This window comes from Oncorhynchus mykiss, chromosome 31, assembly GCF_013265735.2.
Source record: "Oncorhynchus mykiss isolate Arlee chromosome 31, USDA_OmykA_1.1, whole genome shotgun sequence".
Lineage (NCBI taxonomy): Eukaryota > Metazoa > Chordata > Actinopteri > Salmoniformes > Salmonidae > Oncorhynchus > Oncorhynchus mykiss.
The window spans coordinates 35,606,702-35,667,649 of NC_050571.1; the positions used below are offsets into that span (position 1 = coordinate 35,606,702).

The 60,948-nt window shown below is 43.4% G+C and overlaps 1 protein-coding gene across 1 annotated transcript; it reads left to right on the plus strand.

Moving 5' to 3' along the window:
* The first annotated feature begins 31,764 nt into the window (after positions 1-31,764).
* Positions 31,765-59,436, plus strand: LOC110505099 (gamma-aminobutyric acid receptor subunit alpha-6-like). The gene is made up of 9 exons (XM_021584071.2): positions 31,765-32,235; positions 32,454-32,572; positions 34,240-34,307; positions 34,448-34,668; positions 36,744-36,826; positions 39,287-39,430; positions 39,824-39,976; positions 55,044-55,300; positions 57,167-59,436. Exons 1-9 carry the CDS (start codon positions 32,150-32,152, stop codon positions 57,701-57,703), a joined length of 1,668 nt encoding a protein of 555 aa, XP_021439746.2. The 5' UTR covers positions 31,765-32,149; the 3' UTR covers positions 57,704-59,436.
* Positions 59,437-60,948: the final 1,512 nt, after the last annotated feature.

Consider the following 60,948-nt stretch of genomic DNA (forward strand, 5'->3'; position numbering starts at 1 on the left):
AACCAAGCCGTACTGCTTCTGGACACAATGCCCTCTTAACCCGGAAGCCAGCCGCACCAATGTGTCGGAGGAAACGCGTACACCTTGCAACCGTGTCAGCGTGCACTGCGCCCGGCCAGCCACAGGAGTCGCTAGTGCGTGATGGGACAAGGACTTCCCTGCCAGTCAAACCCTCACCTAACCCGGACGACGCTGGGCCAATTGTGTGCCGCACCACGGGTCTCCTGGCCGAGGCCGGCTGCGACAAAGCCTGGACTCAAACCCAGAATCTCTCGGGAGGCCCTGACACCTGGGTGTTTATAGAATTTTTTTGAATTCCGGCCTTACTCTGAAAGGCCCAGTGCAGTCAAAATCATGCTTTTCTGTGTTTTATCAATATTTCCACACTATAAGGTTGGAATAATACTGTGGAATTGTGCAAATGATGATAATACCCTTTTAGTGTAAGAGCTGTTTGAAAGGACTGCCTGAAATTTCAGCCTGGGATGGCATTTTGGCCTGCATAATGACATCACCAAGTGGTAAATTGGTTAATAGACCAATAAGAAAGAGAATTCCGAACCTCTCTGCCAATATCAGTTCATTTTGGAGTGTGAGTGACCCCCTGTGGAACCGTGTTCAATTTCAGCACTGCCTGTAAGCCCCAGTCCACTAAGGCGATAAAGACAGACACCGCTCCTTCTGAATATAGGTCATTTAGCAGCGTTTCCTATGCAGGGCAGACTCCTATGTAGCTCCATGGGGAGCGATGAGTGTAAATTGCTTCATCTTCACTTTCAATACTCTCTGTAATAGCTATGTACAGTGTGGCTCATGTGGCTTTATTGACCCAACATCTGTTTTGAGATCACTCAAGGTTAAGACTTTGACATTCACTGTAACCTACTACAGTAGTGTGGCATTAGCCAATCCCTGATCAGAGATTCTCTCTACCTCTTAGTGCCCTCCAGGAATAGGTTAATTGGGCTACACAGGAAAATCCTATTTAAATTCAGAAGACAAGTATATAGAAGTGGAAAGACCCTGGTTTCCCTACTTTCTGGAAGTGTGTTTCCTGCTACTAGTTTCCTGCTACTAGGACATGCACTCTCTCTCTGTTTGTGAGGGGAGGGAAGTGTCATTAATCAAAACCATGTGATCTAATTTCATGTATACTGTGTGTATTCTATTCCCACGAGTAAACTTTGGACGGATGCATGCATAGTTCCTAAAGTAGTAAGTAGAGCCGGCCGGATATCATCAAACGTGACCCAATTCAGGAAGCTAGGTGTATGTTATTTTCCCCCATGTGGGCCAGGCTCCTATCAATTTGAGTTCTAACCAATGAGCTTCAGCCCCTTGCCATTTGAGTGACAGCTAGCAAGATGCACACACAGCAAACATTATTGCGTTTAGCAGAAGCTCTTATCTAGAACAACTAGATATCTAGAACAACAGTGAGTGCATACATTTTTGGTACTTTTTCATACTGGTCCCCCATGGGAAATGAACCCACAACCTTGACGTTGCAAGCGCCATTCTCTATCAATTGAGCCACATGGGACCAATTATTATTGCGTCAGCATTTTGTATATGGATACCTCTTCAAAGTTTGCTCTGTCTTCATTCTATCTAGATCCTGAAATCTGGGTCCCAGAAATGTGGTACTTCAACCAAGATCAGCCATGTCTCCCAGCCAGAGTCACATCCATGGTGATGCACTAGATGGTGTAGATAAGGGTCTGTCTGAATGTAATCACCCTATCTCTGCTCAGCACATTTCTGTTAAGTCAGTGTCCGTCTACAGTGGTTCCCAAACTTTTCAAAGCCCCGTACCCCTTCATACATTCAACCTCCATCTGCATACCCCCTCTAGCACCAGGTTCAGCGCACTCTTAAATGGTTATTTTTTGTCATCTTTGTAAGCCTGCCACACAGACACACACTATTCAATACATTTATTAAACATAAGAATGATTGTGAGTAGTCGTCACAACCCGGCTCGTGGGAAGTGACAAAGAGCTATTATAGGACCAGGGCACAAATAATAAAATCATAATAATGAATACATTTGCTCTTTATTTAGCCATCTTACATATAAAACCTTATTTGTTCACAATTGTGAATAACTCACCACAGGTTAATGAGAAGGGTGTGCTTGAAAGGATGCACATAACTCTGCAATGTTGGGCTGTATTGGAGTCTCAGTCCTAAATCGTTTTCCACCCAAAGTCTGTGCCTGTATTTAGTTTTCATGCTAGTGAGGGCCGAGAATTCACTCTCACATACGTACATGGTCGCAAAGGGCATCAGTGTCTTAATTAACAGCGCGATTTGCCAAGGCAAGAAACTCTGAGCGCAGTCCTATCCAGAAATTATCTGGCAGTGGTTTCTGATTAAATGAAATTTTCACAGAACTGCTTGTTGCAATTTCGATGAGGCTCTCTTGTTGGATATCGGTAAGTGGACTGGAGGCAGGGCATGAAGGGATAACAAATCCAGTTGTTTGTGTCGTCCGTTTCGTGAAAGTACCTGCGTAATTGCGCAACCAGCTCACTCAGGTGCTTTGCTTTCTCACATTTGACGTTGTCCCTAAGCTTGAGTTAATTTGCACACAAAAAAATCATACAATGATGGAAAGACCTGTGTGTTGTCCTTGTTAATGCAGACAGAAAAGAGCTCCAACTTCTTAATCATAGACTCAATTTTGTCCCGCAAGTTGAATATACAGTTGAAGTCCAAAGTTTACATACACAAACGATAGTTTTGGCAAGTCGGTTAGGACATCTACTTTGTGCATGACACAAGTATTTTACCAACAATTGTTTACAGACAGATTATTTCACTTATAATTCACTGTATCACAATTCCAGTGGGTCAGAATTTTACATACACTAAGTTCACTGCCTTTAAAAAGCTTGGGAAATTCCAGAAAACTATGTCATGGCTTTAGAAGCTTCTGATAGGCTAATTGGCGTCATTTGAGTCAATTGGAGATGTGTACCTATGGATATATTTCAAGGCATACCTTCAAACTCAGTGCCTCTTTTGACATCATTGGACATCATTGGAAAATAAAAAGAAATCAGCCAAGACCTCAGAAAAACAATTGTAGACCTCCACAAGTCTGGTTCATCCTTCGGAGCAATTTCCAAACGCCTGAAGGTACCACGCTCATCTGTACAAACAATAGTACGCAAGTATAAACACCATGGGACCATGCAGCCGTCATACCGCTCAGGAAAGAGAGGCGTTCTGTCTCCTAGAGATGAATGTACTTTGGTGCGAAAAGTGCAAATAAATCCCAGAACATCAGTAAAGGACCTTGTGAAGATGCTGGAGGAAACAGGTACAAAAGTATCTATATCCACAGTAAAACGAGTCCTATATCGACGTAACCTGAAAGGCCGCTCAGCAAGGAAGAAGCCACTGCTCCAAAACTGCCATAAAAAACTGCAACTGCACATGGGGACAAAGATTGTACCTGTTGGAAAAATGTCCTCTGGTCTGATGAAACAAAAATAGAACTGTTTGGCCATAATGACCACCATTATGTTTGGAGGAAAAAGGGGGAGGCTTACAAGCCAAAGAACACCATCCCAACCATGAAGCACGGGGGTGGCAGCATCATGTTGTGGGGGTGCTTTGCTGCAGGAGGGACTGGTGCACTTCACAAAATATAAAATGATGTGGATATATTGAAGCAACATCTCAAGACGTCTGTCGGGAAGTTAAAGCTTGGTCGCAAATGGGTCTTCCAAATGGACAATGACCCCAAGCATACTTCCAAAGTTATGGCAAAATAGCTTAAGGACATCAAAGTCAAGGTATTGGAGTGGCCATCACAAAGCCCTGACCTCAATCCTATAGAAATTGTGTGGGCTGAACTGAAAAAGTGTGTGCGAGCAAGGTAGGCCTGCAAACCTGACTCAGTTTCACCAGCTCTGTCACGAGGAATGGGCCAAAATTCACCCAACTTATTGTGGGAAGCTTGTGTAAGGCTACCCGAAACATTTGACCCAAGTAAAACAATTTAAAGGCAATGCTACCAAATACTAATTGAGTGGGAATGTTTGGGAATGTGATGAAAGAAATAATAGCTTAAATAATTTCCTCTACTGTAATTCTTATATTTCACATTCTTAAGATAAAGTGGTGATCCTAACTCAGACAAGTGAAAATGATGGTCAGTAAAGTAAACTTGAAGCTCGTCTCTCAATTCAAAAAAACGTATCAATACTTTGCCCCTTGATAACCAGTGCACTTCTGCATGTTGTAAAAGCGTTACATGGTCGCTGTCCATATTGTTGCATAGTGCAGAAAATACACAAGAGTTCAGGGGCCTTGCTTTAACAAATTTAACCATTTTCACTGTAGTGTCCAAAACGTCTTTCAAGCTGTCAGGCATTTCCTTGGTAGCAAGAGCCACCATCTCGTGGATGCTGCAGTGTACCCAAGTGAATTCAGGAGCATCTGCTTACACACGCGTTTACCGCTCCACTATGTCTCCATCATGGCTTTTGCACCGTCAATACAGATACCAACATGAGCAGCAGCTACATTTGGCTACATATGGACCTTTAGTGGAATTCCCGCGAGAGAGTAAACGGTTAATGTGATTGGATCTTAATTATTTGACTAGGCTACCTGTATTTGTTGTTATTTCGCTTAACACTAGATGGTTTCATTTTATTTTTGGCAGTGAAAATGGTACTCTGGCGAGAAAAAACCTCACCCAAATGTGTAGCCCCGTTGGAAAATGTAAATGGACTTTTTGAATGTTAAAAATGTTAAAAAATGTTTATTTGGCGTTCCCTCGACAGCATTGGGACGGCAGGTAGCCTAGTGGTTAGAGCATTGGACTTGTATCCGAAAGGTTGCAAGATTGAATCCCCGAGCTGAGCTGACAAGATAAAAATCTGTCATTCTGCCCCTGAACAAGGCAGGTAACCCACTGTTCATAGGCCATCATTGAAAATAAGAATTTGTTCAACTGACTTGTGTAGTTAAATAAAATAAAAATGTAAATTGCGCGTACCCCAGTTTGGGAATACCTGCTCTACAATAACTTTCAGTAGTCCAACCATAAAAGGTGGAATAGGGTATTTTGGAGCACACAGGAAACATTGTGTATTGGCTGGTATTTTATAGATCAAATTTGCTTTTGTTTGTATGTGTACAAATGCAACGATAACAAACTGTCTTAGGTCTAAGTTGATTGGAAATCGCCCACTCTCTTGCATTTTGTGTAAGGCTGAAAATGCTCATAACCATGTATCGCCTCCCACCCATCCACATATGACCCTGCACATCTTAAATCGGCAAGGCAGCCCACACTCTCTCTTGGAAGAGATCCCAATATAAACAGGTCAAAGAGCCTCCGTGTAACGCACATCATACATACAGCAGGGTAGTGTTAATTCTCACTGCAGGAAAATGGAAGGCTGGCAGGATAAGGAGGGACAGGTTGAAAGCGAGTTGAAACTCGTGTTCTAAAATAAGTTGCCATGTTGAGTTCGAAAACTGTTGATTCAGTACATGAAATATTGGCCTTGGCCTCCACCTAGAAAACATAGATAACACTACTGTAGCGTCAGAATCAGAATCACCTTTATTTGCCAAAAACATGAAATGGTGCTGCCACAATAAACAGAATAGAGAGACAGACGGGAGGGAGGGAGGGAGGGAGGGAGGGTGGGACCGAAAACATAGATAGATGGAGGGAGGGAGGGAGGGAGGGAGGGAGGGAGGGAGGGAGGGAGGGAGGGAGGGAGGGAGGGAGGGAGGGAGGGAGGGAGGGAGGGACAGTATATATGGAGAAAAAAATATGGACTAAGAATTTACACAATCCACATACAGTATGAACACAGATGCCAAAAACTGCAGACTACACTGTAAACACTACAAGCTACATTATAACCATGCATGTAGAGATGTATGAAGAACTGCGGGATGGTTCCATTCCACTTCTGATATAATGTCAATCACAATTTGCGTTATCTACTCTGTTGATAGCATCTCACTCCAGTTCTATTGTCATTACATTGGCTACCTGTAGAGTATTGAGCTCACAGCAAGTCACTCCATGATAGACATGGTTGTTCCATACAACCCATGCAAGATGTTCCACTCCCAAGGCATGTTAACAATACCAAGGTTGGTAGAAACGAGACTGGGGGCAGAACATTCTCAATCAGAGCTCCACAGTTATGGAACAGCTTGCCAAGTCATGTGACAGGGGTAGTGGGGCACATGCCAGATGCCTCATGCCAAATGCCTGAAGGGAAATATTTAACACTTTACTGGTATCATCATCCCCATGCACTGCTTCTAAAATTGTCCCCATTTCTTCTAGTACAGGGGTATGCGCAATGCCGTTGGGGGTACGCCAAATAAACATTTAATTAAAAAATAAAAACAATATAATTTTATTTTTTCTTCACATTTTCAAACAGTACATTTATATTTTCCAACGGGGCTATACATTTGGGTGAGTTTTTTTTCTCGCCTGAGTATAGCCTCGTTTCACTGCCAAAAATAACATTAAATCTAGTGTTCAGCGAAATAACAACACAATGTATTTGTATATTTTATTAACCTTTATTTAACTAGGCAAGTCAGTTAAGATCAAATTCTTATTTACAATGACAGCCTACCCCGGCCAAACCTGGACGACGCTGGGCCAATTGTGCGCCTTCCTATGGGACTCCCAATAACATCCATATGTGATGCAGCCTGGAATCAAACCAGGGACTACACTGACACCTCTTAAACTGAAATGCAGTGCCTTAGACCGCTGCGCCACTCGGGAGCCCAAAAATGCAAATGCAGGTAATCTAGTCAAATAATTAACCGTTACTCTCTTGCGGGGAAACTTGCGCAGCCAGTTAGAAACGAAACATGAAAATTTGAAAAATTAGCCAAGGGAGTTATTTGAGCGAGAATAAATACACATTTTGAGTTGTAAAACATGTATAATAGCAACAGATAATAACAGATAATAAGAAGGGGCTAGAAGCGTCTTATATGGTGAGCTACAGAGTGACTAAGACAGGCAAGCCCCATACTATTGTGGAGGACTTAATTCTTCCTGCTGCCGCAGATATGGCTGGGACAATGCTGGGGGAAAAGGCCCCAAAAAACTATACAGACAATGACTTCATCAAACAACATTGTTTCACAACGCATCAGTGACATGGCAGAGATGTTTTGAAACAATCACTGCTTCGCATACAAGCCAGTGAATTATATGCGTTATAGCTGGAAGAGTCAACAGACATGGAGGGCCTGGCACAGCTTCTGGTATATGTCCGTTACGTTTATGGAGGGGTCAATTAAGGAAGACATGCTCTTCTGCAAACCACTGGAAACCAGAACAACCTGAGAGGATATTTTTAAAGTAAAGGACAGCTTTGTGACATCAAATGGACTTTGGTGGTCAAGATGTGTTGGTATCTGTACTGATGGAACAAAAACCATGACAGGGAGACATAGTGGAGTGGTAAAGCGTCTGCAAGCAGTTGCTCCCAACGCCACTTGGGTACACTGCAGCATCCACAGAGAGGCTCTTGCTGCCAAGGGAATGCCTGACAGCTTGATAGACGTTTTGGACACTACAGTGAAAATTGCTAACTTTGTTAAAGCAAGGCCCCTGAACCCTCATGTATTTTCTGCACTATGCAGTGATTTGGGCAACATGTAACGCTTTTACAACACATAGAAGTGTGCTGGTTATCAAGGGGCAAAGTATTGACGCGTTTTTTAAAAATTGAGAGACGAGCTTAAAGTTTTCTTTGCCGACCACAATTTTCACTTGTCTGACAGCTTGCATGATGATGAGTTTCTCATAAGACTGGCCTATCTGGGTGATGTTCTTTCTTGCCTAAATTATCTGAATCTAGCATTACAGGGGCTCTCCGCAACTATATTAAACGTGTGGGACAGAATTGAGTCTATGATTAAGAAGTTGGAGCTCTTTTCTGTCTGCATTAACAAGGACAACACACAGGTCTTTCCATCATTGTATGATTTTTTGTGTGCAAATTAACTCAAGCTTAGGTACAACGTCAAATGTGATAAAGCGAAGCACCTGAGAGAGCTGGTTGCGCAATTACGCAGGTACTTTCATGAAACGGAAACAACCCAGCAGCAGGACTGCTACCTCCGCCTTTGTGCAAGGAGGAGCAGGAGGAGCACTGCCAGAGCCCTGCAAAATGACCTCCAGCAGGCCACAAATGTGCATGTGTCTGCTCAAACGGTCAGAAACAGACTCCATGAGGGTGGTAGAGGGCCCGACGTCCACAATTGGGGGATGTGCTTTACAGCCCAACACCGTGCAGGACGTTTGGCATTTGCCATTTGCCAGAGAACACCTAGATTGGCAAATTCACCACTGGCGCCCTGTGCTCTTCACAGATGAAAGCAGGTTAACACTGAGCACGTGACAGACGTGACAGAGTCTGGAGACACCGTGGAGAACGTTCTGCTGCCTGCAACATCCTCCAACATGACCGGTTTGGCGGTGGGTCAGTCATGGTGTGGGGTGGCATTTCTTTGGGGGGCCGCACAGTCCTCCATGTGCTAGCCTGACTGCCATTAGGTACCGAGATGAGATCCCCAGACCCCTTGTGAGACCATATGCTGGTGCAGTTGGCCCTGGGTTCCTCCTAATGCAAGACAATGCTAGACCTCATGTGGCTGGAGTGTGTCAGCAGTTCCTGCAAGAGGAAGGCATTGATGCTATGGACTGGCCCACCCGTTCCCCAGACCTGAATCGAATTGAGCACATCTGGGACATCATGTCTCGCTCCATCCACCAACGCCACGTTGCACCACAGACTGTCCAGGAGTTGGTGGATGCTTTAGTCCAGGTCTGGGAGGAGATCCCTCAGGAGACCATCCGCCACTTCATCATCTAACTGTCCGAATCGCCGTGTCCATTGCCAGCCCAACCACTCACTGGACCTATACGATCACTTGGCTACGCATGCCTCTCCCTAATATCAATATGCCTTGTCCATTACTGTCCTGGTTAGTGATTACTGTCTTATTTCACTGTAGAGCCTCTAGCCCTGCTCAATATGCCTTAACCAGCCATGTAGTTCCACCTCCCACATATGTGATGACATCACCTGGTATACAGTCTCTAGAGACTATATCTCTCTCATCATTACTCAATGCCTAGGTTTACCTCCAATTACACTCCTCCTACCATACCTTTGTCTGTACATTATGCCTTGAATCTATGCTATCGTGCCCAGAAACCTGCTCCATTTACTCTCTGTACTGAAAGTGCTAGACGGCCAGTTTCATGCATGTTAACATTAGAAGCCTATTCCCTAAGTTTGCTTTATTCACTGCTTTAGCACATTCTGCCAACCTGGATGTCTTAGCCGTGTCTGAATCCTGGCTTAGGAAAACCACCAGCAACTCTGAAATTTCTATCCCTAACTATAACATTTTCATCCAAGATAGAACTGCCAAAGGGGGAGGTGTTGCAATCTACTGCAGAGATAGCCTGTAGAGTTCCATCTTACTATCCAGGTCTGAACCAAAACAATTCGAGCTTCTACTTCTAAATATTCACCTTTCCAGAAACAAGTCTCTCACCGTTGCCGCTTGCTATAGACCACCCTCTGCCCCCAGCTGTGCCCTGGACACCATATGTGTATTGATTGCCCCCCATCTATCTTCAGAGCTGTGCTGCTAGGTGACCTAAATGGGGACATCATTAACACCCCGGCCATCCTACAATCTAAGCTTGATGCCCTCCATCTCACACAAATTATCAATGAACCTATCAAGTACAAACCCAAATCCGTAAACACGGGCACCCTCATAGATATCATCCTAACCAACTCGCCCTCCAAATACACCTCTGCTGTTTTCAACCAAGATCTCAGCGATCACTGCCTCATTGCCTGCATCCGTAATGGGTCTGCGGTCAAACGACCACCCCTCATCACTGTGAAACACTTCCTAAAACACTTCAGCGAACAGGCCTTTCTAATCGACCTGGCCGGGGTATCTTGGAATGACATTGACCTCATTCCGTCAGTAGAGGATGCCTGGTTATTCTTAAAAAGTGCCTTCCTCACCATTTTAAATAAGCATGCTCCATTCAAAAATGTAGAACCAGGAATAGATTTAGCCCTTGGTTCACTCCAGACCTGTCTGCCCTTGACCAGCACAAAAACATCCTGTGGCGTTCTGCATTAGCATCGAATAGCCCCCGTGATATGCAATTTTTCAGGGAAGTTAGGAACCAAAATACACAGGCAGTTAGAAAAGCCAAGGCTAGCTTTTTCAAACAGAAATTTGCATCCTGTAGTACAAAGTCAAAAAAGTTCTGGGACACTGTAAAGTCCATGGTGTATAACAGCACCTCCTCCCAGATGCCCACTGCACTGAGGCTAGGAAACACTGTCACTACCGATAAATCCGCATTTTTCTACGGCTGGCCATGATTTCCACCTGGCTACCCCTACCCCGATTAGCATCCCTGCGCTCCCCACAGCAACTTGCCTAAACCTCCCCCACTTCTCCTTCACCCAAATCCAGATAACTGATGTTCTGAAAGAGCTGCAAAATCTGGACCCCTACAAATCAGCGGGGCTAGACAATCTGGACCCCTCTTTCTAAAATGATATGCCGAAATTGTTGCAACCCCTATTACTAGCCTGTTCAACCTTTCTTTCGTATCGTATGAGATTCCATACATTGGAAAGCTGCCGCGGTCATCCCCCTCTTCAAAGGGGGCGACACTCTAGACCCAAACTGCTACAGACCTATATCTATTCTACCCTGCCTTTCTAAGGTCTTTGAAAGCCAAGTTAACAAACAGATTACCGACCATTTTGAATCTCACCGTACCTTCTCCGCTATGTAACCTGGTTTCAGAGCTGGTCATGGGTGCACCTCAGACACGCTCAAGGTCCTAAACGATATCATAACCGCCATCGATAAGAGATAATACTGTGCAGCCATATTCATCGACCTGGCTAAGGCTTTCGACTATGTCAATCACAACATTCTTATTGGCAGACTCAACAGCCTTGGTTTCTCAAATGACTGCCTCGCTTGGTTCACCAACTACTTCTTCAATAGAGTTCAGTATGTCAAATCGGAGGGGCTGGCAGTCTCTATGGGGGTGCCACAGGGTTGAATTCTTGGGCCGACTCTCTTCTCTGTATACATCAATGATGTCGCTCTCGCTGCTGGTGATTATTTAATCCACCTCTAGGCAGACGACACCATTCTGTATACCTCTGGCCATTCTTTGGACACTGTGTTAACTGACCTCCAGATGAGTTTCAATGCCATTACAACTCTCCTTCCGTGGCCTCCAACTGCTCTTAAATGCAAGTAAAACTAAATGCATGCTCTTCAACCGATTGCTGCATGCCCGTCCAGCATCACTACTCTGGACGGTTCTGACTTAGAATATGTGAGCAACTACAAATACCTAGGTGTCTGGTTAGACTGTAAACTCTCCTTCCAGACTCAAATTAAACATCTCCAATCCAAAATTAAATTTAGAATCGGCTTCCTATTTCACAACAAAGCATCCTTCACTCATGCTGCCAAACATACCCTTGTAAAACTAACCATCTTACCGATCCTCGACTTCGGCGATGCCATTTACAAAATAGCCTCCAACACCCTACTCAACAAATTTGATGCAGTCTATCACAGTGCCATCCGTTTTGTCACAAAAGCCCCATATACTACCCACCACTGCGACCTGTATGCTCTCGTTGGCTGGCCCTCGCTTCATACTCGTCGCAAACCCACTGGCTCCAGGTCATCTACAAGTCTCTGCAAGGTAAAGCCCCGCCTTATCTCAGCTCAGCAGGTATATCTCGCTGGTCACCCCCAAAGCCAATTCTTCCTTTGGCCGCTTCTCCTTCCAGTTCTCTGCTGCCAATGACTGGAACGAACTGCAAAAATCTCTGAAGCTGGAGACTCTTACCTCGCTCACTAGCTTTAAGCACCAGCTGTCAGAACAGCACACAGATCAATGCACCTGTAAATAGCCCATTCAATCTACCTCATCCCCATACCGTATTTATGTATTTATCTTGCTCCTATGCACCCCAGTATCTCTACTTGCACATTCATCTTTTGCACATCCTACTATTCCAGTATTTAATTGCTATATTGTAATTACTTTGCCACCATGGCCTATTTATTGCCTTTACCTCTCTTATCCTACCTCATTTGCACATGCTGTATATAGATTTTCTACTGTATTATTGATTGTATGTTTGTTTATTCCATGTGTAACTGTGTTGTTGTATGTGTCAAACTGCTTTGCTTTATCTTGGCCAGGTTGCAGTTGCAAATGAGAACTTGTTCTCAACTAGCCTACCTGGTTAAATAAAGAACTGAGCAATCGGGGGAGAAGAGCCTTGGTCAGAGTGATGACCAAGAACCCGATGGTCACTCTGAAAGAGCTCCAGAGTTCCTCTGTGGGGATGGGAGAACCTTCCAGAAGGACAACCACCTATGCAGCACTCCACCAATCAGGCCTTTACGGTAAAGTGGCCAGACGGAAACCACTCTTCAGTAAAAGGCACATGACAGCCCGCTTGGTGGTTTGCAAAAAGGCACCTAAAGACTCTCAGATCATGAGAAACAAGATTATTCTGTCTGATGAAACCAAGATTGAACTCTTTGGCCTGAATACCAAGTGTCACGTCTGGAGGAAACATGGCCGCATCCCTACTGTGATGCATGGTGGTGGCAGCATCATGCTGTGGGGATGTTTTTCAGTGGCAGGGACTGGGAGACTGGTCGGGATCGAGGCAAAGATGAATGGCGCAAAGTACAGAGATACTTGATCAAAACCTGCTCCAGAGCGCTCAGGACCTCAGACTGGGGCGAAGGTTCACCTTCCAACAGACAATGACCTTAAGCACACAGCAAAGACAACGCAGGAGTGGCTTCGGGACAAGTCTCTGAATGTCCTCTCTGACCCAGCCAGAGAGCCCGGACTTGAACCCGATCGAACATCTCTGGAGAGACCTGTAAATAGTTGTGCAGCGACACTAACCCGTCCAAACTGACAGAGCTTGAGAGCATCTTCAGAAAATAATGGGAGAACCTCCCCAAATACAGATGTGCCAAGCTTGTAGCGTCATACCGAAGAAGACTCAAGGCTGTAATCGCTGCCAAAGGTGCTTCAACAAAGTACTGAGTAAAGGGTCTTATCTAAATGATTCTCATTTTTAATACATTTGCTAAAATTGGCTTTGTCATTATGGGGTATTGTGTGTAGATTGATGAAAAAACAATTTAATCAATTTTAGATTAAGGCTTTAACGTAGCAAAATGTAAAATAATTCAAGGGGTCTGAATACTTTCAGAATGCACTGTATGGGCTGATGCTCGTCTGCTTGCTCCGGACTGATGACACGCACCTCAGGGCGAGTGCGAGGAGGAGGCATAGGACGTACTGGACTGTGGAGGCGCACTGGAGGTCTGGAGCGTAGAGCTGGCACAATCCGTCCTGGCTGCATGCTCACTTTAGCCCGGGGTGCTGGCCCAGGATGCACTGGGCTGTGCACATGACAACAGACTAGTGTCACGCTCCTCAGCACATCCGTTCTGCAGCGCTCTCAACGCCAGCACCTCTCTCCGGAATCTTGCGTCGAGCTCCTCACTCAACTCCTTGACTGGCTCAACCCTCGGCTCTGCCGACCACGCCTCCCGTGCCTGCGTCAAATCCTATATTCCTGGTCTTTTCGTAGTTCCTCTCTCGCTGCCTCCGCCTGCTTCCATGGCAGGGTCTTGTCCCCTGCCATTACCTCCTCCCAGGTCCAGGATGTCCTCCACTCCTGGGCACGGTGCTTGGTCACTTGGTGGTGGGATCTTCTGTTACGACCGTCGTTGGAATGAGACCAAAGCGCAGGTTGGAAGGTGAACACCAAAAAAAAAAAAAAAAACATCAAAAGATACACTAACGTAATGTTCTGCAGGGCTATACAGTTACTGTGCAAAAACAAGATCCCACAAACTCAGGTGGAAAACAGGCTGCCTTAGTATGATTCCCAATCAGAGACAACGATAGACAGCTGCCTCGGATTGCGAACCATACCCAGCCAACAAAGAAATAGAAAACTAGAATGCCCACCCAAATCACACCCTGACCTAACCAAATAGAGAAAAAAGCAGGCTCTACGTTCAGGGCGTGACAGGTTTTAATCCTCATACAGTCTCTAAAATAACGTAATGTGAAGCGTAGAGAACAGGTTTAAAATAAATAAACTATTAATACACTGTGCCGCTGATAAATTAATTGCCAGTGAGACTTACTGTGAGTACTGCCCAATCCACCATTCTGACAGAAATGACTAAGGATGATGTAACTTTTCACCTTGACCTCAAAAAAACATATTTAAGGTTAAGGTTTAATTTATCCAAGGAGACACTCAATTATTATTTTTCCCAACGATCAAAAGCCCAGTACATGATTTTAATGGTCTCTGCACGTTATTGCCAATTTCTTTACATTGGAGGTGTCGCTAAGGTTACTCTTGTAATATATTGACCATGTATCATTCTTTATGATAGACAATAAAACAATGTGGGTGCTTATATCTGTCTTATTTCACACAAGTACAAGTGTGTTAAATATGAATGTGCAAAATATGTTTCTTGCATATCCCAAATCACCCTGAGAGACCCTCAGAGAGTGGGGTCACTGCCAGGGTCTGCCAACAGCAAACCTGGAGCAATTGGGGTTAAGTGCCTTGCTCAAGGTCACATCGGCCAATTCTTCACCTGGTCGGCTCGGGGATTCAAACTAGTGTCCTTTCGGGGCAGATGCTTTAACCACTAGGCTCCCTGTCGACCTAGAGTGGTGATGGCCTGGCAGTCATTCAAGACCACGCCATCAATGAGAAATCTATATGCTTGACCCAAACACTTACTTTATCGTCACCTGCTTTGAAGCAGTGACAGATTCGTGGCATGGCTTTTGTATCGGTATGGAGTTGAAAAGACCTCCAGCTCTATTTTAAAAGAGGACTCTTCACAAAGATTGTTTCATCAATGTGGTAAAAATAGATTGGGATTTCATCAGAGGACAATTGCATGCAAATCAGTCTCCCTTGAAGGGTTGAGCTGCCCAGGGGAGGGAAGTGAGGGCGATTTAGGTTGGATCTACTCAGCAGTCATTTTAGTCCACTGGGATTCGTTGATTTGTATTCACCCACACATAAAGCCATTGTGCTAATGTTAGCTATGAGTAGGTTAAGTAAGTACAGCATCAGGGCGCGTTATTTATATATTGGAGTTATTGTAGATACTGGTAATGTACTCTACTCAATATGTCTGTTTTGGGGTGGAGGATTGAAGCAGTTGGTCCTGAGGAGTCTGGCTTAGGTAAGTTATTGCAGTAGCACTTTACATGCAAATGTCATGAGGTGAGCTGTACTATTCAGCTTTAACCCCCTTGTCCACTGTTGACACTACTCCCACTGGGCACAAGCTGCCCATTTTCCATGAGACAATGTTGTAGCCACGTGGAAAACATCATGAATTTGTAAATCATCAACGTACACGCATTTAGAGAACTTTTTTTTTTTTCCCACCCAACCTTCAACAAACAATTTCAAATGACTTTGATTGACAGCTTAATGAAATAGTGACACAATCTAGGCACAGAAGTGATGTCAGTGCCCAGGCAGTGGGTTCTTGCTTTCCGGAAAGATTGGGCCAATTGCAACCACTGATGGCAACCAGATTATCGCCAGCTGATCTCTCGTTAAAACATCAATACGCTCTAAAAAAAAAATATCAATCGCACAGATGATCTCAATTGCATCCATCACCGATTTACCTTTCCATAACACGGATGTCTCGGGTTATCTTTAGTTCTGATCTCAACCAATCATTTCCAAGACAATTTCGCCCTTATCATTGGAACATTTTATATTCTTGCTTATTGAGCAGACAAAGGGCAATTTATCTATTTGACAATCATTCCATACAACTGAAATAAAGTATTTTATAACAATCTATGAATTGATTTATTGCACACGTGTACTTCACAAAAAAGTTGTTCCCCGACGGAAATATGCAAATACATGCTAGAATCTCGCTAGCTCGTGCTTGGCTCTGCCCACCACCTTGCTTGTTCTGCCCACTATGCTTCATTGCAATTCTGATATAGGTTCTGCTTCCCTCCATCCGGCTGGCAATTATCACAAGTCATTGCTCATCGGGTCCTGCTGTAATGGTCAGTCCACAGGAGGGATGTTTTACATTATGCTTGACCCAGGTTCCTGCAGCTTCGGTCCGCTATCACAGGCCGAAAGATATGAATTACACCCCGATGGCTTTAAACTACTAACAATGAAGTCAAAAATGCTTTGTAAAGGGCACACGTATTGCATGCCACTGACCTGTCACAGCAGATGAAGGACACCACTGACAGACACTGTGCTTCTCATGCCTTGGCCCCCAGTTCAGCAGTATCAAATGAGGTCAATATTCACAATCCCAGAGTGTCGACCGCTCTCATTCTGTTTGCGTACACATCCGCTGCAGGGGCAGCAGTGATGTGGAAAACCTTCACACTTCACATGCAAAAAAAACGACATCACTTCCAATCATTTCTCATTAAGTCATGTGTGCCCTGCTCAATTGCATGCGCCGAACTACTGTGTGTGTGAGCGAAGACAATAATGACAGCGGACAAAAGTTGCTTGATTTGAGTCTTTGGAAGTTATCGCCGGGAGTCGTGTGGTCATTACGAATTAGGACGAAGAAGTGAGACTGCAGCTTATGTCTGCGATGAAAGTGGGAAAATAAATATTCATTAGCACCTTTGGGCTGCAGAGACCATGGAATACTTGAGGGAGAACGTTAAACATGTCTGTTAATGGTTCTCTTCATTTAATGCTCAACATAATCACATAAACAATATTCAGGACAGGAAAGATAGAGGGAAATATGCCTGTTAGCTGGAAGAGTCGCATTGAACAAGTGGACGAGGGTAAATGTCACGCACACCCAGACATACTTGTAGCTAACCTTTTGGTTTGCAGTTGGCAAACCTTTTGATTTGCAGTTATGCATAATAATGCATAATTTGGCTATTTGTGTAACCATCTTAAACCTGTCTAGAATAAATTATCCTTCATTCCAGATCCTCTACATAGGGTACACGTGATTCAAAAGAGGGTGTCTCAATTCCTGAAAGACACCCACTTCAAATATGCTACCAAAATAACACAACTTCATAAACTATAAAAGTGGGAGGCAGGTAACTTAGTGGTTACCCGAGCCGACAAGGTGACTTGTCGGCTCGGGTAATATTGATGTGCCCTTGAGCAAGGCACTTAACCCTAATTTTCTCCAGGGGTGATGCACTACTATGGCTGACCCTGTAAAACAACTCATTTCACTGCACCTACGTATCTGGTACATGTTGACAACAAAACCATGTTTTTTTAACTTGTTGTTTTTTAAAGGATTCCACAAAACATCCGTTTTGAATGTCTTACAGTTACAGTAAGCCCTATGTTGAGGGTAGCAGTTTGGTATCTGGCCATGGGTTCAGCCATCTCCTGAGAGCCTCCTATGAGAACCCAGGGCTATTTCCAGTGTGCTAGGCTATTTATAGAGTGCTGCTTGTCTCAATAGAGAGGCAAAATGATCCGGATCTTCCAAGCAATCAGGCCAGTAATCTGACCGACTAAGGGCTTTGTTGAATCAAAACTGTAGCTCGCTTGAGTATTATGGGTGTTCAGGTCCGTTTAAATCCTCAGACTTATGAGGTCATGATCACCTCAATAAAGTAGGTAAGTGTATCGCAATAGGAGGTGTGTATCATACCTAAATGCCTTTTCTAGAGGAAGTGATTGAGTTCATTAGCCTTTTGCTATGTGTCTGTGTGTGCTTGGCGTGCGTAGCCATTTCTGGTGTAAAGTCACCAACTGTGCCGGATGTGTTTGCAGCAGCTTCAGGGTACAGATTCTAATGAGGTGGAGTCCTCCTTGGTTCTTCAATGCAGTGAACACAAATTCACAAACAACACTAATGCAGAGGCATTAAGGAAGAGGCATTAAGGAAGACACTAAAAATAAACTTCCAGAATGAAAACTTAAGCTAAAGTCACATGGACAACTTTTTCTTTTTTTCTTGGACCATTATGACATCCAAAGTTAAGACGTACCAAAATTACAATGAAACGCATTAAAAGTCTTCAAGCTTGTTATTGGAGGCATTTAAGCAGCTGGTGACCTCTCTTTCTCCCTTGTACCTAATGGACATTGACGAGACTCGTTGATCCATGCTTTGATTTCTGAACACACAAGCTAACTTACAGTGTCGTGCTACACTTGCACTTGTAGACGACAGGTATTTCTGTCTTCAACAAGGGTGGAAATGAGGAACTTGCACGTCTCTGGGGTACGTGGCCGGTGGGAGATGAAAGGAGAGGCATTAAAATAACGTTAGTGGGAAAACGGTTGCCCTGGAGCTCATGGTGTGTGCAAGTGTAGTTCTCTCTCCTCCCTCTCCACTTTATGTGAATGCATTACTCCTCCAGCGCATGAACTGTGCACTTTATGAAGCACCCCCTCTCCAATCGATTGGTGTACATAACTCCAGTAAGACTGGAAACTGATGATTGTTGCAAGGCAGTCTTGTCTTCCTCTCTCTTTCTCCATCCAAACGCAGTCAAATACAGCAAGCCCACATTCTCTCCTCCTGTGAATATTGGATCATATAGAATGGTCCTTTTCCAGAGCTGTTTGAATTTCAGATCATGTAGAATGTAATCTATGGATACATTTCTAATGCCCCACTGGTGACCCTTGAATGGTCTACTTGCTTAATTACTTGTTCCTTGTCATCATATTTTGTAAATTGAATCGTTAACTTTTATAATGAAAGCCAATGTGAAAGACAAAAGCATAAAATGGTCTGATTAGATTTCAGCTTTCTCCTTTCCCCAGCGATTCACAAATCCCCCGGCGGCTACTGTTCATCTATAACAATTAACGATGAAGAGTATATTACTGCTTAACTACCCCAAATTGGTATTTTGGTCTTTCAAGATGCATTCCCCAGCACCTTTCTCCATTAGGTTGACAAGAAATGCACTGCTTGAACAGTTTTTTTGTTATGATGCGCCGGAGGGTAGGGTCTTATCGGCTCTCAACCAATCATGCTATTTTGTTTGTTTTTTTGCTTTGTTCCTAACTTGTTTTGTAGATAATGTTGCTGCTACCGTCTCTTATGACCGAAAAGAGCTGCTGGACATCAGAACTGGGATTATTCACCTCAAACTGGAAGAGTAGTTCTTCAATGAGTCGGAAGCAAGGGACAAACTGCAGACACCCGACCAGGCCTCGATCCCAGTGATTCACTGGAGAAAAGAAACTGAGATTTCTCGGCAAAAGATCAGGGTGCCTTGCGAGGATCAGGCGACGAATGGCTAATATGCCTTTGCCTTCCGTTCTGCTAGCTAATGTTCTATCACTGGAAAATAAATGGGACGAACTGAAGGGACGTATATCCTACCAACGGGACATTAAAAACTGTAATATCTTCACCAAGTCGTGGCTGAACGACAACATTAAGAACATACAGCTGGCTGGTTATACACTCTATCGGCAAGACAGAACAGCAGCCTCTGGTAAGACACGGGACAGGGGCCTATGCATTTATGTAAACAACAGCTGGTGCACGATATCTAAGGAAGTCTCAAAGTTTGGCTCGCCTGAGGTAGAGTATCTCATGATAAGCTGTAGACCAAACTATCTACCTAGCGAGTTTATCTGTATTTTTCATAGCTGTCTACATACCACCACAGAGCGAGGATGGCACTAAAACCGCACGCAATGTGCCATAAGCAAACAGGAAAACGCTCATCCAGAGGCGGCTCTCCTAATGGCGGGTGACTTTAATGCAGGGAAACTTAAATCAGTTTTACCGAATTTCTATCAGCATGTTAAATGTGCAACCAGAGGGGAAAAAAATCTAGACCACCTTCACTCCACACACGGAGATGCGTACAAAACTCTCCCTCGCCCTCCATTTGGCAAATCTGATCATAACTCCATCCTCCTGATTCCTGTTTACAAGCAAAAATTCAAGCAGGAAGCACCAGTGACTCGGTCTATAAAAAAGTGGTCAGATGAAAGAGATGCTAAACTACAGGCTTGTTTTGCTAGCACAGACTGGAGTATGTTCTGGGATTCTTCCAATGGCATTGAAGAGTACACCACATCAGTCACTGGATATATCAATAAGTGCATCGAGAACATCGTCCCCACATTGACTGTACATACATACCCCAACCAGAAACAATAAATTACAGGCAACATTCGCACTGAGCTAAAGGGTAGAGCTGCCGCTTTCAAAGAGTGTGACTCTAACCCGGAAGCTTATAAGAAATCCTGCTGTGCCCTCCGACGAACCATCAAACAGGCAAAGTGTCAATGCAGGACTAAGATCGGATCGTACTACACCGACTCCGACGCTCGTCGGATGTGGCAGGGCTTGCAAACTATTACAGACTACAAAGGGATGCACAGCCGAGAGCTGCCCAGTGACACGAGCCTACCATACGAGCTAAATTACTTCTATACTCGCTTCAAGGCAAGTAACACTGAAACATGCATGAGAGCATCAGCTGTTCCAGATGACCGTGTGATCACGCCCTCTGCAGCCGATCTGAGTAAGACTTTCAAACAGGTAAACAATCACAAGGCAGCTGAGCCAGACGGATTACGAGAACGTGTACTCCGAGCATGCTCTGACCAACTGGCAAGTGTCTTCACTGACATTTTTAACCTCTCCTGTCTGAGTCTGTAAGTTTGCTGATGACACAACAGTCGTAGGCCTGATCACCCACAACGATGAGACAGCCTATAGGGAGGAGGTCAGAGACCTGACCGTGTGGTGCAAGGACAATAACCTCTCCCTCAACGTGATCAAGACAAAGGAGATGATTGTGGACTACAGGAAAAGGATGGCCCGATGGAGAGGGGAAAATGAAACCTATTCCCCCTCGGGAGACTGAAAATATTTGGCATTGGTCCTCAGATCAAGAGCATCCTGACGGGTTGCATCACTGCCTGGTATGGCAGCTGCTCGGCCTCCGATCGCAAGGCACTACAGAGGATAGTGAGTATGGCCCAGTACATCACCGGGCCCAAGCTTTCTGCCATCCAGGACATCTATACCAGGCGGTGTCAGAGGAAGGCCCTAAAAATTGTCAAAGACTCCAGCCATCCTAGTCATAGACTGTTCCCTCTGCTAGCGCACGGCAAGCGGTGCCGGCACGCCAAGTCTAGGTCCAAGAGGCTTCTAAACAGCTTCTACCCCCAAGCCATAAGTAACTAAGTAACACAGCTAACTAGCTGCTATCCGAGTAACTATTGGCTTATGTCGATTCCGGAGCAAACACCAATTATCCCGGAGCTAGCCAGCTGAAGAGATCAATCAGCCACTCCTGGGCTACATTCACCAATCCGGACCCGTTTTACTGCCAATGCGGAGCCCCACCGGGCCTTCATGACTGAAATACCGACGTTATCTGCCCGAGGGAGTTATTCAACTGGCCCCTCCGCGACATAACCTGAACGCCCATCTGCTAACTGCGGTCCTCTAATCGTTAGCTGTCTTGAGCATATCGACTGCTATCTGAAAAGGTCTATAAAACAATCTTCTTGGGCCACTATAACTATAACTATTTTCACAATTGGATTGGTCCCCTCTACCACACGGAACCCACTAATCTACAGACGGAAACGCATGGGGTGGCTAAAAACAGACCTCCATCTTCTGCTAGCTAGATACCCATGGCTCGGCTAGCTGTCTGAATCGCCGTTACCCCAACCAACCTCACTACTCACTGGACCCTTATCTTGTTATGGCTGCAATCCCAATACCGGGATCGATATGACAACTACCAGTGAAAATAGAGGGCGCCAAATTCAAACCACAGAAATCTCATAATTACAATTCCTAAAACATACATGTGTTTTATATCATTTGAATGGTAATCTTGTTGTTAATCCCACCAAAGGGTCCGATTTCAAATAGGCTTTTCAGCTAAAGCACTACAAACGATTATGTTAGGTCTCCACCAAACCACAATAAGCACAGCCATTTTCCAGCGAAATATAGCATAAAGCATAAAGCAGAAATAAAGATAGAATTAATCACTAACCTTGAATTATCTTCATCAGATGACAGTCATAGGACTTCATGTTACACAATACATGCATGTTTTGTTTGATAAAGTTCATATTTATATCAAAGAATCTGAGTTTAGATTGGTTTATTAGATTCACTAGTTCCAAAAACTTGAAGTGATTTTGCATAGCCACATTGTTTCAACAGAAATGCTCATCATAAATGTAGATGATAATACAAGTTATACACATGGAATTATAGATATACCTCTCCTTAATGCAACCGCTGTGTCATATTTAAAAAATACTTTTTTTTTTTTTTTTAAGTTTATGGCGAAAGCAACACATGCAATAATCTGAGACGGCGCTCAGAACAGAAGTCAAATTAGCCGCCATGTTGGAGTCAACAGAAACCCGAAAATGCATGATAAATGTATCCTTACCTTTGATGAACTTCATCAGAATGCAGTCCTAGGAATCCCAGGTCCACAATAAATGCTTGATTTGTTCGAAAATGGCCGTTATTTATGTCCAATTAGCTATTTTGGTTAGCGCGTTTGGTTAACAATTCCAAAGTCACAAAGTGCGTCCACTATAACGTGATGAAATGTCCAAAACTTCCGTAACAGTCAGTAGAAACATGTCAAACGATGTACTGAATCAATCTTTAGAATGTTGTTTACATATATCTTGAATAACGTTCCAACCGGAGAATTAGAACGACTTCATATGACCGGTGGAACGCAGGTACTTCCACTGTGAACGCGCATAGTGAATGCATGGTCAACTCGTGGCAGTGGTGACTATTTCCTGTGTCATTCGACCTCCCTTCACATTAGAGTCATCAGACAAAGTTCTATTGACTGTTGACATCTAGTGGAAGGCGTAGGAAGTGAAAACTCATCCATATCTCGCTGTAATTTCAATGAGAGCTTGGTTGAAAATCTGCCACCCCCAGGAAAAAAAACAGGAAGTGGAATTTCTCAGGTTTTTGCCTGCTATATGAGTTTTGTTATACTCACATACATAATTCAAACAGTTTTAGGAACTTCAGAGTGTTTTCTATCCAATACTAATAATAATATGCAAATATTAGCAACTATGACTGAGGAGCAGGCCGTTGAATATGGGCACCTCTGTGCACCTTTCATCCAAACTACTCAATACTGCCCCTGCAGCCATAAGAAGTTATGATCACTCGGCTAAGCATGCCTCTCCTTAATGTCAATATGCCTTGTCCATTGCTGTCAAGGTTAGTGTTTGTTGGCTTATTCCACTGTAGAGCCTCTAGCCCTGCTCATTATACCTTATCCAACCCTTCAGTTCCACCACCCACTCATGCGACATCACCTTGTTTCAATGATGTTTCTAGAGACAATATCTCTTTCATCATCACTCAATGCCTAGGTTTACCTCCACTGTATTCACATCCTACCATACCTTTGTCTGTACATTATACCTTGAATCTATTTTATCACCCCCAGAAACCTGCTCCTTTTACTCTTTGTTCCGGACGTCCTAGACGTCCAATTCTCATGGCTTTTAGCCATACCCTTATCCTACTCCTCCTCTGTTCCTCTGGCGATGTAGAGGTGAATCCAGGCCCAGCATTGCCTAGCTCCACTCCTATTCCCCAGGCGCTCTCATTTGATTACTTCTGTAACTGTAAAAGCCTTGGTTTCATGCATGTTAACATTCAAAGCCTATTCCCTAAGTTTGCTTTATTCACTGCTTTAGCACACTCTGCCAACCCGGATTTCTTAGCCGTGTCTGAATCCTGGCTTAGGAAGACCACCAATAACTCGGAACTCTCCATCCCTAACTACAACATTTTCAGACAAGATAGAACGGCCAAAGGGGGCGGTGTTGCAATCTACTGCAGAGATAGCCTGCAGAGTTCTGTCCTACTATCCAGGTCTGTACCCAAACAGTTTGAACTTCTACTTTTAAAAATCCACCTCTCTAAAAACAAGTCTCTCACTATTGCCGCCTGCTATAGACCACCCTCTGCCCCCAGCTGTGGTCTGGATACCATATGTGAACTGATTGCCCCCCATCTATCTTCAGAGCTCGTGCTGCTAGGTGACCTAAACAGGGACATGCTTAACAACGAGCCATCCTACAATCTAAGCTTGATGCCCTCAATCTCACACAAATTAATCAATGAACCTACCAGGTACAACCCCAAAGCCGTAAACACGGGCACCCTCATAGATATAATCCTAACCAACCTGCCCTCTAAATACACCTCTGCTGTTTTCAACCAAGATCGCAGCGATCACTGCCTCATTGCCTGCATCCGTAATGGGTCAGCGGTCAAACGACCTCTACTCATCCCTATCAAACGCTCCCTGAAACACTTCAGCGAGCAGGCCTTTCTAATCGACCTGGCCTGGGTATCCTGGAAGGATATCGACCTCATCCCGTCAGTAGAAGATGCCTGGTAATTTTTTTTAAATGCCTTCCTCACCATCTTAAATAAGCATGCCTCATTCAAGAAATGTAGAACCAGGAACAGATAAAGCCCTTGGTTCTCTCCAGAACTGACTGCCAATGACCAGCACAAAAACATCCTGTGGCGTTCAGCATTAGCATCGAACAGCTCAGTAAAATGCTACTTTTTAGGGAAGTTAGAAACCAATAAACACAGGCAGTTAGAAAAGCTAGCTTTTTCAAACAGAAATTTGCTTCCTGCAACACAAACTCAAAAAGGTTCTGGGACATTGTAAAGTCCATGGAGAATAAGAGCACCTCCTCCCAGCTGCCCACTGCACTGAGGATAGGAAACTCTGTCACCACCAATAAATCCACTATAATTGACCATTTCAATAAGCATTTTTCTACGGCTGGCCATGCTTTCCACATGGCTATCCCTACCCCGGTCAACAGCCCTGCACCCCCCATAGCAACTCGCCCAAGACTTCCCCATTTCTCCTTCTCCCAAATCCAGTCAGCTGATGTTCTGAAAGAGCTGCAAAATCTGGATGCCCACAAATCAGCCGGGCTAGACAATCTGGACCCTTTCTTTCTAAAGTTATCTGACAAAATTGTTGCAACCCCTATTACTAGCCTATTCAACCTCTCTTTCGTGTTGTCTGAGATTCCCAAAGATTGGAAAGCAGCTGCGGTCATCCCCCTCTTCAAAGGAGGGCACACTCTTGACCCAAACTGATACAGACCTATATCTATCCTTCCCTGCCTTTCTAAGGTCTTCGAAAGCCAAGTTAACAAAACAGATCACCGACCATTTCGAATCCCACCGTACCTATTCCGTTATACAATCTGGTTTCAGAGCTGGTCATGGGTGCACCTCAGGCACGCTCAAGGTTCTAAACGATTTCTTAACCGCCATCGATAAGAAACAATACTGTGCAGCCGTATTCATTGACCTGGCCAAGGCCATACAACTCTCCTTGCATGGACTCCAACTTCTCTTAAATACAAGTAAAACTAAATGCATGCTCTTCAACCGATCAGGTGCTGCCTGCACCTGCCCGCCCGTCCAGCATCACTACTCTGGATGGTTCTGACAACTACAAATGTGGACAACTACAAATACCTAGGTGTCTGGTTAGACTGTAAACTCTCCTTCCAGACTCACATAAAACATCTCCAATCCAAAGTTAAATCTAGAATTGGCTTCCTATTTCGCATCAAAGCATCCTTCACTCATGCTGCCAAACATACCCTTGTTAAACTGACCATCTTACCGATCCTCGACTTTGGCGATGTAATTTACAAAATAGCCTCCAACACCCTCTCAACAAATTGGATGCAGTCTATCACAGTGCCATCCGTTTTGTCACCAAAGTCCCATATACTACCTACCACTGCGACCTGTACGCTCTCGTTGGATGGCCCTCGCTTCATACTCGTCAGCAAACCCACTGGCTCCAGGTCATCTACAAGACCCTGCTAGGTAAAGTCCCACCTTATCTCTGCTCGCTGGTCACCATAGCTGCACCCACCCGTAGCACGCGTTCCAGCAGGTATATCTCACTTGTCACCCCCAAAGCCAATTCCTACCTTTGGTCGCCTCTCCTTTCAGTTCTCTGCTGCCAATGTCTGTAACGAACTACAAAAATCTCTGAAACTGGAAACACTTATCTTTCTCACTAGCTTTAAGCACCAGCTGTTAGAGCAGCTCACAGATCACTGCACCTGTACATAGCCCATCTATAAATAGCCCAAACAACTACCTCCTCCCCTACTGTATTAATTTTTTATTTATTTTTTGCTCCTTTGCACCCCAGTATTTCTACTTTGCACACTCATCTACTGTCAAATCTACAATTCCACTGTTTTAATTGCTGTATTGCATTTACTTTGCCACCATGGCCTATTTATTCCCCTTACCTCCCTTATCTCACCTCAATGCTCACATTGTATATAGACTTATTTTTCGACTGTATTATTGACTGTATGTATGTTTTACTCCAGGTGTAACTTTATGTTGTTACATGTGTCGAACTGCTTTGTTTTATCTTGGCCAGGTCGCAGTTGTAAATGAGAATTTGTTCTCAACTTGCCTACCTGGTTAAATAAAGGTGAAATAAAAATAAATAAAAAATATGACTCCTGAACAGCTAATCAAATGGCTACCCAGACTATTGTTTTAGCTATTTGATTACTCTGCTGCAACTCTCTGTTATTATCTATGCGTAGCCACTTTAATTACCCTACCTGCATGTACATCATTGCCTCAACTACATTGACCCCAGTTCCCCCGCACATTGACACATTGACTCTGAACCAGTACCCCCTGTATATAGCCCCGCTATTGTTATTTACTGCTGCTCTTTAATTCTTTGTTTTTCTTATCCCTTACTTTTTAAAAAAACATTTTTTTTTTTTTTTAGGTATTTTCTTTAAACTGCATTGTTGGTTAAGGGCTTGTAAGTAAGCATTTCACTGTAAGGAAAATGTGTTTTGATTTGTTTGGCCTGAGTTTGACAGACTACATCCTGGCTTCTGCAATGCACCTTGCACCTTCATGAGAAGCATGAAAACCTTCCCTGATTAACACTACACCATCCCAACGACCTTCAGATGAGATTGCTCTAGATAGACTGGAGAGATTTCAGCTACCTGTAGACCAATGGCCTCAAACTTGTTGCAAAAAATGGTCTCCTTCTGAGACGTGAGCACGTTTTCCTACGAAACATGTCAATACTTATGTGTGAGAGTAACTCTAAAACACACACATTCCTAGTGCACATTTTAAAGTCATTTCCTGATAAATTCATATTTACCTACATGTCTCTATCTGGTTCAGACAATCGTCACCTTTATTCCCAAATCTCTTTATTCCCAAATGATTTATTTGGAATAAGAAACCACCCCAGATTCATAAAAGCCTCTTACAGAGACAAAATAATTTGGGTTGCATGGGTTTGTCAAATTTCTCATTTTTTGACTTGGACATTGGCAGTATACTTGTACTGTGTGGGTGTCTATGGAAGTGTTTCCAGAAAGGCTTTCTCTTTGAGGGCATTGCTCTGCATTCCAACCACTACGCACAGCACTAACTATTTCAGTTTGGGCTCAATGTAGGAAACATGTTTGATAGAGAGCGACTCTGATAGGCGTGACCTTCCCAGGGCACAATTTATTATTTTGATATCTCTATCGGTGCTTGGTTTCTAAGTAGCCTTTGCGTTGGATCTTACGCGTAAAGTAAAAGTCTGGCAGCCAAAAAACAACAACTACACAACACTTTGTGTAGTTTTATCAGACTGCTTTGTGGCGCTGAAAGCTGCTCTTTTCTCTTTTTCCTCTTTGTACACGTCTCCTTGCCTCCTCGTGAGGGTATCATGGAAACATGGTCACAGTGTGCATCCTGCATCACTTCCTCATCCGTTTCCACGGCAGCACCCCCCCCCCCCCCCCCCCCCCCCCCACCAGTAGCAGCAGATGTATGCACAACACTTGTGCTGGGGCTTTTTTGCTGAGCCACAGCAAATGGGATGGAAACCAAGTGACAACATCATAAACTTGAGTTAGATAGAACATTGACACACCACACCAAACTCTGCGTGTTACAATAACTGTGCCATCGTTTTAGTTCCTGAAGCACCACGACATGCTGCAGCATGTGGAGCCTTGTTTTGCTTGCCATCAGATCTAATGTGCACATTAAGGTTAGCCACATGAGTCTGTAATTTCCTGCCATTGTAAATCTATTCGAAAGATTTTAAATTAATTAAAATGCGCTAGTCCACAACAGGGTCTCCCAAACTCGGTCCTGAGTAATCAACATTTGGATACCCAGGGGGCTTAAAAGAGAATACATTCGTAAGAAGGACAAAATATTAAAACCTCTTCAGTTCACATTCGTATAACTGGGTGCACACTTTGGTTTTTGCACAGCTGATTTGGGGGGGGGGGGGGGGGGGGGGGGGGCAGTTTGAGAAGCGCTGGTCTACAAGATGCCCCACAATTCAGAGAAATTCCCAAATGTAATAACATTACATGATGTGGCTCTAGTGAGTTTTCAAAGCTCATGCTAGGTTTGGTGATTTATCTTTTACACATTGTTTTGAATGTCGGCACATTATCAAATGAATAGAAATATTCATAAATATATAAATAGAAAGGTTCTAACTGTTGGAGATCTCTTTTAATGATGATGATGATGATGGTGCTGGTGAGGAATTGGATGATCACGACGATCACCCAGTCAATAACATATTAATTCTTCCTGCGGAGTGTTTTAGCTCGGAAACATACTATCTTTCCACTTTCTCTCTTTGCCTATACTTGTTCCCTGAACAGAGGCACAACATGCCAGTCTTTGGCTGGGGTGTGATCACTAGACAGCTTGATTCACAGTTCCAACTCATTAGCTCCATGTGCCAACGCCGCCATGTAGCCTCATCAATCGCACCCCCCGGTGCAAAGTGGCTGCTTTCTTTCTCTACCTGCCCATTACGTTCTTTGTGCCCAATGCAATTACCTAAACAAATGACACACAATGACATAGAAAATACACAGCTACAATGGCATTTGTGTTGCTTCATTTTCTGTTTAAACACCAAAAATGTGAAGATTGACTGTAAATCTATAAATCGGGGGAAAATGTCTGGGGTTTGCACACAAAAATATATATATTTTCTCTTTGGCATTTAGGTTTTAAGCAAGCATATTTTTTAGCATGGATGTACACACAGGTTTATAGCCACACACACCTACACGCACGCCTGCACACATGCTCAAAAACAACCACACACCACCACACATGTATTCGCACGCACATAACACACACACACACACATGCACATGCATACACAGGATGGAAGGAACACACACACACATTGGTGAGAAACTAGGTTATCATAGCAATCATTATTGCTGCAGGGTATATAGCTTACAGAGCAAGGGAACATGTTTCAAGGAGTCCTGGGACGCAGACTACCAAACACACACAAGATATACATAGACTAAAACATGTTGATTTCTGTCATCACCATCCTAACCTCACAAGTTATTGTCTCAAGGCTAAAACAACATCCCTTGTTTTTTGGCTAGGAAATGCACAGTACAATACATGTTGTTCTCTCTAAGACAGGTCAGGACATACTAGGAAAGGTCAAGATAGCAGAAAAACCTTGCATGCATTTTAACCAAAGCACTCCTGTCACAATATGACATTTTACAACATTCCATTGCACACATTTATGAATATTAATACATATATGTCTAATTCTGTTCATGCCCAGAGTCCTCAAGTGAAACATACACGTTTTAATATTTGTATATTTTAGCAGACCAGAGCGACTTACAGGAGGTATTACGGTTAAGTGCCATTGCTCAAGGGCACATTGACAAATGTTTCACCAAGTCAGCTCTGGAATTAGAACCAGTGACCTTTCGGTTACTGGCCACACCACTAGGCTACGTGCCGAATGGATTAACAACAATATAAAGTGTTGTAGTTGGATCAAAGCCCCACAATGAGCATGCGCATTACTCAATCCCCCACAATGAAAGAAGCGATGCTTCAGTGTATGGTTGGTGGACCATAGTTAGCGGCAGGGTTGTGTGTAGAAGTTAGGGAACTGCTCTGTTACCACATGATTCTAAGTCTCTTGTAGTGTGCACTACTTTTGATCAGAGTCCTATGGGCACTGGCCGAAAGTAAAACACTATAGGGAATAGGGCAGGGTTCCCCAATTGGTGGCCCCTCAAGTTTTCTGAGAAAATCTAATTAATATTTTTTTTTTTATTACATTTCCATTGTTGGACATAAAAAACTGTAAAAACACCAGGGAATGTGTTCCAAGTATTCCCACACATAACAGAGGGACACGTGATCGTATACAAATGTAAGTAAGGTTTGAAATGACTACGTTTGAGTCAAACATGATATCCGTTTTGGGCTTCATACATTGAATATGTAATCAATAAATTATTTGTAATTATGTTTCGGCCCCCAGACCATCCACTCAAGGAAAAAAACGGCCCAGCGGTTGAATCTAGATGATGACCCCTGGAACAGGGAATCATATCAGGTTCACTCTGCTCGCTCTATGCACATTTCTAGCTCCAAAACAACCTCCTGAGTTGCCAACACGTTGTTCAGCCTCCCAACCATCGAGTCCTAATTGGCGTCTCCTCTGTTAGAGGCAGTACTGTGTAAGAGCCTGGACAGTTATGTCCTGTCTGGTTGCAGAGCAGCTGCACTTTAAAAGCCAAGTGGCATAACCAGGTTCGTGGAAACCAGACATGGTTTGTCCCTTAACATTTCACCCGCACCAAACCTTCAGGGGCGTAGACTCAGAGGGGCACACACAGACCCGGGCATGTCCAGAAATGAGATGAGACAGATTGATAGAATAAGTGGGTGGCGGAGCTGGTGTAGAAGCACGGGCAGTGAGTTCGCAACGTTTGACAGGCCTGAGGGGAGGCTCTGCTGTGCTGACAGTCTGGGGAATAGTGCAGTCTGCTGTGGGAGGTAGGAAAGGGGGAGTCCAGTACGTTAACCTATGAATTGGGAATAAAACTTGCCTTCGAGTATACTTACCTGTCCTGGTCGTCTGTGTTGGAGATGTGTGCTGGAGAACTTTAAATAATGTGTTGTGTGGAGTTAGGGGTTCACTATAAACTGTGACAGGCACAAACACTTTTTTTTGCCAAAGCCCTCCTTATCTGTAAAGATATGACACACGCACTCTGAAGTTCCTCTCTCGGGTGCAGAGAAATCTGTGAAGTGGCATGTGGCTTGTGGCCAGTTCCTCTACACTACTGTGTGTGTATTCCTGACTGGTATTGCCACAAGACTGACCAATTTGAATTTAGGCTGTAGATTAATAAATTGTTCAGTCTTATACAGACTCAGGACTTCTCATCAATTACTTTAGGTGAGGTGAAGTGATGGACAAACACAAATTTAGTTCACAATCTAAAACAGAGTATTTGGCATTTTCTCGCCAAATAATATTTTGCCTAATATGGCTGAGCATATGGCCCACTCTAAACGAAAAAGTGTAACAGCACTATTGTGATCATGGCTTTGACAACATCAGATGTGAGCTCTGGGGGGTGGGTGGGGGAGTAACTAACTACAAGCAGCCAGATCTTCAATCGAAAGCTGGTTGTTGCGCCCTTATTCTCTCGCTGTTGGTCTCACCACTGGATTTATTGTGCGGTAAACGGACAACCCAATTTTTCCATAAAACCTTGCGTTTCAACGCAGCACAGTTCACGTCTATTCTCATATCTCAAGTCAAACCGTGGTGTGAAACAGAGGACACATACTGGACTTGGGGTGGATGCCGACAACTGAGAGAAGATTGTTTTTGGTTTAGTCATCGGGCGACAGCAGGAAAGGTGCACGCGTTCAGATGCTCAGCTGACCCTGGCTTTTTTCCCCCCTTGGCGATAGCGGGAGATGCTGCTGGAGTTGCTTTGGCGCCATTCCGCTCTCTCTGTCTCTCTGCCTTTAATCTTTCCATGTTGGGACAATACATTTGGCGAATGGAGATGTGAAGAGGCTTAAAGTATGGCATGCAAAGATGGTTTCTGCCAAGAAGGAGATGGTAACTGCGATGTACCCCAGTTACATTTCGACTCTCTTCTACTTTTTCTGCTTGATTGCTTGGTGAGTTCCGAGGATACATGATCTGGGGGGAATATTGGCGCTGCGCTGGTGCCACTGCCCATGGTCCTGAAGACTCTAGGTGCTGAAATCTGAAAGTGCTGTAATTGTGATAAAATCGACTCCCTAATGCTAATTTTGTCATCCATAGCTTGGGTATCGGAGAGGCTACTGTAATTTCACGATAACAAATCATTTTGATTATTTGTGTCGTTTTTCAGTGTAAAGAGAATCTCTGGAACGATAAAAAAGGATGACAGAATATATCCCGAGAATTTCACACGCATTTTAGACAGACTCCTGGACGGGTATGACAACAGACTGCGACCTGGATTTGGGGGTAGGTACATACCTGAAACGGTGACAGTTTTCGGCTGTCCAATTAGTTTGTGTGCTACAGTGGCTCAGAGAGATGAGCGACTATGATTTCCACTATTGTACCAATGCCTCAGAGCCTGGTTCCTCTCTAGGGTTCTTCCTAGGTTCCTTCCTAGGTTCCTTCTTCCTGCCTTTCTAGTGAGTTTTTCCAAGCCACCAAGCTTCTGCATTGCTTGCTGTTTGGGGTTTTAGGCTGGGTTTCTGTATTGCACTTTGTGACATCTGCTGATGTAAAAAGGGCTTTATAAATCAAATTTATTGATTTGAGTTGTTTAAATAGGCTATGAGGTTGACAGATCAAAATCACATTGTATTTTTCAACCAGAGGGCATGAGCTTTTCCGTAGCCTACTGTTTCAAAAGAAACATGTTCCTCCACTGAGCCACGACTACTGCCTCCCACAGATGTGACACGACATTCCTTGTTTCAAAAGCTAGTCGTCCATGACCTGAATTAACACTTTCTTATAATCACTGCTTTGATTCTTGTGTGCGACTGAAAACGGTAGGCTACCTTCAAATGTTTAAGCGAGTTTAGATATGTCGTCTAATCGCCGTGGGGAAAGCCGCTTATTGCACTATTTAAATAGAAAGAGTGCAGTGTCGTTTTCTTGTGTCAAATTCTCCACGAGCACCAAGTACCAGACACACACGTTTAAAGACTGTATGCTTGAATGTGAATTAATAACGAAAAAGTAACCTATTTTTCGTTCATTATAGACTTGACGGTGCGTTTGAAAATAGCCTACCTTAGGATACGTCCTTCAACTCCACCCTCAAAAAGATTCTACCTTAGTGCGCGTAAACTTCAAAACTCACCAAGTGTGCATAGGTTAAATACTGATCGGCTTACTCCCAGAAATGTATGATTTAAACCTATTTATCTCAGGTTCACTCCATTATATAAAAGAACCTGGTGCGGGTTATTAGGTAAGCATACGTTGCAGGCTATTGCATATACTGTAGGGTTTTGGCACACATCTCCACAGCACTATCAACCCAACCTTTGGCCAATGTTATGCTGTTACTGAGGTTTTATGTTTGACATATTATTCCATGACAGGCCTACATGTGAATAACACAAGTTCTACTTAAATTCAATTGAGGATTGGTTCATAAAGGGTTGCCTAATAAGCCAGAACTAGAGTGCCTGTAGAAAGTATACAGACCCCTTGGATTTCTTCACATTATATTGTTACAAAGTGGGACTAAAATGGATTTGTCATTTTATGTCAACGATCTTCACAAAATACTCTGTAATATCAAAGTGCAAGAACAATTGTAACGTTTGTGAAAGATTCATGAAAAATAAAACACTAACATACCTTGACATGATGGAGTATTTTGTGTAAATAAAATGAAATCTATTTTAATCCCACTTTGTAATGCAACGAAATGTGAAAAAAGTTCAAGGCACTGTACGGTCACTTCAAATCAATCAATTAATCACATTCATTTTATAAAGCCCTTTTTAAGTCAGCAGTTGTCACAAAGTGCATTTCAGATACCCAGCCTAAAACCCCAAAGAGCAACCAATGCAGATGCAGAAGCACAGTGGCTTGGGGCTATGCTGTGATATGCTTAGGATATTCTAGATATTGTGAAACTGATAGAATTTTTCTCTCAATAGGTCCGGTGACAGAGGTGAAAACAGACATTTATGTGACAAGTTTCGGGCCTGTCTCTGATGTTGAAATGGTATGTGCCGAATCAACAACTTGAAACAGATGAATAGCCCCCCCAAAAAAGTTTGATTCGTGTAGACAATACACTTAACGTTTCATAGAAGAAGAAAAAGACAGCGTTAACTGTTTAGATTTTGGTTTCTGCTTCCTCAGGAGTACACCATGGATGTGTTCTTCAGACAGACATGGGTTGACAGGAGGCTGAGGTATGAGGGTCCTATTGAGATCCTCCGACTCAACAACATGATGGTCGCCAATGTGTGGACTCCTGACACCTTCTTCAGGAATGGCAAGAAGTCTGTGGCACACAACATGACTGCCCCCAACAGGTTGTTCCGCATCATGAAGAACGGCACGATTCTTTACACCATGAGGTACTACATATACCAAAATGCTTTACACTATGATGCATACATTACCCAGCATGCCAGTTTTTCACCATGCTAACATCCTGTCCAAACAATCAGCATTGGGTGTGTGAGCGTTGCAAAATAAATGTACACATACATCCAAACTGATCGCGGGCATCTGCGAAGCCAGGTGCTAAAATATATTATATTTTAGATGCTTGATGCACTGCAAGTCCTGCCTCTCCCATCTACTCATTGTTTTTTAGACAACTACTAACCCACCTGGGTGATTGAGAGTTTAAGCCACACTCCAGTCCAGTTGGTTGCGGAAATGCACCTTAAAGTTGGTTGCCAAACGCTGTATAAAATCCACAGAAGAAGAAAGAGAAGCAGAAGGAGGAGGGGGAGCAGAAGGAGAATGAACAAGGATAAATCAATCAAAGAAAAACTAAAAACTAAGTTTCCCCTTTTATCTGTGGATAAATTGTAGAGAACATATGATTTTGTGTGACTCAAAATTCTAGAAAGATCCAGCAAAAAAAAGGAACACGTGACCCACTGCCTCAATTCAGTCTTATGTAGAAAAATTTGAAAAATTGTGTTTTTTACTTTGGATAAAAGTAGAGATGCAGAGCTACAAAATGCTACAAAATCCTCAACACTGATGTTGAGGAATAATGGGAAAGTAATTCTGCGTTGAAGGTTGATCAGTTTGTAACCCCACTTTTGAGAATACGGCCCTAGAATGTTTTGGTACACCCACTGAAGAGCTGCTCTTTGTCAACAACTATTCAACATTGTTCACATCCCCTTAAGCCTTAGCCCCACCCATCTCTTTACAATAAGGAAAAACACCAGGTAAACATACACTTTATCTAGTCTTTGGTTTATATCCTAATCTGACTTTGAAAGGATCTAGATAAACCTATTGTATACATATTTTATCATTATTTGATGATGCTTACCCAGACATTTATAAGTCATGTGAAAGAAATGCTATAACCACCCCCCAGCCACATCGAGCTAAGTGGATGGGTCACTATTGTCTAGACATGTACACATGTTCATGAAATAATCCCCCCCAGACATACCTGGCTGACTTAATGGGTGATGTAATCATTCTCTTACGAAGTGGAGTCTTTTGTTTAGACATGTAGCTAGCTATGACAATCCGTTTGTACTGTACCTATGGGTTCAGGTTATGGTTCATTGTCTAGCTAGCTAGCTAAACAATGAATCATAATCCAAACCCATAGCTACAGTACAAACGGATAGTCATTATCTAGCCACTATGCATGAAATGCTGGAGTATGGATCTGCAGGTTGCAAAAGTTAACCAACTAGGTTCAATGTTAGCTACCTAGCTAAAATTAGGCTATAACTAGCAATGCAAATGGATTTCTGAGATGCAAATAATATTATTACACAGATCATAATGGTAGCGTTAGCTAGCGAGCCAGCATGTCCAGCTCATCCATTATCTCAGCCAATCATGGCTAGCGGGAAGCTTCTTGCCCTTTTCCATGGATAAACCAACTAGGCTCGTAATTTAACAATTTTATTTGTATTTGCAGATGGCATACAAGTTTGTTATTAAGACACATGAAAGTTCACATGTTCCAGAAGGCATTTCTGCCCAAAAAGCATTTTGATTAAAAAAAAATCAAAATGCCTCTCCTGTGAAGTAGTGACGTTCGACATACCTTCTTGAAATGGGTCACATATGCATTTCAGGTAAAAAATAACAACCCAGTGTTTATCTCCCAAGACAAATTAGCTAGCAACAACAAGCTAGCGAAATGTCCATGAATGTTTAATGGGTTTCGACCTGTCCCCAAAATAATATAGTTGGTTCACAGTTGGTTTTGGTATTTTAACCTGCGTGTCATGAACGCATCTGGTGGGGATAGACAAAATCAACATGCGCATGATGGAGCTGGTTTGGTCAGCATGTGCTACTCAGCCTACCTACAGTATCCATCCTAAAGGTAGTTCTCCACTTTATGGATATGATACATGTTTGTCTTCCTTTTGGAGGGGTCCCTACTCTCTCCAACTCCCATTAGTTTCAATATGTTTAGATGTATGTATCCCCATAGGTTGACTATCAGTGCAGAGTGTCCCATGAAGCTTGTGGACTTCCCCATGGATGGACATGCATGCCCTCTCAAGTTTGGAAGCTGTAAGTATGATATGATACACTTTAAGTCTATTGTAATAGAAGTGACTTGAGAAGTGACTTAAAAAAAGCGGTTCTTCATTCTTCTCATGAGACTAATAAATTGTAGGCCATGCATTCTTCGGAACACTATGCATTGAAATAAACCCCAATGCAAATCCGACTATATCGTTTCTTAGCAGATATTAAACCTGACACGGTTTATGTGTTTACATGCTCTAACAGTTCTTTGTCCTGTTTGATTTAGTTTGCAATGTTTATAAAAATGCATATTTGAATACACAGATCACACCAATTTACCAGCCGGCTTCTTTTCCTCTGCTTTTTGGTGTATCTGAAAGGGGTAGGGATTTTTAAAAACATGACACATTTAAACCCACCTATACACCTTTCACACAACGTTTTTCCGCCAACTTCAGCATCCCGCCAACTTTTTGCGGACTTTTCTTCATATGTTGCTTATCACCTCCATAATGTTAAATGCAAACAGCCCCCATGGTTTAACAACACCCCCAACCCCCCCCAATCCACCAGCTACCCAGTGATATGTTTAAAAGGGGAATACCAGCAAATAAAGTGGTAAATAAGGGTCTGTTTTTAAGGTGGTCCTATTAACACTTCCTTGTATTTGTTACAGATAATATACCACATATTCTGTCTGAAATGTGTAGAGGTACTCAATATATCCCAGTTTGTCAACAACAAAACAATTACTAGTTTGTTTTGAGAAAAATACTACCATTACCGTTACCCTATGCAGTGTCAAGCTTGTGGTATTCTTCCCGTTTTGTCATATTTTGGAATTTCATACATATTCCTCAAGTAAGAAGTCATTTGCTTTTTTCTGACAACGACGCTAATAATACATGACATTCATTTTGTACCAAAAACAGAACAAAGAAACTCAAATTCAGCACTATACGGTCAGCAAAACAGTGACTTATCTCCAATGGAAGAAGTTTTCAAATGAGGGTTCGGTCTTATCAGAAAACAGTAGCGATTTAAAGATAGCATCTACTGAGGGAAAAGCAAAAGAAAGGATCGGAGGATGGTTTCCCATGCACTTCCCAACCCTCCCCCAATCTATTATCAGCAATTGTGACATTTGTAGAGGCAGAGGACAAAATAGATTCCTCAGTTATCATTCAGTTACGTTATTCTTGGTTTAACATAGTACCTCCCCCCACCTTCCCCAAATCCCATCCTCCCATCCTGGCCCAGAGTCAGGGAAGCAGACGCTGCATCCGATGGGGCCTGTAGCTCGGGAAAGGTCAGAATCCCTCTTCCCGCCCCAGGTTAGCTCAGACCTATTCTGGATCTCTCCAGAGCTAGTGTGAGTCGGCGCCCCCGGCAGCAGTCCACTCCACGACGCCCCAGCCGGCCCATTTTCCCTGCGCAGTTGGTGTCATGCCGACTTTGAGTCCCCTGTGGGAAGCGACAAACGGGAACAACAGACCCCGACATGAACCCAAGCATGTGTTGTTGTTTTTTCTTTCAGCCCTCTTGTATGAACCCTCATGTCACGTTTCAACGTTTTTGCACCGTTTTTTTTGCAACGTTGGATATGCAAAAACTTTTCCATGCAACAAAGAGCTTGTGAGACCTGGCAGTTTGTTTGAACGCAGACTCATTGAGCACACATAAGTCTACCCTTTGAGCACACAGAAGTCTACCCTTTGAGCACACAGTAGACACCCACACCCTTTATTACCATGCTACTGTACCACTCATTTTCAATCAAATTACGAGGAAAAGGTCTCTCAAAATCCAGAGTGCGCTATTTCAGGTCATCTTCAACGTCTGTATGTATTAAGCCAGTGAGGGATGTACAGATAAAGTGGGGGAACCATGCGTAACTGGACTGCACACCATCACATCACACATCATTGTGTCGTACAAATGCATTGTGATCAGCTGACTAGATGAGGGAGATAGAAACGTTTCTCGTGTTCACAAAGCTTAGAGTTAAGGAGAGGATATCACTTGCACACAGTAGTCATACTCTCATATGACTACCATTTTAACATTTCCACTTAATGACGCTCTCTCTCTGTCACAAAAAAGGCCCTATTCTCTCTCTCTCTCTCTCTCTCTCTCTCTCTCTCTCTCTCTCTCTCTCTCTCTCTCTCTCTCTCTCTCTCTCTCTCTCTCTCTCTCTCTCTCTCTCTCTCTCTCTCTCTCTCTCTCTCTCTCTCTCTCTCTCTCTCTCTCTCTCTCTCTCTCTCTCTCTCTCTCTCTCTCTCTCTCTCTCTCTCTCTCTCTCTCTCTCTCTCTCTCTCTCTCTCTCTCTCTCTCTCTCTCTCTCTCTCTCTCTCTCTCCCTCCCTCCCTCCCTCCCTCCCTCCCTCCCTCCCTCCCTCCCTCCCTCCCTCGTACATGTTTTTTCATTACAGCTGCAATTTAATTTGTATTAACCCCCCACTTGAGGGTTCAATATATATATATTTTCCTTCTCTCCCCCCAGATGCATACCCTAAAACAGAGATGATTTATACCTGGACCAAAGGACCACAGTATTCAGTGGAGGTTCCCCCAGAATCATCCAGCCTAGTGCAGTATGATCTCATTGGCCACACTGTCAGCAGTGAGGAGGTCAAGTCAATCACAGGTATGGTAGGCCATTGGTAAGATACAGTAGATATCCCCAACTCTGATGATAGTGATGCCATTCTTTGTTAATAAACATTGGAATTTCTTCTTCAGTTCTTAATTCAGTTTGGAATGTTTTCTGTACAGTAGCTTTGTCCAAAATAACTTGTCTAGTTATATTTTATCTTATTTTATCATGATTAACTTTTACGCTACTGTCTCCAAAGGCACTCTGTATGGTGTCAGTAAAAATGCATGATTTTGTTTGACGCTGTATCCCTCAGAGAACAGTGAAGACACAATACAAACTAGCAGGAGTCCATCATTTTCTGTGCTTGTGCTCACTGTCTCACGTCAGTCTGTTTTTTTTTTATGGAACAAACCAACCGTCACATCTATGGCTATTCTCCAGGTGAATACGTGGTGATGACAGTGCACTTCCACTTGAAGCGGAAAATGGGCTACTTCATGATTCAGACGTATATCCCCTGCATCATGACAGTAATCCTCTCCCAAGTGTCCTTCTGGATAAATAAAGAATCAGTCCCGGCTCGAACGGTTTTCGGTACGTATTGCACACAAATCCCGCCATTCTGTAAAATACTTATTTTGAGAGGCAGAGAAGATGTGAAAGTGTGTGAAGAGTGATGTGCCTCGTCTGTGTGTCTTTGTCTCCATTTTCATTTTGTGACTACGTGCTGCTGAGCAATGGACTTGGCTGTCTTTAGCCTCTTATATAACAATTAAGGGCTATGATTTATTAAATGTGTGTTGTACTTCCATTGTTGTTATCCATCAAGTGGCAGTTGCATTTGCCAAAACCAGCCCATTTGTTTACAAACAGAAATGGCAGGGCCCCGCTGTGGGTGGAGTCAAAGATTAAAGGAGTGCACCTTTTTAAACCCGGAACTATACACTCCAGCACAGTGGTTCCCAAACTGTGGGGCCCCGGGGGTGCACCCCACAGTTTGGGAAACACTGTGCTAGAGTGTATAGTCCATAGGAGACCAAGCAAACAAGAGGATATTTACTTAACATCAGGTAAGGTAGCCTTAAAGGCACTCTAATTCCATGCAAGGTGCACACGGTTCCCGGCTTAAAGGTGCACTTCACCCACACTTCTGTTTGTTAACAAATGGGATTCCATCTTACCCTTGAAGGTTGTCATAGAATGCACAAGGTGCAATTTTCAAATTGGGTAGTGCATCATCAGTTTTCTTATTGTCTTGTCAGTCATTGCATACCTTAAAGAGTTATTTATAACTTCTCAGAAATGTCCTGTTCAACAAGCCCATGCCAGGTAACGTTTTTTTTAGGCAGGTTTTTTAGCCCATAGATTTTGATTGAATACACATTAGACATGGCAAAATGCACCGAACTGCAAGAAAATGAGCTTTAAACCTGTAAAATGTTCTCTCTTTCAATAATAGGGGTGTGAAAATTGTGTGTCATGAACAGTGCTTGTGCCCATAGAAATGAGTGGTGCGTGCTCACCCGTAACGGGGGTGGGGATGTTCCCCAATGCTGTAAAGGGGGCCTGAGTGAAAGGGTTGGAGAACCCCTGCTCTAGAACTTCTCAATTGCACAGCACATTCCCATTACTTTCATTAACCTGGGTTTTACAAGTACTCCATGTAAATCAGCCTTTCTTAAGTGTTACCCCTGAGCTTGGGAAATCGCATACTGTATTACAGCGTTCAATATATAGAAATTGATTGGTTTGGGTTAAATTCAGAAGACACATTTCGGTTGAATGCAGGGTTCTGAATACTTTCCGAAGGCACTGTGTGTGTGTGTGTGTGTGTGTGTGTGTGTGTGTGTGTGTGTGTGTGTGTGTGTGTGTGTGTGTGTGTGTGTGTGTGTGTGTGTGTATGTATACACACACACAGGTGAAGTCGGAAGTTTACATACACTTAGGTTGGAGTCATTAAAACTCGTTTTTTAACCACTCCACAAATATCTTGTTAACAAACTATAGTTTTGGCAAGTCGGTTAGGACATCTAGTTTGTGCATGACACAAGTACTTTTTCCAACAATTGTTTACAGACAGATTATTTCACTTATAATTCACTGCATCACAATTCCAGTGGGTCAGAAGTTTACATACACTACGTTGACTGTGCCTTTAAACAGCTTGGAAAATTCCAGAAAATGATGTCATGGCTTTGGAAGTTTCTGATGAGCTAATTGACATAATTTGAGTCAATTGGAGGTGTACCTGTGGATGTATTTCAAGGCCTACCTTCAAACTCAGGGCCTCTTTGCTTGACATCATGGGAAAATCAAAAGAAAATCAGCCAAGACCTCAGAAAAAACATTGTAGACCTCCACAAGTCTGAATCATCCTTGTGAGCAATTTCCAAACGCCTGAAGGTACCACGTTCATCTGTACAAACAATAGTACGCAAGTATAAACACCATGGGACCACACAGCCGTCATACCGCTCTGGAAGGAGACGCATTCTGTCTCCTAGAGATGAATGTACTTTAGTGCGAGAAGTGCAAATCAATCACAGAACAACAGCAAAGGACCTTGTGAAGATGCTGGAGGAAACAGGTACAAAAGTATTTATATCCGAGTCCGAGTATTTATATCCGAGTTTATAAAACGAGTCCTATATCGACATAACCTGAAAGGCCGCTCAGCATGGAAGAAGCCATTGCTCCAAAACCGCCATTAAAAAGCCAGACTACAGTTTGCAACTGCACATGGGGACAAAGATCGTACTTTTTTAGAAATGTCCTCTGGTCTGATGAAACAAAAAAAATAACTGTTTGGCAATAATGACCATCGTTATGTTTGGAGGTAAAAGGGGGAGGCTTGCAAGCCGAAGAACACCATCCCAACCGTGAAGCATGGGGCTGGCAGCATCATGTTGTGAGGGTGGTTTTAAATATTTTTTAAATTATGTATTGCAAAAAATACAAATAACATTAAAGTATTAAAACATGAAGGACAAACAATACAGCATCAAGACACTATCAAACGTGTCAGTCTTTCCGCAACAGAGCCATCCTTCTGTGTGAGGGTGCTTGTGCATGATAGTGATATAAAATATGTCATAGTTTCCTTTTTCATGGTCACAACCTTGTGAAACCCGAACCCTCCAAGATCCCCCCACAGTTCCCCAATAGCTGTCCCTCAACCATTCGAGACCCCTCCCACAGTCCCCCCCCGGAAGAAATAAAAAATACAATTAATTCCATTCCCCACCCCCAAGAACCCCCCAATGCACCAACAACCAAGAGAATGAACTAAAGAGAAAAAAGGAAACGACAGAAGAAAACAGCAAACAACAATGCAATTTTTTTATATTTTTTATAATACATTTACAACAAGGGACATCAAGGACAACTGAAATCATAACAGCAATACCAACTGTATATGTTTGTGTTCATGTCTGGCACTATTACATGTGTGTGTGTGTGTGTGTGTGTGTGTTCTTGTATGTGTTTATTTGAATGAGAGTGTGTGTATATGCATGTGTACAAACACCTGCACGGCATCAGCCTCAGGCAAACATTAGTTGTAAAAATACTGCCACTTAGTGTCATTCAAATGTACTTTTATGATGTTTTATTTAGACTTTTTTTCCCTTTATCTTTTGACCATCATTCTCTCTCTCACACAGCAACTCCACTCCCACTTGTCTCCAATTCCACATACCAACCCTCAACTTCCCTCAGCCCATCCCATCTATCTCTGCTGGCCACCCACTGCGTGTTTCTACGCAACACATATCTATCTAATCGAATAGAATCTACAGATTGCGTGTTGAAGATAAATACTTTGACTAAGAGTATTAGTATATTAGTAATTGACTGACCCTGTCTCTCCAGATCTCCTGACAGTACTATTTCTGGGGTCAATTTTAGATCAATGCTATGCATTTTCAGCCATTCCTGAACCTGAGACCAGAAACAGGCTAACTGAGGGCAATACCAAATAAATTATCTATTGATTCTGTATCCTCACAACAAAATCTGCAGAGCTTCGATGATTTTATGCCCCAAATATTCAACATTTTGTTGGTGGCAAGAATTCTATATAATAATTTTAGCTGAAAAGCACAAAGTCTTGAATCTTGCGTTGTTTTATATACAGTACTATACATATGAAGTGGGTAAAACAGTATGTAAACATTATTAAAGTGACCAATTTTCAATGACTATGTACAGCAATCTCTAAGGTGCAGGGTTGAGTACCGGGTTGTAGCCGGCTAGTAACAGTAACTAAACTTCAGGACAGGTTACTGGGCGGAGGTCGTCTAGTGGTGACTCTTTAACAGTCTGATGGTCTGGCGATAGAAGCTGTTTAATCAGTCTGATGGTCTGGAGATAGAAGCTGTTTATCAGTCTGATGGTCTGGAGATAGAAGCTGTTTATCAGTCTGATGGTCTGGAGATAGAAGCTGTTTATCAGTCTGATGGTCTGGAGATAGAAGCTGTTTATCAGTCTGATGGTCTGGAGATAGAAGCTGTTTATCAGTCTGATGGTCTTGAGATAGAAGCTGTTTATCAATCTAATTGTCTGGAGATAGAAGCTGTTTATCAGTCTCTCGTCACAGCTTTGATGCACCTGTATTGTCTCAGCCTTCTAGATGGTAGGGGTTGAACAGCCCTGTAGTTGCCGTACCAGGTGGTGATGAAGCTCGAATGGAAGTTTTAGAGGCACTGTTGCTCCTTCTTCACCATACTCTCTGTGTGAATGGACCATTTCAGGTTGTTAGTGATGTCCACTGCGGCCCCGTTGTCGTTGTGGATGAGGAGCATGATCCCTCTGCTGTCTCCTGAAGTCCACGATCAGCTCTGTTTGGTTGACATTGAGGGAGAGGTTATTTTCCTGGCCCCACTTCGCCAGGGCCCTCTCCCCCTCCCTGTAGGCTGTGTCGTCGTAGTTGGTAATCAGACCTACTACTGTTGTGCCCTCTGCAAACTTGATGATTGAGTTAGAGACGTGCGTGGCACCCTTGTCGGCCCCCTGTGTTGAGGATCAGCAGGAAGTCCCGCCAGGAAGTCCAGGACCCAGTTGCAGAGCGCGGATTTCAGACCCAGCGTCCCTAGCTTAGAATTGAGCTTGGAGGGTACTATGGTGTTGAGGACTGAGCTGTAGTCGATGAAGAGCATTCCTTTTTTTTTCTTTTTTTCTTTCTTTAACTAGGCAAGTCAGCTAAGAACAAATTCTTATTTACAATGACGGCCTACACCAGCCAAACCCTAACCGGCCAATTGTGTGCCGCCCTATGGGACTCCCAATCACGGCTAGTTGTGATTCAGCCTGGGATCGAACCAGGGTGTGTACTGACACTTCTAGCACTGACATGCAGTGCCTTAGACAGCTGCGTCACTCGGGAGCCGAGGAGGGGGTACAGCATTCTTGCATGGGTATTCCTCTTGTCCTGATTGGATAGGGCAGTGGAGCAGTGGAGATTGTGTCATCTGTGGATCTGTTGGGGCTGTATGCAAATTGTAGTGGGTCTAGGGTAAGGTGGAGATGATATGATCCTTAATTAGCCTCTCAATGCACTTCATGTTGACAGAAGTGAGTGTTACAGGGCGATAGTCATTCAGTTCAATTACCTTCGCTTTCTTGGGTACAGGAACAATGGTGGACATCTTGAAGCAAGTGGGGACAACAGACTGGGATAAGGGGGGGTTGAATATGTCTGTCAACACTCCAGCCACCTGGTCTGCACATGCTCTGAGGACACAGCTAGGGATGTATGTTAGCTAGCTAAGTTAACCATGTTATGTCAACCTCAGGATACGATTTGAGAGCGCTAGTTAATGGTTAGCTAGTAACTTGGCTGCATGCTAACAGTAAATTCAGTGGCTATCCAGCGGCTAGCCACACTAGAAAAACTCAGAAAAAACAAAACAGTAATAAGGTCCTCAATCAGCTTTCTGAATTGCCCTAGAGGCACCAAAACATAACATTTTAAGAACATTTTGAAGATTGTTCCACAAATAAGGTGCAATAAAACTAAAAGCTGATTTACCTAACTGATACCAAAGGAATTTCTAAAGTTGGCCATTCCTGAGACTGGGTGTGGTAACTCATACGTCTAAAGTTTAGTAAAGACGTTAGGTACAGCGGGAGTTTTTGTAAAAGGGTTTTCTACATGAAAACATAGCAATGTAAACCTACACGACATCAAAAGAGGGCCAACCAACTTTCTGGTTAATAATGCAGGGATGAGTACTAAAACTGTATGGCATACCTGTAATAGCACACCTGTACTCAAAGCACAGTGTCCTATGATGAACTGCATCTAACGACTTTAATGAAGTGGCAGCTACGTGTGTATAGATAGGAGCGTCTACTGAAGAATCTGTTTTCTATTGTTTAGCGAGAGGCAGGATCCATTTCTATAGAAGAAGCCCCTTTTTATACTCAGCTCATTAACTAACTCATCAATATGGTTTTTGAAAAGACAGCTTTTCATCTATCCAGATGCCCAGATATTTGTAAGCAGGGACATGATCAGTATGGACACCATCCAAAGTACACATGTTTAAATTATCAGACTTATTTTGATGCGCTCTAGAGAACAACATATACTTAGTTTTACCATCATTCAGTACTAATTTCAGGTCAATAAAGATTTTCTGTAATACACTGAAGGCAGAATGTAGTTCAGATAGAGAATAGTCAACGGTGGGGGCAAAAGCATACACATCAAGTGCAAGTGCAGGTTACCTGATTTATCACTGTAGATAGAAATTGGGGCAGTTTTACTGACACAGAAGATGCCTAATCCTCGACTAAATTGCACTTTTTAACTGGACTAACTGAAATGGCATTTCTCAGACATGGTTTAAAATAGTCTGACTTGCCCAAGTCTGGATTTCAAAGGTCTGCCTTCCAGAAGGGCGATTAGAATGAATCTAGATCCAAGTGAAAGCTTAAATGAAACCTGTCCAGAGGAATGAAGGGGGCAGAGAGCTGCAGCAAAAATGTATTAAGCATATCACCCTGCCGATTTCTTTTCTCATCTATCTTAAGCAAGGCATCTAGCACGTCATAGGTAGTAAATTGTTGAAATGAAAACAAACAAAAAAGGCTGACAGAGGTAAGAACAGCCGATTGACTGACCAGAGTCAATTTAAACCACCGTTACACTCAAATAAAAAGCCTGCCGAGATAAAATCACGATTAAAATAATCACTTATCCCGTTCTTCTCAGTTATGATGCCAGAGTCAGACAGAACTTGCTTAGGCAGCGAAGAAGGCGAATTGGTATGCTTCAGTGCATTTACTGTTTTCCAATGCGTTTTTGCCCTTTCGTGTGTTGATGAAAAGATAAATGAGCACCCACCTTTTGGCACTGTTTTGCATGCTACCCCACATATGTGTATCTGCATCTGTTGCATCTATGAGCCTATTTGCTTTGCCTGCTGACTTTCTTACAAAGACAAACACATGATCGCTGAGTCACTGGGTTCTACTCATATCCTAGCAGCTGTAGAAGCTAGTGCGTGTTATTTCACAGCCACACTGATTCACGCAACGCCCCAGTGCGTCCCCTCCCACCTCCTGTCTCAGCGGGGAGCTAATGAAACTGTCCAATATGTGACAGGAGGGTGTTGTGGGAAAATAAATATTGTTGCATTGGCCAAACCCCCAGGCTGTGGGGCTGTTACAGTACTCTCTCTTGTGTGCATGTGTGTGTGCGTGTCTGTGTGTGTGCATGCGTGTGTAAGGAGGGAAAGAAAGGAATTGACTTGAGGGATGATTAAGAAGCTCCCCCTGGTGGCTCAATATGTTATTATCTAGTGAAATGTGTGGCATATACAGTTGAAGTCGTAAGTTTACATACACCTTAGCTAAACACATTTAAACATTTAATCCTAGTAAAAATTCCCTGTCTAGATCAGTTAAGATCACCACTTCATTTTAAGAATGCAAAATGTCAGAATCATAGTAGAGAGAATTATTTATTTCAGCTTTTATTTCTTTCATCACATTCCCAGTGGGTCAGAAGTTTACACACACTCAATTAGTATTTGATAGAATTGCCTTTAAATTGTTTAACTTGGGTCAAACGTTTCAGGTAGCCTTCCACAAGCTTCCCACAATAAGTTGGGTAAATTTGGCCCATTCCTCCTGACAGAGCTGGTGTAACAGAGTCAGGTTTGTAGGCCTCCTTGCTTGCACACGCATTTTCATTTCTGCCCATAAATGTTCCATGGGATTGAGGTCAGGGCTTTGTGATGGCCACTCCAATACCTTGATTTTGTTGTCCTTAAGCTATTTTGTCACAACTTTGGAAGTATGCTTGGGGTCATTGTCCATTTGGAAGACCCATTTGCGACCAGGCTTTACTGTAACTTCCTGACTGATGTCTTGAGATGTTGCTTCAATATATCCCCATAATTTCCCTACCTCATGATGCCATCTATTTTGTGAAGTGCACCAGTCCCTCCTGCAGCAAAGCACCCCCACAACATGATGCTGCCACCCCCGTGCTTCACAGTTGGGATGGTGTCTTCAGATTACAAGCCTCCCCCTTTTTCCTCCAAACGTAACAATGGTCGTTATGGCCAAACAGTTCTATTTTTGTTTCATCAGACCAGAGGACATTTCTCAAAAAAGTACGCCTTTGCAGATGCAAACCGTAGTCTGGCTTTTTTTGGGCGTTTTTGGAGCAGTGGCTTCTTCCTTGCTGAGCAGCCTTTCAGGTTATGTCGATATAGGACTCGTTTTTACCGTGGCTATAGATATTTTTGTACCCGTTTCCTCCAGAATCTTCACAAGGTCCTTTGCTGTTGTTCTGGGATTGATCTGCACTTTTCGCAGTAAAGTACGTTCATCTCTAGGAGACAGAACGCATCTCCTTCCTGAGCGGTATGACGGCTGCGTGGTCCCATGGTGTTTATACTTGCGTACTATTGTTTGTACAGATGAATGTGGTACCTTCAGGCATTTGAAATTTGCTCCCAGGGATGAACCAGACATGTGGAGGTCTACAAGGTTTTTTCTGAGGTCTTGGCCGATTTCTTTTCTTTTTTTCCCATGATGTCAAGCAAAGAGGCACTGAGTTTGAAGGTAGGCCTTGATATACATCCACAGGTACACCTCAAATTGACTCAAATGATGTCAATTAGCCTATCAGAAGCTTCTATAGCCATGACATCATTTTCTGGAATGTTCCAAGCTGTTTAAAGGCACAGTCAACTTAATGTATGTCAACTTCTGACCTACTGGAATTGTAATACAGTGAGTTTTCAGTTAAATAATCTGTCTGTAAACAATTGTTGGAAAAATTACTTGTGTCATGCACAAAGTAGATGCCCTAACCGACTTGCCAAAACAATAGTTTGTTAACAAGAAATTTGTGGTGTGGTTGAAAAACGAGTTTTCATGGCTCCAATTTAAGTGTATGTAAACTTCCGACTTCAACTGCAGCCTAAAACTAGCCTTGTCTCAGATATGTTTGTCCAATCAATGTTTGGCATGATGAAGGCCAAAGTGGTTTGCAAGACAGCCCAAACAGATCTGGGACTAGAATAATGTTAAACTGGTTCTGCCTCTTGGACATGCACTGGTCATGTTTCAATACATTTGAGGGACTGATATGCATCTAGCATTTCATAGGTGGCATAGCAGCTTGTTTTTGTAGATTCTTTCATCTCTATCTAACCTTTTAACCTATACACTGACCGATGGTAAGTCTGTGTCCATCCTCAATTTGACTGAATATGGTGTGAGCTCTGTGTGGGATATGTGTGTGTGTGAGAGCATGTGTTGGGAGTGTGTCATTTCCCCCGTTCACTTTTTTCTCAGTTTCAATTCTCAATGACCCATTGTATTTTAGTATGAATCATTCTCTACCACTTGAGTGCTTACTGGAATATTTCTCAATCTTTGTTGTCCTCAATGCATCCTATACGCACTCATTGAAACAGTAGAGACGGGGAGGAGACACTGAACACACTAACATGTGGGCCCTGAGCCACTCTGGGGACATTCATTGTGATTCACAATCCTCATAGTAGCCTACCAGATGTTGTAAGTAGATGCAATGTTTGAACACATATATTATAAAGTCAGAAAGACCAACCATGGAAGGGCCTCCTCAGGGGAACATGTACCAACATGGCTTACAACATCCGGTAGGCTACTGTGAGGAGTCACAGGGAATGTCCCCAGAGTGGCTCAGGGTCCACATATACATTTTGAATACCCTACTGTTATATATATATATATATATATATATTGCGGCAGACCAGGGAGTTGGGTCAGACAAGGACAGAGTAGGATTAGCTCAGTTTCAAAGGTGTTTATTAAAATAATGGTTCAAAAGAAAATAACAGGTCTCCCCCAAGAGACCCTCTCTGGGATACCATCTTCGGGGCTCTGGGTCTTGCAGTATCCTGTGGGGATCAAAAACTGAACTCACTCCTGTTACCTCTGCAACCGTCCCCAACTATACAGGAGTCCTTTCTTCCCCCACTCTCTCCCCTGTGTGCTGCCCTTCTGGCAGCTTTATGGGACTTGTACAGCTGGTGAGCAATCAGCCCTTGATTACTCACCAACTCCCAATCAGCCCCAATTAGTCCTGGCCGGAGAGCCCGTCGAGGCCTGGCACGTCCAGCAGATGGAGCCAACACCTCGTGATGTATACTCCGTCTGTCACCAGGCCTCGACGAGTCTCCCCCTGGTGGCTGACCTGCTGCACACCACAAAATATATGCATAGAAATGTCAATACAACGTGAACCCTTATGCTGGAGAAGAAGGTTGACGTTTTACGTGTCCCCAACCAATTGTGTTTTTTTTTTTTTTTTTTTGCAACTTATTTTTTAACTTATTTTGTACATAATGTTGCCGCTACCGTCTCTTATGACCAAAAATAACTTCTGGACATCAGCACTACGATTACTCATCACAGACTAGCAGAATCCTTTTTTTCCTTTAACGAGTCTGACAAGCCCAGTGTGAATGATATACTGTTTTCGCGGGAACAAGCGCCAAAGGGCGGGCTGCCTTCTGAGAATTCGTAGGCGACCCCCACTTCCTTCCATTCTGCTAGCAAACGTGCGATCTTTGGAAAATAAAATGGATGACCTACACGGAAGACTAAACTTCCAACGGGACATTCAAAACTGTTATATCTTATGCTTCACGGAGTCGTGGCTGAACGATGACATTATCAACATACAGCTGGCTGGTTATACACTGTACCGGCAGGATAGAACAGCGGCATCTGTTAAGACAAGGGGCAGCGGACTATGTATTTTTGTAAACAACAGCTGGTGCACAATATCTAAGGAAGTCTCAAGCTATTGCTCGCCTGAGGTAGAGTATGTCATGATAAGCTGTAGACCACACAATCTACCGAGAGAGTTTTAGCTGTTTACATACAACCACAGACTGAGGCTGGCACTTAGACCGCATTGAATGAGCTGTATTCCGCCATGAGCAAACAAGAAAATGCTCACCCAGTGGCGCTGCTCCTAGTAGCCGGGGACTTTAATGCAGCGAAATTTAAATCCGTTTTACAAAAAGTCCTAGCAGCATGCTAAATGTGCAACAAGAGGGGGAAAAAAATCCACCTTTACTCCACACACAGAGACACATACATACAAAGCTCTCCCTCGCCCTTCAAATCTGACCATAATTTTTTCCTCCGGATTACTGCTAACAAGCAAAAGTTAAGGCAGGAAGCAACAGTGACTCGATCAACAAAAAAGTGGTCAGATGAAGCAGATGCTAAGCTACAGGAGTGTTTTGCTAGCACAGACTCGAAAATGTTCCGGGATTCCTCCGATGGCATTGCGGAGTACACCACACAGGTCATTGACTTCATCAATAAGTGCATTGATGACGTTGTCCCCACAGTGACCGTACGTGCATACCCCAACCAGAAACCATGGATTACAGACAACATCCACACTGAGCTAAAGGCTAGAGCTGCCACTTTCAAGGAGTGGGACTCTAACCCGGAAGCTTATAAGAAGTCCCGCTATGCCCCCGACGAACCATCAAACAGGCAAAGTGTCAATACAGGACTAAGATTGAATCGTACTACACCGGCTCTGACACTCATCGGATGTGGCAGAGCTTCTTACCATTACAGACTACAAAGGGAAGCACAGCCGAGAGATGCCCAGTGACAAGCATACCAGTCGAGCTAAACTACTTCTATGCTCGCTTCGGGGCAAATAACACTGAAACATGCATGAGAACACCAGCTGTTCCGGAAGACTGTGTGATTACGCTCTCCGCAACTGTCACGCCCTGGTCTTTATATTTTGTGTTTTCTTTATTATTTTGGTCAGGCCAGGGTGTGACATGGGTTTATTTATATGGTGTGTTTTGTCTTGGGGTTTTCGTAGGTATTGGGATTGTGGTTTAGTGGGGTTCGCTAGCAAAGTCTATGGCTGTCTGGAGTGGTTCTCAATCAGAGGCAGGTGTTTATCATTGTCTCTGATTGGGAACCATATTTAGGCAGCCATATTCTTTGAGTGTTTCGTGGGTGATTGTTCCTGTCTCTGTGTTTGTTTTGCACCAGTATAGGCTGTTAGGTTTTCGTGTTACGTTTATTGTTTTGCATTTGTTCATGTTTATATTTTATTAAACATGTATCAAGAATACCAAGCTGCATTTTGGTCCGACTCTCTTTCACCCGAAGAAAACCGTAACAGCAACTGATGTGAGTAAGACCTTCAAACAGGTCAACATTCACAAGGCCGCAGGGACAGATGTATTACCAGGATATGCACTGCGAGCATGCGCTGACCAGCTGTCAAGTGTCTTTACTGACATTTTCAAACTCTCCCTGTCCGAGTCTGTAATACCAACATGTTTCAAGCAGACAACCATAGCCCCTGTTCCCAAGAACACTAAGGTAACCTGCCTAAATGACCACCGACCCGTAGCTCTCACGTCTGTAGCCATTAAGTGCTTTGAAAGGCTGGTCATGGCTCACATCAACACCATTATCCCAGAAACCCTAGACCCACTCCAATTTGAATACCGCCCCAACAGATCCACAGATGATGCAATCGCTATTGCTCTCCACACTGCCCTTTCCCACCTGGACAAAAGGAACACCTATGTGAGAATGCTATTCATTGACTACAGCTCAGCATTCAACACCATAGTGCCCTCAAAGCTCATCAATAAGCTAAGGACCCTGGGACTAAACACCTCCCTCTGCAACTGGATCCGGGACTTCCTGACAGGCCACCCCCAGGTGGTAAGGGTAGGTAACAACACATCCATCGTGCTGATCCTCAACACAGGGGCCCCTCAGGGTTGCGTGCTCAGTCCCCTCCTGTACTCCCTGTTCACTCATGACTGCACAGCCAGGCACGACTCCAACACCATCATTACGTTTGCCTAAGACACAACAGTGGTAGGCCTGATCAACGACAACAATGAGACAGCCTATAGGGAGGAGGTCAGAGACCTGGCCATGTGGTGCCAGGACAACAACCTCTCCCTCAACGTGATCAAGACAAAGGAGATGATTGTGGACTACGGGAAAAAGAGGACCGAGCACGCCCCCATTCTCATCGACGGAGCTGTAGTGGAGCAGGTTGAGAGCTTCAAGTGTCCTTGGTGTCCACATCACCAACAAACTAACATGGTCCAAGCAAGCCAAGACAGTCGAAGAGGGCACGACAAAACCTATTCCCCCTCAGGAGACTGAATAGATTTAGCATGGGTCCTCCTCCGATCCTTAACGGGTTCTACAGCTGCACCATCAAGAGCATCCTGACTGGTTGCATCATTGCCTGGTATGGCATCTGCTCAGCCTCTGACCGCAAGGCACTACAGAGGGTAGTGCGAATGGTCCAGTACATCATTGTGGCCAAGCTTCCTGCCACCCAGGACCTCTATACCAGGCAGTCAGAGGAAGGCCCTAAAAATTGTCAAAGACTCCAGCCAACCTAGTCATACTGTTCTCTCTGCTACTGCACGGCAAGCGGTACCGAAGCTCCAAGTCTGGGTCCAAGTGGCTTCTATGCAACTTCTACCCCCAAGCCATAAGACTCCTGAACACCTAATCAAATGGCTACCCAGACTATTTGCATTGCCCCCCCCCCCCCTCCTCTTTTACACCGCTGCTGCTCTCTGTTGTTATCATCTATGCATAGTCACTTTAATAGATTCTACCTGTACATATTACCTCAACTGGTGCCCCGCACATTGACTCTTCACCGGTACCCCCCTGTATATAGTCTTGCTATTGTTATTTTACTGCTGCTCTTTAATTACTTGTTACTTTTATTTCTGATTCTTACCTGTATTTTTTTTAAACTGCATTGTTGGTCAAGGGCTCGTGAGTAAGCATTTCACTGTAAGGTCTACTACACCTGTTGTATTCGGCGCATGTGACTAATACAATTTGATTTGATTTTTAATTGAAGTTACAAAACAGAGTAGCGGTGTTCGATAGTACACTGTATTACTTCTACAAGTAATATAAGGACAGGACATGAGACTGGAGTAGAAACTAACGTGGGCATTGTTTAATGCATTTCACAGAACAATACATTCCAAGCATTCCAATGTACGTAAGCAGGCGGGGCGTTACCGGTGCCCTAAAGAACATCAATACACAACAAGTGTAGACTAGAACTTATTTTTTACTCCCAATATAATGTAAGCAAGACCCATTTTGTCCTAATCCAAGCAACTCCAAAGCCATGCGTTCTAATCTAAACCAGGTGTCACACAATGAGGAATGAAGACTGTACTCCAACAGAAGCCGTCATTGCTATTACTCCTTAATTTGATGATTATAGCTCATCTGATTACATCAGTCACACCTCATTAATCTGTACCAGGAACGATTGTGCATCTGATCTTGCCAATTAATCCAAGGAAAGACACATTTTTATTAAAGCTAATATCTACTGTACCTTTGGAAGTCCTCTGCCTCATACACTTACATATGCATTCTGTAGGTAGGCAGAGTTTTGGAGATGGAGAATGAAGTTATGTTTCTGTATCTCTAACATAAAGGGGATTTTCTCTGAATCACATTACAGCTATTTGCTAATAATCCCAAGTGACCTGCAGGTTTACTATAACTCCCCAGTTATTGTAAAGGTATAATCCTCAGAGTGGAGACAATTTGGTTATTGTCTTAAAAGGAATTGGAGGTGAGGGAAAGTAGGTATGCTATGTGAGGTGGTCGCTTGGGCAACCTCATTAGGATGGAAAACACAGGAAGCAAAGGTCAATAGGTCATCGACCAGATGTTTACAGGTCATTCTAGTGTCAGAAACGTTCAGTTTCCTGTTTTTCATGTTAAATATTGAGGCCGGCATTCATTGATTAGTGTGTTAGATTTCCACAAATTATTTTCATAGATTTTTCTATGTAGTTGTATCCCTGAACTAGCACACCTGATTCAATTAGCCAAGGGATTGATGATTATATGAGAAGTTGAATCAGGTGTGCTAGCCCTGGAATAGATGAAATACAATGAACAGCCAGGGGGGGTCCCCCAGGAATGGTTTGAGTAATACTAACATAATAGGACGGTTATATAATAGGAGGGTTAGGCTTATACCGACTATTATAGTACTGTATGTATTATTTGAGTGTGTTGACATAACTATTATTTTGGTTACAATTTACAGCCAAGGTTACAAACTTTTTCAAATTTTCAGGCATCACCACGGTCCTGACCATGACCACGTTAAGCATCAGCGCGCGCCACTCCCTCCCCAAAGTCTCCTACGCCACCGCCATGGACTGGTTCATTGCCGTGTGCTTCGCCTTTGTCTTCTCGGCTCTCATAGAGTTCGCTGCCGTCAACTACTTCACCAATGCAGAGATGGAGAGACTGAAAAGGAAGCCGCCAAAATGCCCGCCGGCGCCCCAAACAACCCCAGTGAAAGTGAAGGATATGGAGGAAGTTCTGCAGGTGTGTTAAGACCTATCCTCATTCCCTATACCCTTTTCCACTTCAGAGACTGAAGTATGCACTTGTTCATTCCCCTTCGTTAATTTGCATGCTGATCATCAAATGGAGATTCATTGCAAGTCTCAAAATTGGATACTGTAAAATATAATACAGTAATGCAGTAAACTGAAGGTTACTTTAGCATTGATAATTTATTATGTTTGGAGGGTCTCTTTTCCTGGCTCTCTCCCTTTGTGCCTCTCTTGTTCTCTTTGTACCTCTCTCTTTCTCTTTGTACCCCTCTCTGCCAGCCTTCTCTCCCTTCTCTCCCACTCTCTCCGTGATATCACGAGCTAGAAACATTCACTTCCTGAAGGCCAAATAGGAATAGTAAATGATGAATACATGTTAAGTTTGTCCCATTTAGAGTACAGCTGCACAACGGTCTGCTTAGATCAATGCACGCCATTTGTAAATCCAGCGCAGAGGCTTAGCAATGTTATCTAAAAAAAAAAACGAAATATGCTCTGAACGTCCTACATTTGCTTGCTTTCTCATCATTTCAAAAAAAAAATCTTCAGCTTGAAGATAAATGTGTTTTGAAGACCCGTGTTGTAGAATATTCGTCCCATTTTCATTTGTTACCTACATTTACAATGTGATGCAAGCATGTTTGCAAGAGCCATTTTGGTATTACCAAAAAATGAACGGCTCCGACAAAGTTTTTGGTTTTGCTCGTCATACTGCGTACAGCATGTTCTCATGAAATGGTATTTGTACAGAATCGCATGTAGTGGGGGTTGATCAAACATGTTTACATTGAATTCATTACTTCCATGCATTTGCATTCTACTGTAGTATGAACACAATCCTTCGGTTAAGGGGAAATGACATGCTAACTATCTCATGTCACAGTCCAACTGTTGATGGATGGCTGATACTGACCGGGAAAAGGCCATACATTCCCCCTGTATGGCCCGATGACTGCTTAAAGTGTGCCCTGTGGATCTCAAATCTTCATGCGGAGTAATCGCACCTGAATGCAGTTTTAGTGACAAGTGCACATCAATGGATTAGCAGGTTGCCACAGCAACACTGCTGGGGCACATCTGTACAAGTTTCAGAAGCCCTGGCGCAGGGAGAGAACTCTGTTCCTACAGAGCTGTGGCTCCAGCCCCGCACGGCTAACAGTGGGCAAATCATCTCGGCATTAGGGCCCGCGGTGTGTATTGATGTGGCTCAGATTTATCTAAAACCTTTTACCTCCCAGCCATAGTGATATCAAACCTAGCCTAGTGTCCACAGCACTGCGCCTCACATCTCTCAGACAGTAAGCAATACGCTTAGCCAGTTAGCACATTCCGGTAGGGGAATTATCACCGGTGAGGCTATAGTGCAGCACCTCCCTCTTCTGGGGCTGAAACCTATGCTAGCTCTCAGGAGATAAGCTCTTTTGATGTTTTACTGTACTTCCATGCCGCCCCATGGAACAGTACTTTGTGACATAAGCTTGTGTGAAATGAGTGAAAACCTACACAAATAACATCTGGGAGCTGGGCTATTCTACCACGCAGTGCAGTATGTATGCAGACTAAAGAGTGTCGGCGGTATAAAGTAGGCCAGTCATATTCAGGCACATAGGAAAGGCTTAGAATCAGTGGTTCCTGACGGTTAACATGGTATAGCTCTGCATAGTTGATATTTCTCAGCTCAGTACAATTGTCATATTGTACCTTATCACAAAGAATCAAGGAAAAATGGTCACATTTGAATTCAAATTGCTCCACTTCAAGGGACTTGCTTGTTGTTGCACATGAGTGAACTATGTGCACAATTCATTCACATCACTGCAGTTTTGGGTTGATGGTTATTTTTCCCTCTCCACAGCATAACCCTGACACCAATGGTAACCTGCGGAAACGGATGAACTATATGTCCCAGCAAGATGGCCAGAAAGCCGAGTCAAACAGCACAGCAGCGGCAAGAGGGGTAACCAGGAACCAACCCCAGTCTGGCCAATCATCTTCATCTAAGGGGGCACCTGGCGGCGCCATCATCCTACCACACTCCAGCCCCGGCCCCGCCAGCCAACCCAACACTTCCTCCTTGACCCTGTCTGCCATGAACACGCCCCTGGCTCCACCCACAAGTGAAAAAGCAATGACAACACCAGCCAACCAGAGCCAGCCCACAGCTGACTCCTCGCTCCGGGACCTTCTAGGACCCAGACTGGAGCACATTCAGATGATGGGCAAAAATGAGCCCAAGCAGTCGCCATGCTCCCAGCCGACCACCGCCAGTATGGGTGGGACCAGTAAAATCGACAAGTATGCCCGCATCCTGTTCCCGGTGTCCTTTGGCGCATTCAACATGGTGTACTGGGTGGTTTACTTGTCAAAAGATACCATGGGAGGCCAAATTTAGAGGCCAAATCTAGTTTCTAGCTCCTCTTGGGGTCATTTTGGGAATCCTTTTCTACAAAATGTAAAATGACAGGAGAAAAAGAGCTTTGGAGACATGGGAGATTAAATCATTTTTCAACTAACAAGGAAACCAAATATGCTGGACAAGAGCCTTAAAAAGATTACACCCAGGAATACTAATCTCAGCACATCTGTTTGTTTCATTTCCGAGAGGTCTTCTGAGAATGAGCATGGTAACAAAACCATAAAACCATTTTTAAAAATGTCTGATTCAAACAAATATCACAACTATGGCTATATCCAATATGCAATACAGTAACGGTTTGTAACAGTTTGATGGATTGGTTAGTTGTTTTAATGTTAGTGAGTGCAACACCTGATCTTAGCGTAAACAGCTAATAGGTCCCTCTAGTCTTGGCAGGCATTGCTCCAATGACAAAGGATAAGGACAATATCACTGAAGACGAGCTGGACACACAAGTCGCAAGGTGTCGGGCATATGAACAAGAAGATTTTGGGTGTACTTTCTCCCTTACTGATGACCAGAAGTAAATGACTGGGTATGTTGTCATTTGTTCTGGTATCAAAAGTAGATACACTTTTGTCCACTCAAGTCTAATTTGCGCTCCCAAGTCTGTGCAGCAAACCTCGACCAAGCTTTGTTAAATAGCATAGAATGAGGATACCAAATACCATAGGTGCTGGCCTATTTACTTCACTCAGTACCCTACAAACAACATTTCCAGGGGGGTAACGTTCATCTAAGCCCCATTAGTTCCCTCCAAAAACATTCTAGGAAGTCTTTGTTTGAACGTTCAACTCTGGAACGATGAGCTTTTTTTTTAACATTGTCAGTTTCTGGAACATTGTGTACTAATGTATTCAATCAAAATTCTTCCTTCGTGTTAATTTACAAAGGAACATATTGTAGGAACCCTTTGGTTTGGGAACGTTTCCTCTGAGTTCGGGAGTGTTTATTTGTGAGCAAATGTGGGGCCTGATTCATACGGTTTTGTCCGCTACCTGTTATTGTTATTGTGCATCATGTGTGCAGAGGAAGAGTCATTCCCCATAACCAAATTCCTACTATTAAATGTAGAATGCCGTGCACTACCATGAGTCCATCGGGACACGCCCAGAAGTTCTGTTGGTTACCCACTGGGCGCACGACGTCATTTCAACATGGAAATGTTGGTAGTATTTGGTTGAGACGTTGATCAATAAGATTTCAACCTTTATTCACCCACTCAAAAAGAAAGCCATGAGTTTGTTGAATTCCCAATGTGTTATCACTATGCTTTTGAAATCATCTAAAAGCACAACCAAATTCCAATGGGAAAAACAATGTCGGATTTTTGGTTTAGTTGTCATCTAAATGTGTTATTAGTGCACTTTCAGCCATTTAAAAAGCAGAACAAAGTTCAAATGAAAATACAATGTTAGATGTTGTATTTATACAAGAACTTCATGTGTTATCACTGTGCTTCATCTAATAGCAGAACCGAATGACCTGGGTTGCAGTTGAGATGACATGAAAAGTACATGATGCAGGTGATGCTGGTTGAGATTCTGCGCAGATTATTATAGCAATTGTGAAGATCTCCACAGACCAGCGACCTTTGCATGCTGTCTTGAACATGCACGCTTTCTATGATTACAGAAGACATTTAGTAACAGTAACCTCAATGTGGCCATGGATGTGTTACTCATATTAGGTTAAATAAATACTGTTACCTTAGTTTGTAAGATAGCCTTAACTTCATGCTATTTACTGTATTACAAAAGTCATGTTGAATTGTGTTTGTGTCACCAAATATCAACATTTAAAGGAGATGTTCTGTATCCAATGATTGGAAAGTTTCATCTGAGCCACTGGCTTAATCCGATTCTTTAAGTTTTGGTTGTGATGGAGGTATATAAATGATTAATTTGTAGACAAACTAGAATTAAAGCCAGTCTGTCAGTGGCAGACAACTATCCAAGCAGAAAATACATCTCCTTCAAATGTTAATATTTGGTTGCGTTGAATACCAAACACTCAACTCAATATCCAGCTCATCTAAAAATGAATAATTTGTTACAGTGAGGGGAAAAGTATTTGATCCACTGCTGATTTTGTATGTTTGCCCACTGACAAAGAAATGATAAGTCAGAATTTTAATGGTAGGTTTATTTGAACAATGAGAGACAAAATAACAACAAAAAAATCCAGAAAAACGCATGTCAAATGTTAGAAATTGATTTGCATTTTAATGAGGGAAATAAGTATTTGACCCCTCTGCAAACATGACTTAGTACTTGGTGGCAAAACCCTTGTTGGCAATACCAGAGGTCAGACATTTCTTGTAGTTGGCCACCAGGTTTGCACACATCTCAGGAGCTATTTTATCCCACTCCTCTTTGCAGATCTTCTCCAAGTCATTAAGGTTTCGAGGCTGACGTTTGGCAACTCGAACCGTCAGCTCCCTCCACAGACTTTCTATGGGATTAAGGTCTGGAGACTGTCTAGGCCACTCCAGGACCTTAATGTGCTTCTTCTTGAGCCACTCCTTTGTTGCCTTGGCTGTGTTTTTGGGGTCATTGCTGGAATACCCATTCACGACCCATTTTCAATGCCCTGGCTGAGGGAAGGAGGTTCTCACCCAAGATTTGACGGTACATGGCCCCGTCCATCGTCCCTTTGATGCGGTGAAGTTGTCCTGTCCCCTTAGCAGAAAAACACCCCCAAAGCATAATGTTTCCACCTCCATGTTTGACAGTGGGGATGGTGTTCTTGGGGTCATAGGCAGCATTCCTCCTCTTCCAAACACGGCGAGTTGAGTTGATGCCAAAGAGCTCCATTTGGGTCTCATCTGACTACAACACTTTCACCCAATTGTCCTCTGAATCATTCAGATGTTCATTGGCAAAATTCAGAGGGGCATGTACTGTATATGTGCTTTCTTGAGCAGTGGGACATTGCGGGCGCTGCAGGATTTCAGTCCTTCATGGAGTAGTGTGTTACCAATTGTTTTCTTGGTGACTATGGTCCCAGCTGCCTTGAGATCATTGACAAGATCCTCCCATGTAGTTCTGGGCTGATTCCTCACCGTTCTCATGATCATTGCAACTCCACAAGGTGAGATCTTGCATGGAGCCCCAGGCCAAGGGAGATTGACAGTTATTTTGTGTTTCTTCCATTTGCGAATAATCGCACCAGCTGTTGTCACCTTCTCACCAAGCTGCTTGTCGATGGTCTTGTAGCCC

Bases quoted from the DNA above. Each gene is read 5' to 3' on its own strand.
- LOC110505099 (XM_021584071.2), top strand. From the start codon at position 32,150: ATGGTTTCTGCCAAGAAGGAGATGGTAACTGCGATGTACCCCAGTTAC. The intron at 39,431-39,823 runs GTATGGTAGGCC...GCTATTCTCCAG, and splicing joins GGAGGTCAAGTCAATCACAG to GTGAATACGTGGTGATGACA. The intron at 55,301-57,166 runs GTGTGTTAAGAC...CCCTCTCCACAG, and splicing joins ATATGGAGGAAGTTCTGCAG to CATAACCCTGACACCAATGG.